Raw genomic sequence first — 71,416 nt, 5'->3', positions numbered from 1 at the left:
AGTGGGGTGATGCTGGAGTCGAGCGTTGCGAGAAGATTGATGATGGGTGAGGGGAGAGAAGAGGGGTCTGATCGCGAGCGTCGTCGCCATCGACGTGGTTTCCGGTTGCTTCCTCGGTGCAGTTGCCGGACATTCGGGACTTCGTTGACTCCACCGTTTTCCTGAACCCAACCTAAGAGAAAGGCTTCACGGGAATCAAGATCGGGGGACCCGAATTAAGGATGGTTCCACATTACCCAATTATAAAGTTGACTCACGACACTGGCACCTGCCAGTCCATACAAAAGTCCATATTCTTTTATAATATCTTTTAAGTCTATAGTAATCAAATTCAACGGAATCGATGGGAAATAAGTTTATAAAATACATTTCTATGTTCTTCCAATTTGTTTAAAAGTTTTGACAAATTAATAAATAAACAGAACGCATAAATGAATAAACGTCGCATTTATGTCTCAATTTTTAATTTCCCTAATTAAGATAAAGTTTTCTACTTCTTCCTACCAAGTCAAATAATGATTATGGTGAGGACAATTGGATAATTGGATGTAATCTGTTTGATGTTTAAATATAGATTTTTTCTTATCTTTTCCTTTCGGAATTTAGAACTCTTAAAAGATTAAGATTTTAAAAATTGTGCAATACTATATTAGTAAAATAAATTAATTTGTTAATCAATACGAAATAATTGAACTATGACCTACTAGACAATCTACAACAGAGGCCCTAATTGTACAATTAGAAACATGATTTGCAAATTTTTTCCTTATAATTTTTTAGGGAGCAATACTGTATTGTGTAAATCTCCCATAATTACCACATGTTTCATATATAAAAGCCACTAAAAAGTTAATTTTTCTTGTTGAAAAGAAGTTATTCATGCTATTACCTATGCCGTGTTTGTCTTTCACTTTGAATGACCCAACATATATATGGCTGGACTATATATTCGGATCATGTCGTGTTACTTATTAAATGGACCAAAACGAAATTGAGCATTCAACCATGAATTGGTCAAATGAGTCAAGTTCATGTGGACCGATTCGCGTCCTCCTCCATAAGAAATTATACGGTCAAAGAATGAATATCGGTATGAAGGGCCATTCGATTTAATGAAGTCGATTTGGAGCGATTTTTACATTTTTGTTTCTTTTTTAAATATAAATTTTGTGGCTTTCGCAATTAGACAAATGAAGCAAATGAAACTTTTCAAACTATACAAAAATATACATAAAATCATGTATGGTAATTTAATTTTCTTAATATAATCTTCTTAAAGTTTGAATTTTAAAAGAAAAGTTAAATGTTCAACGATCGTCGACAAATATTTCGATTAATAAGATCAAAAGATTATCAATAAAGGCATAAAAAAATAGTTGAATGCAGAAAGGGCATCAAGATGCAATTTCAAGCTTGGAGTCATTAGAGAACAAAGCAATGGAGATCGTGGAGTGAGTAGCATACAATTTTAAAGGAACAATTGTTTAGGAATAGGATCATGGCATCGTAAAGATATGGGCACAAAACTTTCACAAACGAGGGTACATCTTAGGAGAACTATGGTTACGGCATAACCATTATAAATATCATTACTCGTCTACTGGAATCTCGCAAAAAAAATAAAAAAACCTACCATCCTTCAGTTATCATTATTTTCCTACATTATGCTTTATGTTCAATGATCATCGACAAATATATCAATTAATAAGATCAATAGCTTATCAATCAAGGCATCAAAAATAGTTGAATGCATAAAGGGCATCAAGATGCAGTTTCAAGCTTGGAGTCATTGGAGAACAAAGCAATGGAGATCGTGGAGCGAGTAGCACACAATTTTAAAGGCACAATCATTTAGGAATAGGATCATGGCATCGTAAAGATATGGGCACAAAACTTTCACAAATGAGGGTACATTGCAGGAGAACTATGGTTACGGTACAACCATTATAAATATCTTTACTCGTCTACTGGAATCCTGCAAAAAAATAAAAAAACCTACCATCCTTTATTTATCATTATTTTCCCACATTATGCTTTTAGTTTATGGACTCACTCATTGCTGAAATTCCAACGTGTTTCTCCATAATGAGCGTTGCACCGTTGATTAAATCCTGGCGTAGCATCATAGCAGTTTTGGGTTTCGTTGTTAATTAAATTTCAATATAATTTGTTCACGTTTGGTTCTGTAAAAGTTGCTGTATTTTCAAGCTTTTGTCATTAATTAAATTCTGATATGACTTGTGTACCTACAGTTCTATTTGAAATGAAGTTATCATTGTTTCTTTGTTTGCTTGTGATATTTCTAGTCTAAAATCGTCACACAACCTGTCTCTTTTAATAAAAACCCAAAAACTATTTTCGATCAAGGATATTTCGTTGCCAGATAAATTCCAATGAAATATCTCTGGAGGAATTAGTGCGATTGATTTGAGGAGAGAACAAGGAATCACTAGTGAGAACGAGGAATTAGTTGGATTTTGGCAATGCTGGCAATAACAACCTGACACCGCAACTCGGTAATGATAGGGCAAGATGCTCAGCCAGTGGCAAAGCTAGAGTAGGGTGGAGACGCCAACATCTCAAGACAACTCATTGATAACCAAAGAAGGCAGTTGGAGTCAAGTCTTGCGGTGTTAGCTACCGTGAGAAAGATTTTTGGTGAACAACAGAATAAAACGACTAACCACGTAATGAACTATTTTGGTTCAAACTTGAGTTGTTTCAGTTTTTTTGTCAAACGTAATTTTTCTTATTCAATCTAATCTAATTTTAATTTAGTTTAATATTATATTAGTTTTCTGGTGCAAAAGCAAGAGGCCTATGTGTTAACACATGACCTCTCTTCAATTGACTTAGGTCCCACTTTGATCTTTAGATTTTTCTTTTCCTTTTTATTCTTTATAGGAAAATGACACAAATGGTCTCTCCACTTTGGCATCATATGTAATGCAGTCCGTGAACTTTTGATTTATTTAATGTGATTCTCAAACTTTAACTCAATATGCAATGTAATTTTTAAACTTTTGAATTGTTTAATATGGTCCATAGACTATTGGTACATATTCAATTTAGTCATTGAACTATATAAAATTTTCAGTATAGTCTTTGAACTTGCAATAATAAAGGACAATATCGAATATTTTCATACAATTCGGAAACTAAATTGAATATGTACTAAAAGTCTTGAGATTATATTAAACAAATTAAAAATTCATGGACCGCATCATACAATAAGGTAAAGTTCAGGAACTATATTGAACAAATCAAAAGTTCATGGACCATATTATATGCTAGATTAAAGTTTAATGATAATTTATATCATTGTTACTTTCTTTACAGCAGCATCATCTTTATTCTTTTCTTTTTGGCCACGTAATATTTTATCCTTCGAAAGGGGAAAGAACCTTCGTAGCAAATAGGACGTGGAAGATTCTTTTTCATTTTCCTCACACGTAAACTTTAATTTAATAAAAAAAAAATTACATAAATAAGTCATCCAATCTAAGTGAATATAAGTCGACAAAGTTTCATAAACTTTGTTTATTCCCATTCCTCTTTAGAAATGCATGTTTACTTAAAATAAGAAAGCACCTAAATTGGCGACCAATCCAGCTCTTTTGGACACTTGCAGTTTTTGTCGTTCTCCCGAGGGTGCTGAGACTGAAGAGTGCTCTCCGGGTGGCGATTTGCAGAGAAGAGACTCGAGTGGGTGACCGTCGGTGTCGTTCCTCCTGCGACGGCGGAATGGATGAGCCGCCCAGCATCTCTGCGCCCAACAGGCGCTGGCGCGACTTGGAGGCCGGAGGTGGACGATCTGGCGATCACGATGAGGATGAGTCCTCCGACGATGGTCCTTTCGACATCGACAGCACTAAGCACGCCTCCCTCGATCGTCTCAGGCGTTGGAGGGTAATCTTTGCATATTTTTCGGCTGCAGTTGATTGGTTGCCACTTGTCCTGTTTGCGATATCATCTCTCCGGTTTATTTTAAACGCATTTGATGTCATTGTCATTGTCCTTGTCCCTACCTGTCTGTTTCCTTTACGAAGTAATACCTGCGCCCATTCATTAATTATATATATGTATAAATTCCAGATGGAAAACATACTAACAATATAATAAAATAATAAATTTATTATATTGATACAATTTCAGTTCTAAATACATCAATTGAATTAATTATAGATAAAAAAAAATTAGGCCAATTTAGTCGTAATTTTTTTTTTTTTCATATTTTACCAATTGAATCGATTCGGCTAATTTTGATGGAAATCATTGTCATTGACAAATTCTAAAATACAATTTGAATTTGAATTATTTTTTATTATCTGTTTCTTTTCTTCTTTCTTTTTGTGTTTCGTGCATTTTGGCTGGCTCCCCATGGCCTTTGCAGCCTCCTGGTTGTTGGCGAGGGCACAAAGGCCCTCACCAAATTTGGGTGAGGGCTGCAATTCTCTCCAACGGCCAAAATAATAATAATAATAATAATAAAAAGAAAATAAAAGAAAATTATTAAACTATGATTAAGAAATGTCTATGTCAGCGTTGCCCATGTCATGTAGGACAGCTAACGTTTATGTCGGGGATTTCCGGCCAAAATTGGCCAAATGAGTTCAATTGGCAAATGTGAAAATATTTAAGATTAAATTGGTTAAATTGAAAAGTTTATGACTGAATTGGTACCGACCGAAGATGTTTAGGATTTCGTTTGTACTTTCCCCATTTACAGACTTATGCTCAACTAGCGCACACAAAAAAGGAGAAAGTGATTTGGGATTTTGTAGTTTAGTGGACGGTGAGTAAATGAAAAAGGCAGTTTAACATTTGAAATGTCCTAGAACTTCCCAGTAGCTCGAAGGCCGAGATCGGACTAAGTATTGAATTTGATTCTACGCATTGTCCCACTCCTCATCGATGCAAAGTTGTGTAGAGGTGTCGAAGAAGTAACGAGAGAAAGACGTGCTCGACTATAGATGACTCGGCCTGTGTGAGATGTCTGGTGGGGAGGAGGTCCTGCAGGGAGGCCAAGAATGAACCAAATGAGTGCGTCTTGGAAGATGGATGCAATTTTAAGGAAATCGATTCTGTGCTATTGGACAAGTTGAAGGAACAGATTGGAAACTCTGATGGGGGAGTTTCCTCAAAGAACGGAAACATTGTTACTGTTTTCAACTTTCTTATTTCTCTACTTGGAGCTAGATTTTAGGATTAGGTTCTTGACCAGAAAGAGTCTGTGAAATCTGTTTGGATTCTCCTTATTAAGATGCTCAAGAAAGTGAGTAGTTTCTAGAAATTGTGTGCATGTGAGTTGTGCGATGCCGGGCCTCTTTGCTTGCACTTATCAACAACTTCTCATGTCTATTTATGAAATTTTGTCCAGAATTTGAGAATAGAAAAAATAAAAATTCAAGTTTCAAACTATGGAAGTATTATATGAAATTCCACATGATCACATTTGCATATTTTGAAAGGTTTCAAGTATTACATTCTAAATGAAAGGTAAAGATGGAGTCTTGTAGATTTACAAAAGTAACAGTTAATCTAGACATCTCAAAGGTGAAACTTAGAAGCTCAACGGTCAAACTTAGAAGCTCTTTATGTTACAAGGGATTTCTTCTTCATGAGTTGCTGTTTTTTTTTTTTTTTTGGTAAAATTCATGAGTTGCTGTTAGTGATAACTTTTTTCATTTTTCTTTTTTGTTTCTCTTTTTGGTTTGTCAATTGTAGTATCCAAATTGAGTTTTCAATTGATATATAAATGTCTTCTTCCACATCATATACTCGAAAAGAGGTTACCATTAAGTGATTGGTAAATTATGTGGATTGTTGTGACTAAATTATGTATGCTTGTAGGAAGCTGCATTCGTGTTGAACCGCTCTCGTCGATTTAGATACACCCTTGACTTGAAGAAGGAAGAACAGATGACGATAGTATTGCAGGAAATTAAAGCTCACGTTCAAGCCATACGCGTAAGTATGTTATATCAGAGTTTTAATCTCTTGGAGCGACTTCTTATATGTACCTATCACATCTAACTGAGCTTTTCATTGCATCAGGCTGCACAGCTTTTCCGAGATTGCGATCAACAAGCTAATGGTGCTTATTTCCCCTTCTTGTGCTTACTAGGGGCAAGCTTTGATACATTCCGGGTGGCTTTTCTCTTTGCTCACCTAAATATGTTTTTGAACTAGTACCGTGCATGCCAAAATGTCGAGTAAAATAATCCATAGTTACTAATGTGTGGGAGGAGTTTCATATTGTAGCTCTCCTACAATTTAGCCATATATAGGACATTGATATTTCTATCCCCTGCATCAGTTTCTAGCTCCTCCACTGTTTCCTTTCAATATTGCTGGTATCCTAGTTTGCTGACGTTTCTTCCTATTGTACAAATTTCCCTTTTCATATCCTATTGATGCCTCATGTCTTAATGTGTTCTTTCATTGTCGAAGAATTTATAGGTTCTATGTCCTGCGTTTTACCATGTCTTTGTGAAAATTTGGCATGATAATGTTCATGTTCATGTAGTTTGCTCTGTGGGTTGACATGATCACACAATGCAGTAGGCAAATCCTAATTAAAATCTTCTTTTCCTTCATTTTTTTTTTTTTTGGCCAGGAATACTGTCCATCCCAAGTGGTAATTTTGGGATCAGTCAAGAGCAACTTGCTGTGATGACCAGAGACCATAATGTTTCTACTCTGGGGGAGTATGGAGGGGTAATTTTGCCAAAAGAGCACACTTCTTGTTTTCTGTCGAGAAAAATGTGGCATCTTGCCTTGGATTTTAAGTTGTATGAGCTGCATCCTGACAATTGCTATACGTTGTTTTTATCCCCTTTCTATTGAGAAAAATGTAGCTTTTTCCAAGGACTAGTGTACTTTGCAGCACTGCAGCCAAGGCTGGTGCTAGCAAATCAATAAATAACTTGTCTCCACTATTCTAGTCAGAATTGTTAAAATTGTTCGAACATCTAAAAAGAGTAGGAAAAAAAGTGATTTGGGAGATCTTTTTATTTTCTATGATTTCATCTTGCAATTGAATGATTAGGTTAAAGGACTAGCGGAGTTGTTGAAGACAGATTTGGATAAGGGTATTCATGGAGACGATGCTGATTTATTGGCTCGAAAGAACACATATGGATCAAATACATATCCTCGGAAAAAAGGAAAAAGCTTTTGGGTAATCTCTTTGACATTTACCCTCATTCATTTTGTCTTGAATTTCTTTTTTTTCTTTTTTTTTTTGGGTTTGAACACAGGTTTTGTTTGTTGATTACCATTGCAGACTAGCTACTTTTTTCATTTAGTTGTTAGGATTCTCATCAGTACTTCATCTTTTGTCTCTTGTACCATGTAGATGTTCCTTTTGGAAGCCTGGCAAAATCTCACTTTGATCATACTGATAATAGCTGCAGTGGCTTCTTTGGTACTTGGAATAAAGACAGAGGTGAGACTGGCCCGGCCCGTTCACATATGAGCGACGGTGGCTCGATATTGTGATTTGTCTTAGTTTCTTTCTAGTTGATTTATCTTGATTGCTATTTTCATATGTTCTCATTCCTTGCCCAAACTGACAGCAAAAGATAACTAACATCAAAAGAAGGGTACGAAAGCTTTGCTGAAAGACTTTGAAATGTTGCTTAGTGCATATACTGGTCTTTACGCAGATAACTTTCCTGTGTACCCCAGCACAAAGATGCATCGGCGTAGGGACAAAATAAGTTCCTATCAAGATGTTCCACTTGTCACTTTTAGATCTAATGGTTTATTTTATTTTTTTGGTCAAAACAAGTGAAACACATGTATCTCCCATCAGAAAAGTGGTGCTTATGCCTTTTCTGTCATGTGATTTCCTTCTTTATTTTAAGCACGTGGTTTTTTTTTTTTTTGCAAGATATCAGGAGTCTTCAATCACTTTTTATTTAAAGATTGATTTTGCAATCTTTTCTGTGTGCTTATTTAGGGCATTAAGGAAGGATGGTACGATGGTGGAAGCATTGCTTTTGCTGTAATTCTTGTCATTGTTGTCACAGGTAGGATTCGGTTTGATTGCAAGACTTTTTGCATTGGAATTTTGCTAATACATGCTTTGGTACTTATTTAATTTGCCAATTTAGCCTATTCTATCGTGATGACACAGGAAATGTTTTTGTTGATTGATCAGATGATATTTGTATACTCAGGAGCATGTTATCATGCTGTCTACTTCCTTCTGATTGATCAGATGATGACTTATATGCTCAGAAGACATGTTGTAATGCCGCACATTTTAGTTTCTTCTGATAAGATTGCAGAATAATTTGATAAAAGAAAGCAATCGATGGATTGATTTAAAATCCACAACTCTATATTTCCATTATGAATGCTGTTGACTGCTGTGAGATGCAATGACTTTGGAATTGTTCGTCATAAGTAGTCTCTTAATTGGGTTTGGATTCTCATCTGCAGCAATGAGTGATTACAGACAATCCCTGCAGTTTCAAAACTTAAGTGAGGAGAAAAGAAATATACACTTGGAGGTGGGTACTTTTTGGGAGATGTATGTCTTACGTTCTTTACTTTTCTGTATAAATATGGATTAAGGTGTTGCATGTTTATAGGTTGTCAGAGGTGGCAGAAGAGTGGAAGTTTCAATATACGATGTCGTTGTTGGTGATGTTGTGCCCCTTAATATTGGTGATCAGGTAAGTAATGTAAACCTGTTCTGGATTTGGTACCCTGCCCTTGTAGACACTGGTATGTTCTTATACGTGTGATATTTACTTTTCTCTCCAGGTTCCTGCAGACGGAGTCTTGATTTCTGGTCACTCCCTGGCGATTGATGAGTCTAGCATGACTGGAGAGAGCAAAATTGTAATGTGTTGTGGAGATTATATTCTCACTAGGCAATCAATCTATTAACAAGCAGGTCTTACTTATTTCATTTTAATGCTTTGATCAGGTTCACAAGGATGCAAGGAATCCCTTTCTAATGTCTGGCTGCAAAGCTGCAGATGGCCACGGCACTATGCTTGTAAGATTTTTTCCATTCTTCAACTTCGCTTTCCTGAGCATGCTCCTCAATGCTCTTAGCATCACAGAGAAGATCCATACTTCATGAGATAGCTAATTTTTTTGCAACAAATTGCTACTCTACTTTATTCTTTGCTAAATGTGGGTTGGAAAATTGATAGGCATGATTTCTTGAGCTAATTTGGTAATGGGCATGACTCTTTTAATTTCAACTCTGTTCTGAAACAGAGGGTGGACCCTTAGATTATGGGATACTAGTTCTTAGATAAGCAAATCCCTATTGGTTTGTTATATTTCAGTTATTTGAAGGAACGAGTGGTGAAAATTTTGATGTGAAAGAAGGCTAACTTTAGTGATGAAAGAAAAGATTTTAAGAAAGTACTGGAATATTTAGAAAGACATAGTATGTTCTCTTCTTGAAGCCACATTAGGAGGAGAGGGGTCAAATTTGAATCGAATCAATGGCTACTTCCCTTAGACATGCATTTATACCCTTCTGTCTCCCTGCCCTGATTTCAGAATGTTAGTTTGTCAATATCGCTGCTTCCTGAGATGAGGGTTACTCTGTTCCAAGCCCTCTTTATCACAAATCAAGGCATGATTCCAGCTGTCTTCTGCCTCACATTTCTAATTTTTGCCTCTCAGGTGACGAGTGTGGGAATTCATACTGAGTGGGGTTTGCTCATGGCTAGTATTTCGGAAGATACTGGGGAAGAGACACCCCTGCAGGTTAGTTTCTTTAAACTCGTTTTATCATTGGCATTTTATTTTTTTGACAGATACGCATTTTGCTAGTCATACTGATTTATTCTTTCTTAATTAGGTCCGCTTGAATGGGGTTGCTACTTTCATTGGTTTTGTCGGACTGTCTGTAGCTGTTGCTGTTTTGGTTGTTCTTTTGGCAAGGTAATTGCTGTTGTTAAAAAAAAAAAAAAAACTGCAATCGCAGTTGATTAATTCCACAAATTGAAAGCTGAATGGATTTTACAAACTCAAGCTTCGTGCAGATTTTTTACTGGCCATACGAAAAATCCAGATGGCACTGTTCAATTCAAGGCTGGGAAAACTAGTGTTAGTGATGCTGTAGATGGAGCGATTAAAATGATCACTGTAGCAGTAAGTGTATTTCTAATGGAATAGTTTTTGGAAATTAATATCAGTTAGATCTTCATTAACTTTTAAACGTTCCAGGTTACCATTGTGGTAGTTGCAGTACCTGAAGGGCTTCCTTTAGCTGTTACACTGACGTAAGTTTGTCCCTTATAATGAACAGACTTCTCGATACAACATTGACATTGGTGCTGTCCTTTCCATCTTACGGTTGCTTCTCATCACATTGAATTTTGTAGAACTTGATTTAGTTGGATAGTATATCATTTCCATAATTATCTGTGTGGTCTTTGAATGGATTTATGTGAAAAATTACCATCTTCGTTTGTCTCTCATTTTTTTACCTTTGATGCAATGAACAGACTTGCTTACTCAATGAGAAAAATGATGGCAGACAAAGCTTTGGTATGGAGATAATTTTCTCCTCGACCTTCATTTGAATGTTTTATGCCAGTAAAAGGGAATTCCTAATCACCAATATTAAAAAATTTCAGGTGCGAAGGCTTTCTGCATGCGAGACTATGGGATCTGCCACAACTATCTGTAGTGATAAAACTGGAACCTTGACTTTAAATCAGGTACATTTTGTTACAGGTTTCTTTTGCTGATCTAAGCATGGTGTCAAGGACTCCTAAATTGCCATTTATCTGAGTACAAGTAGATTTGAATATCTAAGAGCTGTACAGCTGTTGTAGCAGTGAAACACCTTGCGCACAGATACTATACGGTGGTGTTATGAATTTACAGGACTAATGCTTTTGGAAAGAAACTTCGAGTCCCTCAATAATGTGAAGAAAATGTCCATTTTGTGACAGATGACCGTGGTTGAGGCTTTTGCTTGCGAAAGAAAAGTTGATCCTCCAGACAGCAACTCACAGCCATCGACTTCTCTGATTTCCCTATTGATTGAAGGCATTGCACAGAATTCAAATGGCAGTGTTTATGTGCCTGAGGTGAGGTTGCAGCGCCAGTAATGGCTGTTTAATAGTGGTGACCAATAATAACTTCCTGTGTTTGAACTTCTTTAGACTGGGGGAGATGTAGAGGTATTCGGTTCACCAGAGGTATCCGGTTCACCAACTGAAAAGGCCATTTTACAGTGGGGGATCAAGGTTCATGCTTAAGTTTTCTACAGCTTTCCTATCTTTAGTTCATATATTTGGTTCAGGTGCAATATCATGTTAACTAATCATGATGCCTCATTTGCAGCTGGGGATGGATTTTGAAGCTATTAGGTCAAGATCCTCTATAATTCGTGTTTTCCCCTTCAATTCTGAGAAAAAACGAGGCGGAGCTGCCATAAAGCTGGTATTCTTTTCAGTTTTTGGCTTTAGTGATAATGAGCGCCCTGCTGAAGAGGACATTTGTTTCAATAAACATAAATATGTACATGCACACACTAGCTTATTGTTATTACATTTGTTTGTGAATCTTGTCATGTAGATTGGCCAGAATTAAAAAGATCTTGTCATTATTGGTGTCACTGGAACAACTTTTGAGTTTGTACTATGACACTGACTGAAGTTTTGGGAAAATTGCTTGTGTATGCAAAAATAACTCAAAGACAATGAGGAGACCATTGTGTTTGCCCTTAACAGCTTTACTTTTAAGGCATTATTAGTGTGGTGCTCTTCTTCATGCTTACCATCTTGAGTAGGTCTTACGGAGAATGAAGTTAAGACTTTCGAGGCACTGTAACTCTTTGAATCACGATTTCAATTAGGGATGGCCCAGTTGGGGGTGTCTGAAGGACTGTACTGTAGTTGAATCTGGATTAGTAAGTTCTAGAAACTTTTAAAGTACTTATCATTTAAAGTAAATAATTATTGGTCTCATGAGCTTAAATTTCCAAAGATTACATCTCCGGTCTATGTTTTATCTATACTAGACTAAATAGAACAAATTTAAATGATAGAGTTGACAAGATCGGATACTACAATCATCTGATTTTTTCACGGAGGATGCAAATCCCCTTAAGATTCCACATGATAAGATCTGGATATTGGTCCTTAAGTTTTAGATTGAACAGTAGATGGATCCTGGTGTCAGATTTGAGATTTCATTAGCCATTACTATGGGGCAAAGCCATGCATCCTTTCTATATGATAGTTGTGTAAAAGCCATCAACTGTTGGGTTCATGAACCATTTATTTCTTTTGCTTAACTAACGCTTCGGTGGTCTGAAGAAAAGAAGAATTTGCTGTTTTAAGGGAATTAACTTTTGGTCTTGGATAGTACGTGGTTATGATGCATACCCAAATTGCGCACACTTATTGGGAAGAGTTGTGACAGTGTTAAATGTCATGCAGATTTATGCTACGATTGTATAGTGATGCAATGTAAACCATAATTGATGATTGTTTTTTTATCTTTCATGCGCAGCCAGACTCAGAAGTTCACATACACTGGAAAGGAGCTGCTGAAATAGTTTTGGCTTCTTGTACAAAGTACATGGATGCAAATGATCAAGTGGCAGCAATGGACGAAAATATGGTTCGGGAAATAATTAGCTATTGTCATCCATAGCAATTCAATGGCTGCCATTGTTTTTCTTGCCGGGATCTTTCACAGTACTATTGTAGTTTGCAATACTTTTTGACGAAATTTCATTTCATTGCTGCAATGTTCTTTCTGTGATGGCACAGCACACTCTGGTATTGCACTTATGTTCTTTGTGATATTATTCCTGAACATGTTCCCCACTTATTTTGACCATTTAGTTTTGCAAGTTTTGTGCATTACTCATTACATTCCATGGGAGGCAGATCTTGAGTCCTCCGAACTACTCTTTCCAGCACAACCATTCTTGAATACCTCGGTTTGCATGAATATTTCATGCTGGTACTTCTATATTCATGTTATGCTTTTATTTATTTTTGAATTTCTTAAATCTTCCAAGAAAGAGACTAGGCTTTTTCATTGTCTTAGATGTATGGTGGTATATTGTTTTCTTCATGTTTTCTTGCCTGCCACTAGCCATTGATAGTATAGATGGAAGATCTTTAAATGAGTTTTTTCTTGTTTTGCAGAAGATGTACTTCAGAAAGGCTATTCAAGATATGGCTGCCAGTAGTCTACGCTGTGTTGCTATTGCATATAGACCCTATGACGTAAAAGACATTCCTCTAGATGAAGAACAGTTAACCAAATGGGCATTACCTGAGGATGAGCTTATTTTACTGGCTATTGTAGGCATTAAGGTATAAGTCTTGTCAAGCAGTGCACATGATATTAAGTAAAAAGGACATTGATTTTTATGTGTTCTTTGATTTTTATTTGTTCTTATTTCTGGCCATGAAAGGTTCCCTGCCAGATGATGTGACTTTAGGAATGTTTTAAATTGTTGGAGGATTTCTGACATTTGGAGAAATCTTCTGCTTTGCACACTCCAGTGCTTTCCCATGACTTTGAAGAGTTCTTATTGTGGACCTAAGGAGAAGTTTAATGTTTGTGTTATTTTATTGACACCGGCTTCTTGATCCAATTTTTTTTAAATAATAGTCTTCTGGATCCCGTAGAACTCTGTCTTGGTACAAGCGGCTGGCAGGTGAAGACTGAAAATATTTTCTTAAATTTGGCTGGATGCGTTGATAATCAGTTGCTGTTCTCACTCTTGATATGTGTGCAGTTTAATCGAAGGAATGGCAAAGTCTCTTACACTTTCATACCATGCAGGATCCTTGTCGTCCTGGAGTGAAAGATGCAGTGAAACTATGCCAAAACGCTGGAGTTAAGGTATGTTTGTATATTTTCTAATTTTTTAAGATCGGTTATTTGAGGATATGATCCTTCCTCCCTTCTGCTGCTTCTTCTTCTTCTTTTTTTTCTTTTTTCTATCACTTCTGTAACTCACCTTGAATTTCTCATCATTTGCATCCTTCTAGGTGGTAACATTGGATGTTTATGATGGTTTGGTGCTCTCATTGGAAAATGGATTGAGCATCATTTATCCTTGTATAATGGGGTTATCACGAAGGCTAAAACGTTGAGATTCAGTTTATCAATCACAATTGTGAAGTACATTGTCATTTAGTCATTTCAGTGTAGAGAACTTCGAAAATTTCTTTCTTAGGATGCTAATTATTGATGCTGGATTTCGAATATTAATCTTCTGCAGCACGAAAGATTGAGCATAGGTACTTATCTAGATCTGACCTCAGTGGGTAATGCATCTTATTGGGTTATAGGTACGAATGGTTACTGGTGACAATATCCAAACTGCCAAAGCAGTTGCTTTGGAATGCGGGATACTAGATCCAGAAGCAGAGGCTACAGCACCAAACCTTATTGAAGGAAAAGCTTTTCGTTCCTTAACTGATGCGGAAAGAGAAGAAGTTGCTGAGAAGATATCAGTATGGCATTGCTTCTCTTTTGTGTAATCAATCATGTCTTCTATTTGAAGGTATCCTAATAATTTGTTCTGTTTTTGCACCAGGTTATGGGAAGATCATCTCCTAATGACAAGCTTCTGTTTGTTCAAGCATTGAGAAAGCGAGGACATGTTGTAGCTGTAACTGGGGATGGCACTAATGATGCTCCTGCTCTACACGAGGTTGACACCATTTTTCTGGGGATTCCTTTGATGTCCTACTGATGTTATCACCTTTTTCATTGATTCATGACATTTGTCATTCTAGCATCTCAAAGATTCGGCAGATACACCAGTCCAGGATGCCTTGAAATCTTATTACATAACCGGTTTATAGTCTTCAATTCCCTAGACATATCATAGTACCTTGCCGTGCAGTCTGTTGGCAAATTTGGCTTTAGTCTTGAAGTTACTCCGAGTGTGGAAATTAGCTTGTTCTTGTATCAATTATAAGGTTGCAAGTTATTGAAAAATGCAGGATCTTAGCTTGCCATGCTTTTAGAAATACTTTTGTTGTCACGAATGGCCTCTGAGCATCCATTTCTCTGGTCCGCATATACCAGTGCGCTTATGTTGTGCCTTGACTTTGAACTCTTTTCATCCAACAATTTTGTTTCTTGGATGTCTATTTGATCTTGGATTTCAGGCAGATATTGGCCTTGCAATGGGTATTCAAGGGACAGAAGTTGCGAAAGAGAGTTCGGACATTATAATCTTGGACGATGATTTTTCCTCCGTTGTTAAGGTTGGTAAATGGGCGATGGTTTTCCGTGGTATTCTGCCTGAATTCAATTAAAAGAGGAATTCTGCATGTCAACGACAGAGTTTATTATATAATTGATCTTTTCTGAAGAGAGGTGTCAACTGCTGGCAGTTAGTTATAGTGGAGCTTGTGTACATTAGTTACCTGGAGAGTTTTCTCTCTGGAAAGCTCTGTATAATTTGACTGGATTTAGATTGGTATAGTGCAACTTTACTTGACTTGGGTACCTAGTTTAGATTCCTCAAACAAGTCGATACTAAAATTTCGCCTGCACATTTGGAGATTTTTCTGATATGTAAAACTGCAATGGAATTAGGTCCTGGCAAATTTTTTCTTACTTAATGCTTCGTTGAATATTTGATTCCCCATTGTCAACTTAACAATTTTGATTATTGAGTTTTTGAATTTGAATCCAGGGTTGATTAATCCTTAAAAAGTGCAGTGATGGTTGACAGACCTCAAATTACCTGTGGAATGTAGGTTGTCAGGTGGGGAAGATCTGTGTATGCAAATATTCAAAAATTTATCCAGTTTCAGCTCACAGTTAATGTCGCAGCTCTTATCATAAACGTTGTTGCTGCTGTTTCCTCAGGTGATGTTCCACTGAATGCAGTGCAGGTACTCTCTCTCTCCCTTTCACTCCCTCCCTCCCTGCGGTGCAGACCTCCACATGATATTTGCTTTTTCTGGTTCTTAATTTTTCTCTTTGCTTGCAGCTTCTTTGGGTTAATCTTATCATGGACACCCTTGGGGCATTAGCACTGGCAACTGAGCCTCCAACTGACCACCTTGTGCATAGGCCTCCAGTCGGTAGGAGGTAAGAGTAAGTGGTTGTTATTGGGTGCAATAGAGTTTGAGAATTTCAGTCCCAAGCTTGGATATCGCGTTTTTTTATCCCTGTTTCTTTAGTTCTGCATTGCGATTTCTTCACTTGCTCAAACTGTTGTTTATCCTTACTCTTTAACTGTGCACTTACCAACTGGATGATTTTTCTCAATTGCAGAGAACCTCTTATTACAAATATCATGTGGAGGAATTTATTGATACAGGTATGGCCACTAACACATTTTTTCAAAAGAGTTTTTGCTGGCTTTTTGCTCCTAAGAATGTAGAGTTTGGATCTTTAGGCTGCCTATCAAGTGAGTGTCCTGCTTGTCCTCAATTTCCGAGGTAGAAGCTTACTGAATTTGAAGCATGATACCAGGGATCATGCTAACAAAGTGAAGAATACACTGATCTTCAACGTTTTCGTCTATTGCCAAGTAAGTTTGGTGCCTTACAGTCGAAGAAGACACAACAATTGATGGTTCTGGGCTGCTATTGTTGAGATTACTTATGCGTTTGCTTTTATCGGAATGGAATGGGTTGGATCTCTAGTTAGGACATTTGACAATTGAATTATTTCATCAGCTGAGAAGATCGAATGATCCACGAGCTGTACTTCAACATTGAATCTATTTTCCTGAGTTAGGAAAGAAACTGATTTTTAGTTGCTTGCAAGTGGATTTCTCTGTGGCATTCTTGTTCTTCGAGGAAAACTACTCCTTAGAGCTCCAAATTCTGGACAGTGAACACTTGGAAAGCCTGTATATCTCTCGGAGCCTGGATTCGCTCTTGTTTCTTGTTTCGTTGACAATTATACCTCGACTGCAACTTCAGTGCCCTTAGTATAACTAGTTAATGCAAATGTTGCGCTGATTCTGATGCTATTACAAAGTAGATTCAGAATTCTCTCATTTTCTTCTTTTAACCCATTATTTTGACAAGAATGTGAATGTTGAATCTTCAGATATTCAATGAATTTAATGCCCGGAAACCAGATGAGTTAAATGTGTTCAAGGGAGTCACGAAGAATCGTCTCTTCATGGGGATAGTAGGTCTAACTCTTGTAATTCAGGTGAGAACCTTCCAGCTTTTTTCTTGATTGAGGTAAGCTATCCTGTGATGATCCTTTATCTTGCCTTCTCTTCAGGTCATTATCATAGAGTTTCTTGGGAAGTTTACTTCAACAGTGAGACTTAATTGGAAGCAATGGATCATATCCATTATTATTGCTTTTATCAGGTCTGTAGCTTGTATATTTCTCGCGATATTGATGATGACTGTGCAGGGTTTCTTACAACGTTCTAATTCTTATGAACGATTCATTTTATTTGAGATTTTGTCGGTGCGTTCAATAATAAAACATTACGGAAAAGAGCAGCAAAACCTGTAACCACTTGCTTACTAATGATCTTTCCCTTATGGTTCTCCTGCCTTTGAAAACAGTTGGCCTCTGGCTGCTGTTGGAAAGCTAATACCCGTTCCCAGGACTCCGATTCATGTGTACATCGCAAAACTAATCTGTCGACGACGAAGTCGTGGAAGTAAGAGTTGATTGCTGATTTTCCCTGCGCACCAAGTTCCCAAGATATTCAGTTGCCTGGCAGCTCATTTTTCTTTTCCTCCTGCAGGTCAATTGAGTGAATCTTGAATAAGCTTGGACGGTGCGTGTCTAGTTTACAGGATGACATGATAGGTTGACAGTACACTTCTGACGTAGATGGTTCTGACACGTGGTTCTGACACAATGGCTCCTTACCCTTCTTGAGATTTTTCAGATGCATTTGTGCCGCTTTCGGTGAAAATGTCTATTCACTTGTTGGGCGAATTGTTCATTAGTTAGGCGGGAATTTCTTTTTCATACAGAATTGGTTTCTCTTTGTTTCACTGATATCACTTTCTGTAAATGCAAGATTTGGATTAAAAGTTGAACGGGGTCAAAATGAAGGTTGCTACGTGCTTGCAGTTTGACAGAGGCCTGTCGACTAAAAAACTCGAGTCATCATGCTTTCCATGGGAGAAGACGGGTTGTACAAGAAGGTTGCAATCGAAGGATTAAGTGCCTTTCTCGAACATCATTAGTTAAGCTCATTTCAGCCAAGCCGTAGTTGCATTTGGCTATCTCATGAACCATGCACGCCAACTCTAAGGCTCCTTTCCTTCTGAAAGCATTACTCCGTTTTCATCTCTCGCTATCGAAATCATCTTTTTATCCCTAAGCAAAGCTAAACCGATTTAAAGACCCCTTGGAGTTACTCATGTTGCAACATAGAGGAAAATCGAGAGGCCATGGGTTGAGAGTTGCTTCTGCTAAAGCCTGGGGGTTTTGTTAGCCAAACACGATATATTCAATAAGCCCGGAGGCAGTTTGTATCCCATAGTCTGAAATTAAAAGTTAAAAAAGCAGGGACTAGGTTTTTCATCCTCACCGAACAAGATACCTGTAGTTCACCCTTTGAGATTGCGATAGAGCAGACCATGGAAATGGTACATAGCAATTTCGACTGTCGGCGCATATCTTCCACTGCAATAGGCTGGAGATTCAAGGCCTTTTTGAATGCCTTCACACAAAACAATATCTTCCATCTGCAATAAACCAAATATGTGAGGATCGCAGTACCCAAGTGTTGGCTCCACGGCTTACATATATGTTTTCCTTTCTAATACCTGTACTCTTTCACTATCCTGCAGACTTCTCTCCACAAAATTCTTGTCATCCTGTAATCAAAGGAAGAGGACTAGATGAATTACTGAAAATGATGATATTTTCGAAGGAGTAAAAAGCTTGAACCTGAATATCTATAGACATCTAACTCAACCATGTTGAGGAAACTTGCATAATTAGTTCCCTATGAATTAAAAGACCATCACAGAGTCAGCATCATGGTGTGGAACAATGACTTGAAGCATATCCCACAGGATGAGTGAATTAATGGATGTGAGCACTGTCCAAAGTGACAAGGGATGAACTAGAATATGAAAACAGAAACATTGGAGGACTGTGAAAATTGGTTGTTATACAGGATATGAGAGTAGAATAGATGAGAACATGTACAGATCTGTGTCTTTAGCTACTTAGCTCTACCTTATAAAGGCATGCTGCACTATGACGTACTCTATTGCCACTAACCTTCGGTGGTAATAACTATCAGCCAAAGTACTGAAGGCATGTATATTCAATGCTGCATCTTGTGATATGAGTTCATGTATGAGATTAATATTCTAGTTTGATGAGGTTGCTACTTTTCGTAGATATTCTGGGTTTGCTATGTGCACAGTAACCCTTCTTTTTTTTCTGCAGCAATTCTGGAAAATTTTGAAAGAACATTCATGAGTTGCTACTAGGTGATTGGTGGTTGCAATCAGTTTTTGATACTACATAGACTAACTGGAATTCAGATCACCTTGAGAGAATCTTTCAGAAAATAGTCAAATATTACGCGGCATTTCCTTGGTCCTAGGGGCAGTACAAGATTTGTGTCCATCCATGGTCCATACCTATAAAGCAGCAAACTCTCAGTAAGAGGAAAGTCAGATAAACTGCTTCATCAATACCAAAATCTGATGAGTAAGTTATCACCTGTTTATCATGAAATTGGGATAAATAAAAGCATAAAGAGCTTTCGCTCCAAGTCGGTCAAAATCATCTGCATTGTTGGTTGATCCACCTTCACATATTTGTAGACTCACCTTTTCATGTATCTAGTAAGGAGCAATTACTAAGATGAAAACCATAAACAGTTGCAGCTATTAAGTAACCATCATATATAACACGATTTACTCTGTAAAACATGATGAGGATGATTCCAGGAAAATGAAGGAACAATGCTCAAATATATGGAATAGGCATTATGAAAACGTACAATTTATGCCGAGTCATACCGTGGTGGAGTAAGAGTCAAGCTTTAGACCAGACGCTAGGCCCTTGTGCGCATATGGTACATGATAGCCGCCATCTAAATAATTGTCACAGAAAACCTACAAGAATGAATGATTTCAATCAGCTGCCTGGGAATCGTCATAGAGACATGGATTGGGAATTTCTTTGTCAATATTTGAAATCTGAATCTAGGGTAAATGACTTCAAAAGCTGATAATATGATCTCTGTTGAAGCATTAGACAGTCATAGCAACAAAAAGCAGTAAAAAATTACACTATACAGACCAGAACCAAGGATACTGATAAAAAAACATTAAGAGGCAGCATATTAAAATCAAAACGCAGAGCTACAGACCTTCCAGTTACACTCAAGGATGTATTCACGTCTACAAAGATAAGTTAGTGATGGATCAATGCAGTTATTGCCCAGAATATCTACACAGCTGCCAGTCCATTCCTTTGCTGCTATGTCACTTTCAACTTCCTGATCGGGAGAAACATCTTTCTCAAAATTAAGAAGAACAAATGGGCCCCAAGTGGCTACTTTTAGTGGTATGAGCCCAAACTCCTGCATCACACGGCAGAAAGAAACCTCCTTATTATATCATTTGAAAATACTGCACAACAAGAAGAATGAGATATAAGTAAGAATTGCCTGCCTTTACATCAAAGTTCCGGATTCCGTGGACTCTAGTTGCTCTGAGAAGGGCTCCATTCAGTGCGTAAGTCCACCCCTGCAGAAAAAAGCAAGATAAGTTGGTGTGCATATCACCCAGTATAAATAGATTTACCATCACAAAGCTTGTATTTAATTGTTAGTCTCCTCAATGACGCAAGGTATTCAGACTTCAAAGAGAAGTTCAACAAGAAATAGCAAGTGCCAACATAGACTTAGAAGCATTCTCATAGTGCATCTGCATAAAACATCTACAAAAGCTTTGAATACTTTTTTCGTGGGTAGATTTTCGGTCTATTGGCTTGTAAATACATTCCAATTGTTTTAATAGTATGATAATGGAAAGAACCTGCTTATCAATCCATTATCTTAACCCAGCACGTTTTCTCTCAAACTCAACTGCCTGGTGATGTGTTCATCCATAATCAAGTCAGGATGAAAAATCACTGGACATTGTTTTTAAATCTCAACATAGAGATCATAATAGGAAAATTCAGTATTCCAATATGCTATTAGTATGTAAAACATTTGAAGAAGTCTTCAACTATGCCACTCTTTAAGCATTAATCGCAGAAGTTGCAGCACAATGAGATGCATTCCAAAGAAGATAGAGTAAATATTTGCTTGACATGAGCCTTTTTCCTTTATCCATTCAAAAACGCAGTAAATTGGATTACCAAACTATCGGCTTCTCAATTTCCTTTTACCTAGCGTCATCAAGGAACAAAAATTACAAGAAAATGGAAAAACAGCCATAAAATTATTGACTTCTTAGCTTTAACATGAAAGTGGAAATGAACTAACATGATATGGGCACACAAAGCTCGACTTCTTGCCACTTCCCGATGCAAGAAGAGAAGCATGATGGCGACAGACATTGTGAAAGGCACGGATTTTTCCATTATCATCTCGACACACCACAAATTCTACATTTCCCAATCTGCAGCATTCAACCATAACTGGGTTCCAGGAAGTCATGCATAAAGAGAGAAAACGAAACGGTAGTTTTGACTAGGAAAGGTGCTGCTTCTAATTATCTCACTACTATAAATAAAAAATTGTCCCGGGAAGGAAAGCCATGGAAAAAGGAAGAAAATTTTAAAGACCATGATTAAGGCAAGTCGTAACTCCGAGCCACAAGAGGATACTAAGTGCTCACTGACGCTCCTCAGTACCTGCCAGTGAAGAAATCCTGAGGCGATTTAACCTGATCCGTGCATCCTGACAATCAAGAACCAGTGAAAATAGGATATAACTCAGTAAACACTTATATCCGGCCGGTCATGAAATTCATCGTCGCGAACTGGGTCGGAGAGAAACCGGAGGAACAAGGCCAATTCACGTCCTTTAGAACAAATCGAGTCGAAATCATCGAGCTTTGAGGAGAGGAAATGAAATGGAAGAGGACGAACCGACAGCCTGCCAGCCTCGGTAGAAGACGCGATCGAGCTCGAGGTCGAGGAAAGAAGGGTCGGTGTACCAGGAGCTGGGCGGAGTCAACGCCTCCTCGATTGGCAGCTCCGAATCGAAGTCGTCCACCAGCGACTCGGCAGAAGAAGGAGGTGCCGCCGCCGCTGAGGCGAGAGAAGTTGCGAGATGAGTCGCGACTCGGTTGAGACTGACTGGCATGCGAGTGGTGTGATGATGGAGTCGAGCGTTGCGAGAAGATCGATGATGGATGAGGGGAGAGAAGAGGGGTTTGATGGCGATCATCATCGTCGCCATCGACATGGTTTTTGGTTGCTTCCGGTACCGGTGCGGTCGCCGGATACTCGGACTCCGTTGACTCCCCTGGAGTTCCTAACGATTTTGAGCTATCTTTGCAAGGCACACTGGCACTTTAAAATAGATGACTTCTCGTCATTATCTTATGTTCTTCGAATGTTTCAAAAGTAGAAAAAAAAAAAAACAACTCTAAAGAGTTTATTTTATATGTTACGAATCTTAACTTGAGCTTAGCAAATTAGTAAATGAGGCAAACTGCATAAATAGATACCACGGTTATATCTCGATTTTTAATTTCTTTAATTATGATAAAGTTTTCTATTTCTCCCAACAAGTCAAATAGTGATTATTTTGAGAAAAGAATGAATAATTGGATGTGTTATGTTTGATTTTTAATATAGAATTTATCTTTTAACAATGAAGGATAAGATTAATGAAGGACAAACAAAAAAGAAAAGGAAAATGAAAATGAGTGAGTGTGGCAAGTTCAACAAGTAAAAGATAAAAAATTTCAATGGTAAGACATGGCACCACTGAGTTGGCAGCTCCAAAATCAACAATAAGAAAGAGAAAAACATTTGATGGCCAATTGCTTTAACATATATCAAATAGAGCAATTGCAGACTCTGCCAGCTGAGTCTGCAATTGATTCTTTGCTGTAGATTGTCAAAGGAATGTGATTCTCTTATGAACTATTCTTCAGGATGCTGTGGTCCAATCACGGCAAACTTGCAAAACGAGAAATTGAGACTACAAGGAGAGCAGTATGATGCAAAGAGGATGCTGAACTTATCACTAACGTGGAACACTAAAGCAGCTTTAGATGGAAGCAGTTCAAAGGGCATCTATGATTACACCCGCCAATTTACAGCTGCGGCTTTCATACATACAGTAAGTACACTAATTTGAGGTGGGAAACCTTATAAGACTCTAAACATGTTGGCATTGAGAGAGGAAGAGAGCCATAGAGAGAAGGTGATTTGACTAACAGCTAAATCTTAACTTCCAAGAAACTCAACAAAAACACGAATAAGCATAGTGCTTCTTCTCGGAGATGTAAGGAGATATATGACTCAAGGAGGAGGTTGACGTGAGCACGAGTATTCGAGTCCTCCCCGAAGTTATTCTTGACCCGGCGACCGTTGCATAAAACAAATCAGCCGACGCAGGTACGAAGATATCGCTTTTAGATGCTAGATAGAAGTCCATAACCTTCTCGAGTTCGCAACTTGCACTGCTCAGGAACATTTCCTTCTTGTCCAGTGGCGTAAAAAACTCCTATCACAATTCCAAAAGAGGTAGCTTGTTGCTAAAGCCACTTCTACATGCAAGAAGCCCAATCGAGTGAGTTCTCAAAAAGGATTTGAGCCCATATGATAAGTTATATGAGAAACAGAGTTCCACTATCTATATAAAGTTATGTAGCCGCAAAAAAGGAAAACAAGAATAAGAGAAAAAGAGAAAGCATGGTTTGGGGCAATATCTCGATTTACATCAAACCAAGGCGTCGGAGGTCAATTCGTGGTCCGATTGAGCTGAAATTTTGTCAGCATATTCGTAGCGCAATTTTATCAAATCTGAATGGTTTGATTTTCGTTTGAAGCTCCATACATCAGGTTTTTCGTGGATTGATCAAAACTTGCGTTTTTGGTCAAATTTATCCTTGATCTCTTGTGAAGTTCATGTGTATTGCCAAGAATTATGTTCTTGAGGTGTTTGCTGCTATGTACCTCTAGTATTTGCTAGAGAAGAACAATTTTATTGATAGTGAAAATTTTTAGGTGGACTCCGGTCCCATGGTTTTTGATCTCCTCACATCAAGGAGGTTTTCCACATAAAATCATCTTGTGTTCGTGTGCTTGGTATTTATTTTACTCTACTATATCGATTCCTATTAGGTTTACACAAGAGGGGAGATTATTTTATTTCGCTGCGTTGATTTGATATTGTTCGAATTATTACCGTTCTCCCATCAGAGTGGTATTAGAGCAACAGGTTATTGCTTGATTTTTCTGCATTGTGTTAAACAATGGAAACAAATATGAGTAGAATGGTTACACTGAATGGTTCGAATTATCATATTTGGAAAAGGGAAGATGGAAGATCTTTTATATGTGAAAGATTTTTATTTGTCTGTATTTGCTGAGGAGAAACCAGAGAATAAAATTGACGCTGAATAGTCTATATTTCATCGTCAAGTGTGTGGTTATATCGGGCAAAGGGGTAGATGATAATGTTTTGAACCATATTATTGAGGAAACACATGCACGCAGTTTATGGGATAAGCTCGAACAGTTATATGCTCGAAAGATTGAAAATAATAAGTTATTTTTTATAAAATAGATGATGGCTCTGAGATATCATGATGGTACTTGTTTGACTCGATCATTTAAATTCTTTTCAATGAATTATAAATCAGTTAGCTACGATGGGAATCAAATTTGATGATGAGATACAAGCATTATGGTTGCTTGGTACTTTGTCGGACTCATGGGAGACGTTCCGAACATCTTTATCTAATTCTTTTTCTAATTCTGCCCCAGATGGTACAATTACCATGGATTTGGCCAAGAGTAGTATTTTGAATGAAGAGATGAGAAGGAAAACACAAGGATCGTCATCTTCACATTATGATGCCTTGGTTTTCGAGAAAATGGGGAGAAGTGAGTCTCAAGGTCTGAGAAATAGAGATAAAAGTCGAGACAAAAGCAGAGGTAAGTATAATAAATTTGCTAATGTTGAGTGCCATTATTGTCATCAGAAGGGACATATTCAGAGGTTTTGTTGCTAGTTAAAAAGGGAGAAACAAAAGGAGAAAGGTAAAGAGAAGATATGTGATAATGACAATGATGACCATCGTGTCGTTGCACTTAAAGAAGACTTTCTCACTATTTTTTATGGTGATGTGGTGAATTTTGTATCTCATGAGACCAGTTGGGTAATTGATAGTGGTGCATCCGTTCATGCTACGTCTCGTAGGGATTTCTTTACATCATACAAGTCAGGTGACTTCGGATCTGTGAAGATGGGAAATACTGGACTAGCTCAAGCTGTAGGCATCGGTGATGTGTGCCTAGAAACCAACAATGGCACAAGGTTAGTATTGAATAATGTTAAACATATACCTGACATCCGCTTGAATTTGATTTCTACAGGCAAGTTGGATGATGATGGGTATTGCAGCACCTTCAATAATAGTCAATGGAAGCTCACCAAAGGTTTTCTTGTTGTGGCTAGAGGTGAAAAATATTCTTCGTTGTACATTATGTGGCAAAGTTGTCCACGTACAAAATTAATGCAAAGAGACAACGAAGATGCAACTGAATTGTGGCATAAGGGCTCACCACATCAATCGAAGGGTTTGTCAATATTGGCCAAGAAGAAGCTCCTTTCAGGATTGAAAAGTTCATCGCTAAAGAAGTGTGCTCACTGTTTAGCAGGAAAACATAACATAATTGCATTTAAAAGCTCCCCTCCTTCAAGAAAGTCAAGTATATTGAATTTAATGCATTATGATGTTTGCGGTCCTATGAAAACAAAATCACTTGATGGCTCTCTTTATTTTGTTACATTCATAGATGATTTTTCAAGGAAATTTTGGATTTATACCTTGAAAACTAAAAATCAAGTGTTAAATGTTTTTAAGCAATTTCAGGCTTCAGTTGAGAGACAAACTGGAAAGAAATTGAAATGCATCAAAACTGATAACGGGGGAAAGTTTATTGGACCTTTTGATGAATATTGCAGACAACAAGGTATTCGACATCAAAAGACACCTCCCAAGACGCCTCAGTTAAATGGCTTAGCTGAGAGAATGAACAGAACACTGGTTGAAAGGGTAAGATGCTTACTTTCACAGTCAAAGCTACCTAGATCCTTTTGGGGTGATGCTTTAAGTACAGTTGTGCATATATTAAATCTTACTCCATGCGTTCCTTTAGAGTTTGATGTTCCTAATAAAGTTTGGACAAGCAAAGAAGTTTCTTATGATTATTTGCGTGTCTTTGGGTGCAAAGCATTTGTGCATATTCCCAAAGATGAGAGGTCTAAACTTGATGTGAAAACACGACAGTGCATATTTATTGGTTATGGATAGGATATGCTTGGTTACAAATTTTATGATCCGCTTGAAAAGAAAATTGTAAGAAGCAGAGACGTTGTGTTTATGGAAGATCAAACAATAGAAGATATTGAGAAAGCAGAGATGATTTCAACGCCACAGGTTAGTGATAATTTGGTTGATTTGGATCCAGTTTCTCTTACAAATATTCCTACACAGGTTGATGAAAAGCAGCAGGAAGTCAATGATTCAAATAACGCACATGTTCCTGAACATGTTGAAATGGATAATACTATTCCTGAACCAGATGTTCAATTAGATGTTCCACTGGATGTTCCAGTTCGGAGATCCGTTGGAGACCGACGACCTTCCACCAGGTATTCTGAAGATGAGTATGTATTATTGACTGATGCAGGTGAAGAACAAGTGGGTATATAGGTTGAAACAATATGAACATACTTTACAACCACAGTATAAAGCTAGATTGGTTGTTAAGGGATTCGGTCAGAGAAATGGTATTGATTTTGATGATATATTTTCTCTGGTAGTGAAAATGTCTTCTATCCGTGTGGTATTAGGCTTGGCAGCTAGCCTAGATTTGGAAATTGAGCAAATGGATGTTAAAATGGCCTTCCTACATGGTGACTTGGAAGAAGAGATATACATGGAATAACCTGAGGGTTTTAAAGTGAAAGGGAAAGAGGATTATGTGTGCAAATTGAAGAAAAGTCTCTATGGCCTAAAACAAGCACCAAGGCAGTGGTATAAGAAATTTGCGTTAGTTATGACAGAACAGGGCTATAAGAAGACTTCCTCGGATAACTGTGTGTTTGTCCAAAAATTTTCTGATGATGTGTCACGCCCTGATCCTCGGGCACGCACACATCCTTCTACTTGGTCGATTTTAAAATGCGATATCCTGTGACTATGTATCGCCGACCCTTTCTTTTTATTAAGCACATGCGGAAGCAGCTTATAAATCCCTAGACAATAAAACAATGGGATAGAAAAGTAGGCCATATCTTTCATATTGAAATCCACAACCAAACCTTTATACATGACAAAAACCAAAGTACTCCACACTCTTCACAACTCTTTACTTTACTCTATTCACATCAAAATGAAATCACAAAAGAAGATGACATTTCAAATTACCGGATCGTACTCAAGATCCCCCTGGATTATCTTCTTCCAAAATACTTCTTCTTCACGTACTCTTCCTCCTCGGCTCCTCAACGGGGTCCCGAAATGTTTTCCCAAACTGGAATGAGACTATGTCTCAGCCGAGTTCTACCCCACTAAGACTCAATTAGGAACCAATACACTGCTCGATTGCCTAAGCACAACACGAGTCGAGGACTTACCTTGGCCTCGCCTTAACCTGCAATTCAAGGTTATATATAGACACTTCATAAATCACAACGAAAAATCAATCAAATCACAACAAGCAAATCAATTATTGATCCATCGAACCAGTCGATTACATGTCATTCAGACCATTCCTAGATCATTGATTTCACACCATATAACCTTCCATCGAGTACTCGGTCACAGAGCCATATCAATGCTCTCGAGCGGCGCTTCCGCCAAGGTGACGTAAATAATAGACGGTCTACGTGCGTTCTTTAAGGCGCCGTTTTCGCACAGTGATATTCCCCATCACCGAACCACGCCCGTCATAGATCATAGACAGCTACGTGCGTTCTTTAAGGCGCCCGTTTTCGCACAAATGATATCCTTAATCACCGAACCACGCATGTCTATACTTCGTACTTGATCGATCTCACAGCAATAGAATGCCTCGCTTAGTTCTCACCACTTCCTCCACTTACGGCTCAACAAGGCATTCAAAATGCTAAATAGCCATACTCGGCCAACTACCAATCGATAATTAAATTTCAATCAATTTAGGGTAAATCCCTAAAATATCACAATTTACTTAATTCCAAGCAACGTAGAGTTCAATTAAATAAACGGGTTGCGCCACGACAATCAGCACGAGATTTCAGTCATCAATCATCTCAATCTTAATTTCCGAAAAATAAATAAATAATTAATAAATATTAAAAATTCAATTTAATTCAAATTAAAGCCCGATTAAATAAACGGACTTCACCACAATTATCAGCATAAATATTCTGGTCACTAGCCATCTCAATTGAATTTTCGGAAAATAATTAATTAATTAATTAATTTCGAAAATTAAATAATTAATATAAAAATTCGTTTTAGCTCAAACTAAAGCCCGATTAAATAAACGGACTTCACCACGGTCGCCAGCGTAATATTCCGATCTCAAACCATCCTAGTTGAATTTTCGGGAAATAAATAATTATTTAATTTAATTCCGAAAATTAATATTTAAATACCAAAAATTACACTTAGGGTTGAAAAGCCCAATTGAAGCCCGATTAGGGTCGGGAAAAACCCGGCTACCCTCAATAAATAGCAGACCATGTCTACTTGCTAAATACACATTCAATTTATCTAATTTGTATCACGATTGACTAATAAATACTAATTTATACTAATCTAACACATAAACCAAATTAATTACAACTAAACAACCAATAAGCGTAATTAGTCCACTAAGCAAGGATTAGTGAGATTACTCACCAAATCGCGCGCAAATCGGATCAATCCGACGGCGGCGACGCGAGGAACGGAACTTCCCAAAGCATGGCTCGGGTTCGGGGCCCGGAAACGGCCCGAAATGGCCCACGAACCGGCTGAAACCCACTCGCGGGTTTGCTGGATCGGCTGCAAAACAGAGGGAAAAAGAGAGGGTTGGGGGCGGTAAGAGGTCGGGAGAGCGGGCGGAGCTCCGGTGAGGCCGGACGGCGGCTCCGGCAGCCTGCTCAGCCGCTCACGGTGGCTGAACAGAGGCCGAACGGGAGCTGGGTCGCGCGGAAGGATCGGCAAGCGCAGGTGGCGCGCAGGCAGCGAACGACGGACGTGCGGGCGGCGAACGGGCGTGCGGTGCGGCGGCGGGACAGGCGGCGTCGGTGGCTGGCTTGGGCTTCCGATCTCCTGCAACTTCTGGTTCGGTTTTTGCACAGAGAAGAACGAAGAAGGAGGAGAAGGTAACGTGAGGGAGGAGGCAAGAAGAGAGAGAAAGATTTGACCGGTCAAAAAGAGAAATAAAATAAAGTAAAGCAAAGTGGAAGACAGCAAAAGGGGTGGTCGGCTGGGGGAGTCGCACGAGTGGGAGGGAAGGAGAGAGAAGAGAGAGAGAAGAAGAAAGAGAAAAGGGAGAGAGAGAAAAGAAATCTAAAAATTATATTTTTTCTTATTTTTCTTTTCTCTTTCCCTTTCTAATTTCTTCCTAGTCTTCGATTTTTCCTCCGATAATTTCTTTCTTGAAATTTCGGACTCGCCGATAATTTGACGGACGATGAGACAAGGTCCAAAATTTGAATTGTGACACGCTCGAATTTTTCGATTCCCGAAACCAAATCAAATTCCATGATTAAAATCGACCTGACGTGATTTAGTCCAATCCAACAAATTAGGTAGCTTTTAGGGATTTTACCGCGGATATATCCCTTAACGGCTTCACCCAATAAGTTAGTTAACTCATGAGCGATCGCCGAGAGAAAAAGGACCGTAGGCATGCCGACGATATGCACATTTCATTTTATCGAAACGGGGTCGAATTTCAGGATGTCACATGATGACTTTATTATTCTCTTGCTTTATGTTGATGATATGCTGATTGTTGGCAGGAATGCTTCAAGAATTGAGTTATTGAAGAAACAGTTGAGCAAGTCTTTTGCTATGAAAGACTTGGGCTCGGCGAAGCAGATTCTTGGCATTAGCATTACCCAAGACAGAGATGCTAAGAAGTTATTTTTGTCGCAAGAGAAATATATCGAGAAGATCCTTCAGAAATTTTACATGGACAAAGCTAAAGTGGTTAGTACTCTTCTTGCCGCTCACTTTAAGTTAAATATGAAGCAAAGTCCTACGACTAATAAAGAAAAGAAAGATATGGAAAGTGTTCCATATGCTTCAGCTGTAGGAAGCTTAATGTATGCGATGGTATGTACACGCCCGAGACTTGGCGCACGCAGCTTGGCGTTGTTAGTCGCTATTTGTCAAATCCGACGAGAGCACCTGGAATGCAGTGAAGTTGATTATGAGGTATCTTCTGGGAACTTCAAATTTGAAACTCAATTTCGGGACCGAAAATTGAGTTAGTTGGATACACAGATTCCGATTTGGCGGGAGATATTGATACTCGTAAATCTACTTGGTTATTTGATTTCTTTTGCTGGTGGAGCTGTCATGGAAATCAAGATTGCGTAAGTGTGTTGCACTTTCTACAACCGAAGCCGGATTTATTGCAAGAATCGAAGCTAGTAAAGAGATGCTATGGATGAAGAAGTTCTTAGAAGAACTTGGGTTCAAGCAAAAGAGGTATGTGCTATTTTGTGATAATCAAAGCGCAATTCATCTTGGTAAGAATTCATCTTTTCATTCTAGATCGAAACATATTGATGTTAGATATCATTGGATAAGGGATGTTCTAGATGAAAAGTTGTTGGAACTTGAGAAAATTCATACAGATCATAATGGCTCTAATATGATGACGAAGACTCTACCAAGAGAGAAGCTTGAACATTGCCGTTTGATAGCAGGGATGGTGAATCCCTCCACATTGTCGTGAGGGGAGATTTGTTAGCCGGCGCTCACCCTATGTGGAGGAAGCGTGAGTTGCAAGCCCAAAAGGGTTTGAGCCATATGATAAGTTATATGAGAAATAGGGTTTCTCACTATCTATATAAAGAGGTAGCCACAAAAAAGGAAACAGTAACAAGAGAAAAAGTGAAAGCAGAAAAACTGGGATTTACGGCAATATTTGATTTACATCAAGCTGGCGTCGGGGGTCGATTCATGGTCTGATTGAGCTGAAATTTTGTCAGCATGTTCGTGGCGCAATTTTATCAAATCTGAACGGTTTGATTTTCGTTTGAAGCTCCACACATTAGGTTTTTTGTGGATTGATCAAAACTTGCGTTTTTGGTCAGATTTATCCTTGATCTCTTGTGAAGTTTATGTGTATTGCCAAGAATTATGTTCTTGAGGTGTTTGCTGCTATGTACCTCTAGTATTTGCTAGAGAAGAACAATTTTATTGATAGTGAAGATTTTCAGGTGGACGCCGGTCCCGTGGTTTTTGATCTCCTCACATCGAGGAGGTTTTTCACGTAAAATCGTCTTGTGTTCGTGTGTTTGGTATTTATTTTACTATACTATATCGATTCCTATTAGGTTTACACAAGATGAGAGATTATTTTATTCCGCTGCGTTGATTCAATATTGTTCGAATTATTAATTTTTCTCCTATTAGTTTGATTAGGGCATTTTCGTCTTATTTTTTTCTGTTTTATTTTTTTTCTTTTTCTTCTTCTCTTTTCCCTCTATCGGCCATGGCGGAGGGAAGCCAACGTCCGGCGAGGGCTGCCCTTGTCAGTGTTGGGCGAGAGAGGCCCTAGCCAACCCAGGCGAGGGCGACCCTCGCTCGACACCGATGAGGGCAGCCCTCATCGGACGCTGGCTTCCCTCCACCGGCTTCACCATGACTCGGAGGGAAGAGAGAAGAAGAAAAATAATTATAAAAGACAAGAGAAATATACAACTCAATAACACAATAACTAGTTACCTATTTGCTAAATAATTTTTTTAAGAGAAGGATGTTAATTTCGTCCCAGATGGAGAAGGAAAAACAGAAGAAAAGAACAAGAAATAATAAAAAAATCAAGAGATGGTTCCACAATGGTAGCTTTGTCTTCTAATAAAATTGAAACCAAAAAAGATGAAAAAAAGGTAAGAAATAATTTAAAATTAGGAGCAGAGGTGGTAGGGGTGTGAGTCGATAGAGGGATGGAAAAAAACGCGAGCCCAATTCATATTAAAAATTTCGGTATGACTAGAGCTTTCCAAAAGAAGAAGTGATTCCTTCCCACGTGATAAAAGCAAGCCGTAGAGTCACAAAGGTGAAGGGAGTGCTTTGGAAAAAATACAGTTAGCTTCATGTGGGGGACTGACTGGACGGTTGGAGTCGCGACTGAGGTTCTAAGGTTGGACTCGCGACTGAGGTTCTAATGTCTAAACCAATATAAAAAGAGCATCTCACCTTCTTTCCGTTTCGCAGCTGAGCTGAGCTGAGCTAAGCTGAGAGATCTGGAAGTTCGTGGACAAGCTTGGGTTTCTTTTGGAGGGGTGCGTACGGGGACTGTACTTGGTAAGCTCCTGATTCGACTTTCCATGCTTCGAGTGATTTGTGTCAAGGAAAATTATTAAAAATTATAAATTTATTATAATTATACCAATGAGTTCTAAATTTATTTTTTTGATCAATTAAGTTTTAAACATTTTATAATTATTTCCAATCAATCCATTCGGTTAAAATTAGTCGGCTGGCGCTAACATGTTTGTTTTGTGAAAAATAATTTTCTCATTTTTTGGCATTTGGATTGATTAGGAAAATGAGTCAACGGAAAATTTGTGCTTGATTCAAGAAAATAATTTCTTTTAAAAAATTGGATATCTACTTTTAACTTATATTTCTTTGCAATTGATAATTTATGATGAGCTGCTGCAATTAATGAAGCGGGTGTCTGTTTGTCTTTCAAAGATCTTCTAGTTATAAAATTATGGGATTCATCTTGAATTAAGGATCTGAAAGATATTCTTCAGCAAAATTAATCTTTGAAAGAAGGGACTTTGAGGAAGAAGTACGGTATCAAGGCGGTAACCTAACATACAAAAACGGAAAGCAGAAGCTGATCTGTTGCGCATACAAAAGAGATAGATTCGCTTTCTGGTAACTTTGCAAAACGAACTCAAAGCATATATGCCCCCCATATCAGATTGAGCCCATCTCTGGTCAACCTTCCGTGTGAGTCTCTCTGCCGACTTCATCCTTCAACACGGTTTCGCGTTGCCAATGTGCAGCCTAACGCAATATCGACTTTTCTCTTTCTTCAAGGAAAAACAATTTGATCCTCGACTTATATTTCTTGGTGATCAATATGTTATTATGAGCTGCTGCAATCAGTGAATCGGGTGTCTATTTGTCTTTGCTGTTATTTCTAGCTGTCGGCAGCAGAGTGATTACATCCGATCGTGTCAAAAGATCACACTCACACCGCGACGTGGGCACGCCTAAGGTCCTCCAAATCTTCCTGAAGCCAAAATTCTCCAAAGGGTAAGCATTACACATTGGCACTGTTTCTATTCATATTTGCTGAACTTGGAATGAGTAGCCCACGATTCCCCGCACGGAACCCCTTTTTTTTTTTTTTTTAAAAGTAAAATGTAAGACTCGGATTGTGTTTCCAAGTCCCATAAGCCTTTTAGGTGCGTTTGTTTGTATTTCTGTTCAAAAAGTGTTTCAGAAAACGAAAATAGAAAAAATTATTTATGTTCCAGGGGAACAATTTTTGACCGAAAGACGCGTATGATAAAACTCGTTCTAATAAAAAATGAATAGAAACATATTTGGTAAATTTGTATTTTTTTTCTTTTTTTTTCTTCTTCTTTTTTTTAGGTCGTGGCCTCGGCCATGGCCGGCGACCGGCCGACGAGGGCCGGCGGCCTCCCCCGGCCACGGCGAGGCTCGCCGGCCCGGGCGAGGCTCGGCCCGCCGTGGTTGGGCGAGGCTTGGCCTTGCCTTGGCCGGGCGAGCCTCGAGCTCGCCCGCATCCAAATGAGGCCGAGCTCGCCGAGCCTCGCCCCCGCTAGCGAGGCTTGGCCTCGCCTTGGTTGGGCGAGCGGATTCGGGTGAGGCCGAGCCTCGCTAGGGGCCGATGCTCGGCCTCGCCAGGCCGAGGCGAGCGACCGGTCAAAGAAAAAAAGAAGAAGAAGAAAAAAAACAACTTTTTATTCTTTCAATTCTTCAAAAGGTGTTTCTAGAACAAAAAATATTTTTTGTTTCTTATTTCTATTATAATTTTGTTCCTTTGAACAAAAAAACAGATTTTGAACAAAAACGCAAACAAACGCGTTTCTGTTCTTTTTTTTTTATTTCCAGGAATAAAAATAAAAAATCTGTTCATGAACAACAAAAAGAAACACAAACATGCAGGGCTTTCTCTGCTACTCTGTAACTTCTGGAAATCTCTTGGTCTTGCCGAGTGTGCTGTCCAGTCTTACTTGTATGTGGCGGGATAGCAAATCAAGCGTAGATCCGCGCCGTCCTGGACAAAATGATGTCACGCCATCTGTCGCATGCTTTCTTTGATTGGCTTTCAATCACTGCGTACTTTTTTTGCTTGTTCCACTTGTCACGTGGTTCTTCGTCCTACAGCGGCAAGAGGCATTGTCCCGGAGCACGTGGCTTTTGCGCATGCGAAGTTCCTGATACCATTTGGGCTCCACCCGTTCAAGGTAAGTATTAGGGGTAATCGGATCTAGGGTGGGTAAGGTCTAGACTTGGATCTTGTACCCGACCCTATTATAATCGGTTCCCATTTTCTGGATCTTATACCCGACTCTGTTTATATTGAACCATGTACATGACCCACCCTGTTTTTCTGATCCAATTCCAGGGTCAACCCTGTTTCTACTGAAACTTGTTTTGCAATCTTCCGATATTCTATACGACTTCGAATTTTATATTAATAAGTTAGAAAATAACGTAATCCTCCTAATTTATATTAAAACATTAAGCACTGGTAATAAATTAATACATGAACTTTTTGACTAAATGAAAAATTAAGGATCCATAGGGCTAATTCTAATAAATAAAATCATAAAGCAAAGAATTAGTAACAAACATGCGTCTAATATTAATCTTATTCCGACAACTACTATATGAAGCTACTCATTTATGCAGGCATAACTCCTCCTATAAAAGAGAAATTAGGCAAGCCAATCCATGTGATATCGACGATGAACACCGTCCGTCCATCAGATGGTGCAAGAGGGAGTCGGTAAGGGAGGGAAGCAAGAGAGGAAGAGGAATGACAAAGGAGGAGTGCCGTGCGTGTTTGAGAGAGCCAAGAGGAAAAATATCGTGTGATTGTGGGAGTAAAAATAGAAATCGGGAGAAAAAAAGGGTTTTGGACCTCTACTTACAAAACCGGTCTGGGAACCAGGCCCAAAACCAGTCCAGAACCGATTTTCGGGTGGGTAATCACTTGGAACATATTCTCAAACTAGTTTAAACTGGTTCTGAATTTTGGGAATCGGTTCTCGAACCGGTTTCAATGGAAACCGGTTCCCAACCCTATTTTCCGGGTGGGTCGGTCCGGGAACCGGGTATACCCGGTCTGGTTGCACACCCCTAATAAGCATTTGCAAAACATCTCGCGTTCTTTCGAGAATAATCATGTATAGAACTGCATCTTATCTCATTGTCAATGTCGAGAATAATCAATTGAGCACCTATTTTTAGTGTGCCCTTGGACAAACAAGATATGGTCTCATCCTTATCTTAATGTTGACATACCACCACAAGGAATATCAAGAATTGATGCGTGGATTGCTGATTTTGGAAAAAATATGGCGAACTCACCCAAACTTGAGGTTTTGGCCTTGATCCTTTGGGAGATGTGGAAAGCGCGGAATCATTTCATTTTCCGAAAATCTCTCCCTGATCCAGCAAGCATAGTGGAGATGGCATTGGCTAATTCAAGAATATCTTGCCTTTGGGGTCTGCGACCTTAAAAAACGCAGCAAAACCTTACCAGATCTGACTTGGCATCCACCGGAGCTTGGGTCGCTGAAGGTTAACATCGATGGCGCCTTTCCTACAGGAATAGAGGAGGGCATGGTGGCTAGTGTTTGCCGAGATAGCCAAGGAAGACTCTTTGAGGGATTCTCCAAATCTGTTCGCACTACCTCACCCCTGCAAGTGGAGGTATAAGCTTTAATAGAAACCCTAAAGCACCTTCTGCAGAGGAGGAGAGAGAGAATCTAACAATTGAGTCAGACTGCTTAACACTAGTAGATGCAGTTCTAAATCCAACTTTGACTTCATGCATACGTGTGTGGTTGGCTGAGTGTGCTGAACCTGCTTCCTTTATTCCCGAAGCTCCACATCCAACACTGTAGAAAAGAGGCTAATTTAATTGTGGATTGGGTTGCCAAAACCCATGGACGCAACTCTTTATCTTCAAATTGGGTTGTTTCACTCCGCAGTATCTTTTAGACCTTTTATGTACTAAAGCCCATTTTATGAAATCACTTAACATTCCTACTTGAATGAATATTCTATATTTCAGACCAAAAAAATAAAAAACTTCCCATCAAATTGGGTTTCTAACCCCCCTCATCCTCTATGTTTAATTTTATGTTTGGACTTTGAAACTAATAGTGCCCCTTCAGTGGGCTAGTAATGAAAATCACTATTTTACGACTAAAAAAAAAAAAACTTACGTATGGGCAATTTCCTCTTATGGGAATCTTTAGATATGAGAAATGGGCAATTCTAAGAAAGATCAGTTCGCTTAACCAACCGATCACCAAGATATCGAATGCTGGGCGATTCTTCAAAAGGAGTTTGAGGGGTGAGTGGAAAGATAGGGTCCAAATAAAACCCACTATGTTCATGGACCATTCTAAGTTATAGCAGGAGTATGGTACTCTAGCTAGTTGATTTGCATAACGAGAGAATTCTAAAAATGTAAAAGAAGTCCATGACCCGATAACTCTATCCGATAAATCTATCTCGTTTTATATTGCAAATCGAACAAAAATAAGAAAGCACCTAAAGTACAAAACTATCATCAGTTTGTGCCAGAAATTTCTTATGAGTGACCTATTTTCAAGCAAGCTAATAGCATGGACGGGAGATCGTGGAGCTAGATATGCAATTTCCTAGATGGGGATCGAAATTACTCAGGTGCTTTCAAAGTTGTACATACAGCTTCGGAGAAGTAGGAATAAAACATGCACAAGGCGCATACATGCAATTGCAAAATCTCCTTGAGGATCATGGGACTAGGACAAGGATACAGATCGATCATATACTAGGAAGCAAATGCCTGTGGCCGTGTCTTACAAAGAAGGAAAGAGAGCAGCATGAAGATACATGAGGACATGAAATGACCCACGTGCCCTTGTTATTGACAAAAGTGATACGGCATGGAAGCTCACTTATAGAGTCAAAAGCACCACTTTCAAAAGGCCTAAAACGTATCCCTTTCTCGTAAGTTTGAGAGTGTCGGTAGCTATTGATAGTAAAGATGGCGGTGTCTGTTATCGCAAAGGAGGAGGACGAAGATGTGCTCAGGTACAAATGACCCATAGGTGGATATGGTCGATATAGGATTTACTTTTTGATTTAAAGGGTACGTAAACCTTTCTAAAGATCTCCCATCCATAACGTTAATAACAACTTGTTAGTTGCTAAAAATAAAACCATCGTGCAGAGCAAAGCTTACACGACTTATGTATACTAAAAATTTCTCATTAACAAAAAGCTAGCATGCTGGAGTACACATTCCTATTGCATCGGGACCGTTGTCTCTGCAGATAACATTGTCATGTACATAAGGTTTCCCTGAGCTTTGTTTTTGGGAAAGAAATAGGAAGGTTAAAAAGGCTCGAAAATGGCGATGCTCGAAAGCATAAACTCATGAGCGATTCCTGATCACGATACGGCTCGAAATTGTGACATCCATGGAGACAAATTAAGCACAAGACCAGAGCTGTGCACATTGGGTGGTGTGTATTGGGCCGAGAACTCAGGGTCACGTACTTGAAGATCCATTTTTTGATGTGGAAGGAAGGAGCGGGACTTGAGACTTTTGGGATCTAGGATCATCACAAGGAGAAGCCCACACAAGTTGGTCGGTCTTGGTTGGCAAAAAGAGTTGGAAATGCCCCGATTTTGGGCTGACTATCTCGTTCATTATGACCTCAAAAGCCCAAGGAAACGACTCTATCGCTCAAACCCCAATGGAAGAAAAATCTATAAATTTTAGAGGTAAGTATATTAAAAATCATAAAATTCGTCATGAAAATACAATTGAGTCCTAAAACTCTCAAAAATATAATTAAGTTCTAAGAACTTATTAAGAAAGTACAATTGAGTTCTAAGACTTTCAAAAGTGCAATCAATCTTAAAAATTGTTAAATTGGTCAAACCAAATCTTTTTGTTGATTACAACTTTTAAAAATTTTAGGACTTAATTGTGCTTTTTTGATAAGTTTTAGAACTTAACACCTTTTGAAATTTTTAGTACTTGATCGTACTTTCGTGATAAATTTTGGGATTTAATTGTATTTTTTGAAAGTTTTAAAACTCGATTTCATTTTTTCATAATAAGTTTTAAGAACTTTAGTGCCTTCATCACTAAATTTTAAGGAACATCAAAGAAGAATCATCAAAATTCCGTTCTAATTTTTATGTGTGGATTCATTTCAATGTTGAGACACTTTATGAAATCAAAGAACTCGATTTCACTTTCGTGACAAGTTTTAGACTTTTAATGTATTTATCCCTAAAATTTAAAGAACATCAAAGAAGAATCGTCAAAATTTCGTTCTAATCTTTACTGATGTGGATTCATTTCAATGTTGAGCCACTTTATTAAGGAGAATGAAGACTAAATTTATTCCCGCCCTATTGGTAGCCGAAAGGAGGAGGAATAGTTTAAAGAAGATAACTCGTAAAGAAAGAGAGTGACTTTCACGGTGGAAGGGACCTTTCCCGATCGCATCAAATGAGGGAAAGCCTGTGACCAAGAAGCGATTGTTAGAAGATAACAAGTCATTGTTCGAGTAGTGGCCAACCAACATCAACTTGATGTAATTATCCGGCCAATCGTGATTTATGAGATCTCTACTTGTCTTCAACTTCAAGATATCCAACCTTAAAGGAAATCTTAGTGTAGGCAATTTTCAAGTAAGTTTCGTTACCAGCGTTTCTTACTTTTAAGTTATTACAAGTACTAGTGTTTTGAAGTGACTTTTCTAATAGTAGAAGTTAAAAACCACAGTAAAACTCTTACATATACATTGTATTGTTATACGAAGGCCCCTATTTGTTTCATGAAAAACATTTTCGTAATTTTTTGGTATTTAGATTGATTAGGAAAATGAGTCAATGGAAAACTTATGCTTGGCTCAAGAAAATAATTTTTTTTTATAAAAATCAAAAATCATTTTACAAAATATAACTAGATATTAATGTTTAGATTGGAAATTCTATGCTTGGGCATAAAACTTTAACGCTTGTTACCAAGTCCTGGCACGCGAGCTTGCAACCTTGGTGTTCATGCCCACTGCCCTGGCACCCACGTCCAAGTCCCTTGAGGTCAGGCCTAGGCCCCTATTGCCCATTGCTCAGGTTCCAGTGTCCACGCCTAGATTCGTTGAGGACAAGCTGAAGGCCCTAGTACCCGTGCCCCATACATCAACACCTAGGCTAAAGTTCACAAAAGGCCAAGCGTGTGGGGCTCCGGGTCCACAAAAGGCTATGCCCGGATCCCCCGGCACTCAGGTTTGTCTCTCATGCCCATTGAGCCCATCTCCGGTCATCCTTCCGTGCAAATCTCTACCGACTTCATCCTTCAACACGATAGCGCGTTGCCAATATGCAACCTAACGAGATATCTACTTTTCTCTCTCTTCACACGGAAAAAACTATTTGATCTTTACTTCTTGGTGATCAATATTTTTTTATGAACCGAGCGCGTCCGGGCGAGGGCTGCCTCGCTAGTGTCGGGCAAGAGCGGCCCTAGCCAGCCCAGGCGAGGGCCCCCGACACTGACGGGGGCAGCCCTCATCGGACGCTGGCTTCCTCCACCGGCTTCGCCATGACTCGGCGGAGGGAAGAGAGAAGAAGAAGAAAAAAAAAAAAAAATAAAATAAAAGATGAGAAATATACAACTCAATAACACAATAACTAGTTACCTATTTGCTAAATAATTTTTTTTTAAGAGGAGGATGTTAATTTCGTCCTAGATGGAGAAGGAAAAAAGAAGAAGCCGAAAAGAAGAAAGAAAGAAAAAAGTAAGAAATAATAAAAAAAATCAAGAGTGAGTTCCACATTTGACAGAAAGAAAAAAGTAAGTAATAATAAAAAATCAAGAGCGGGTTCCACATTTGACATTTATAAATGTCATTTGAGAGTATCAATGGTAGCTTTGTCTTCTAATAAAATTGAAACCCAGAAAAGATGAAAAAAGGTAAGAAAAAATTTAAAATTACTTTTAAATGGTATCTCTAGAAGAAATACAGGGTTTTGCTTCTGGCAGCAACATGCTATGGGGTGGTGGTCCCGCTTATGGGTTCAAATCAATACGTTCTAAGAAGAAATATTGATATCAATCTCATAAGTATCATACCAAATCTCATCCATCGAATCACTTTTTCAAAAAAGACAAGACATCTAAGTCATACAAGTAAAGAGATCTATTCATTGATAAGAAAAAGAAAAAATGTGAACGGTGATTGGATTGATGATAAAATAGAATCCTAGGTCGTGAATAGTGATTGGATTGACGATAAAGAAAGAGAATTCTTTGTTCAGTTTTCCACCTTAATGAAAGATAAATGAATCAATAAAATTCTATTGAATTTGACTCATAGTGATTATTTATTAAAGAATGATTGGTTATGAAATAATTGAAGAACCGGGAGCAATTTACTTATGATACTTAGTCGACATTCATAAAAAATATCTAATGAATTATGAGTTTAATACATTCTGTTTAGCAGAAAGATCGATTTTTTTTTTTTTTGTGACCCAGGGAACCCCCGTGCGCCGCTTCGCGGCGGAGTAAACCCTGGGGAGACACGTGGGAAACCACCACCCACGTGCAGAAAGATCGATATTCCTTGCTCATTATCAGACAATTACTTATTCACAAATCTCGTGTGGGACTAATAATTTTCATTTCACATCTCATGGAAGACCCTTTTTTGCTCCGCTTAGCCCTATCTTATTCTAGGGGTATTTTAGTGATAGGTTCTATAGGAATTTAACGATCCTATTTGGTCAAATGTCTAGCAACAAACTCCTATGTTTGTTTTATTTTAGTATTTCTGAACAAGTTCTTTGAGGGAGAGCGTGGCTTGCCGTATGAGAAGGAGCAACGTGTCCCGCCACTCTTGGGGACAAAAACATTCTTTAATCGATTATAGTGACTAGCCCACGACGCCATTGCCCCATATGGAACCCCTCCTTTTTAAATAAAATTTAAGACCCAGACCGTGTTGCCACGTCCCATAAGGCCCTTTTCTCTTCTTTGAAACTTCTGGAGATCTAATGGTCAGTCCAGCGTGCCGTCCATTCTCATTGGTACGTGGCGGGCCTGCAAACCAAGCACGGACCTGAGCTGTCTTGGACAAAATCATGTGACGCCATCTGGCGCATGCTTCAATCAAAGTACATTTATTACTTTCATCCCGTGGTTCTTCGTCCTGCAGCGGCAACAGGCATTGTCCCGGAGCACGTGGCTTCTGCGCCTGCGAAGTTCCTAATACCACCTGGGCTCCATCCGGTCAAGGTAAGCAATTTGCAAAACATCTCGCGTTCTTTCGAGAATAATCATGTATAGAACTGCATCTTAGCTCGCTGTCAGTATCGAAAGAGACGATTGAGGGTCTCTTGATTCGTCCGCACTTAATGAGAAGCGAGAAAAAAGGGCGAGCGGCTTGAAATCCAATCCGACTCCTTTCTTGCTTTCACGGGCGTTCTAAATGAGGATCTCTAGGTCTATGGACCGTGCATGACCGTATGACTACCCCCACCAATCTCCAACTTCTCTTGCCACGAACTTTGGGATTGAATGCTAGGCTTGTGGGAATGTGCTTCAGTTTGGATGATGACGAAAATGTCAAGTTTTGCGATTGAGAAATCACAGATTTGTAGTCAATAGTCAAAAGAAGCATATGCCTTTTTAACCTTTTATTGCGTTTTTTTTTTCGAAAGTTTGCACTATTTATTAACACAGTAGGAACCGGCGTGCCTTACAAAAATTGAAAATGTTGTCGACCATCGCATCGTCGTATCTGACAATCTGACAATAAGGAATGGGGTAAATCGGTCCAATCATGGCGTCCCACGGAATCCAAGAGTGTTTTTCGGTTGGCCTTTTGCAGGGAAGGGATTCCAGCGGGTGACCGTCGGTAAAATGTTCCTCCTGCGACAGTACAGAATGGATGAGCTGCACAGGCGCCCGCTCGATTTGGAGGCCGGAGACGGACACTGCCCCTCCAATGATGCTTTCCGCCCCTGGCGGTGGATGGTAATCATCTGGCGCTGGATGGTAATCTATTCTGTTCCTAGCCTGCCTTCTCCTTCTCTCCTTTTGTTTTCAAATGAGAAAGTACTAGGTGCAGTCCGCGTGGATGCCAAGTCCATTCTACTCAAGTCCATTTAAATGGACGACACGTGTCGTTTTGGGCCAACTCGTCAAGATCCCGGCAGAGATCTTTCTTCGATTATACCGCACGCTCTCTCCTCTCTTCTGCGCCTTCTGACAAAAAGAACAAAGCCCACCCTTTTCTTTTCAAAATACCCTCACTCCCAACACCCAGCCGGCCGCATCCCGAGCTCAAACTCGCCGTGCCGCCTCCATCTCTGCCTCCATCATGACCCGCCTCCTCTCCGACCTCCAGCGCCGCCGCCTCCAGTCCGACTCCTCTCGCGCCCTTTGCGTCCGCGCCCGCGTCGGCCAGTAGGTCGAGGTCCTCCCCCGCGTCGACGAACCACATCCCCGCCTCCGCCGCATCGTCCGTTGCCTACGCTAGACCCTGGTCGACCTCGAATAATTCGAGGTATTATTCGAGGTCGAGCTGAGCTCTAGATCACAAATATAGGGCTCGCTCGAGCTTAAATCCAAAATCTAAAGTTCGAGTTCGCCGGCCGAGTTCGAGCTTGACGACGGAGGACTGAGACGGCGGTGAGGCAGTGGACTGAGGTGGCGCTGAGGTGGTGGTGGAAGGCAAGTCACGGGACTAAAGTCTTTTCGAGTCTGAGGACTCTTGTCCCCGGCGCCGGCGGATGGAAAGGAAGGAGCAGAAAAGAGGAAAAAGAAAAAGAAGAACAAAAGTAAAAACATAGATTCTCGAGAAAATATTGGCCCTACTACTGATGATGATAGGTTGCCACTTGTCCTGTTTGCGGTCTCATCTCTCCAGTTAATTTTAAATTGTCTTGTCCCCACCTGTCTGTTTCCTTTTCGAAGTAATACCCGCGCCCGTTCGTTAATTATATAATGTATAAATTTCAGACTTCTGCTTGATCTGGGATTTTGTGGTCTGCGGGCCGTGAGTAGATGAAAAAGGCAGTTTTAAATTTAATATGTCCAAAAACGTCTGTCCATGTAACTCATATTGCTGAAGTTCGTGTCTTGGGTTCTGCTTCTTTGTGTTCCTTTGCACAACCTTTTTCATCCTTATTTACCTAATTATTCATGCTTGTAGCAAGCTGCACTTGTGTCGAAGGCCTCTCGTCGATTTGGATACACCCGTGACTTGAATGAGGAAGAACAAGTGAAGATAACATTGCAGAAATTTAGAGCTCAAGCTCAGGCCACACGCGTAAGTAGACTATATCAGAGTTTTAATCTTTTCGAGCGACTTCTTATATGTACCCGTGACATCTAACTGAGCTTTTTCATTGCATCAGGCTGCACAGCTTTTTCAAGGAGAAGGCCAGCAAACTAATGGTACTTATTTCTCCTTCTTGTGTTTAATTGGCACTAGGCGCAAGCTTTGATACATCCTGGGTGTATTTCTCTTTGCTGACATAAATATGCTATTGAACCGGCACCATGCTCGTGCTATGCATGCCAAAATGGGGAGTTAAATAATCCATATATACTAATGCGCAAGAGTATTTTTATATCGCAGCTCTCCTACAATTTAGCCATAAATGGGACATTAAAATTTCTGCTCCTTGCAGTGGTTTCTAGCTTCTTCTTCACTGTTTCCTTTCAGTATCCCTGGTGTGCTAGTTTGTTGACGTTTCTTTTTGTTTTATAAATTTCTCCTCATCTTCTATTGCTGCCTTATGTCTTAATGTGTGCTTTCATTGTCGAAAAGTTTATAGGTTCTATGTTCCTAAGTTGTACTATGTCTTTGTGTGAAATAAATTTTGACGTGAAAATGTTTGTGTACGTGTAGTTTGCTTGTTTGGCATGATCACACAATGCAGCTGGAAAATCTTAAATAAGCTCTTCTTTTCCTCCCTTTTTTTCTCCCAGGAATCTCAAAAACGCCCGTCCCAAGTGGTGATTTTGGGATCGGTCAAGAGCAACTTGCTTTGATGACCAGAGACTCTGATGTTTCTACTCTGGGGGAGTATGGAGGGGTAATTATACCAAAAGAGAATACTTCTTGCTTTTTGTTACAAAAAATGTGGCGGCTTGCCTTGGAATTTTAAGTTATATGTGTTGCATCCCGACAACTGCTATCTGTCGTTCTATCCCTTTCTATTGAGAAAAATGTGGCTTTTCCCAGAACTATTGTATTTTGCAGCACTGCAGCCAAGGGCGGTGCTAGAAAAACAACAAATAACTTGTCTCCTTTTTTTTTCTAGTGAGGATAGTTAAAATTGTTTGAACATCTAAAAAATGGAGACAAAAGAAGTGATTTGGGAGTTCTTTTTCTTTTCTGTGATTTAATCTGGCAATTGAATGATTAGGTTAAAGGACTAGCAGAGTTGTTGAAGACAAATTTGGAGAAGGGTATTCACGGAGATGATGCTGATTCTTTGGCTCGAAAGAACACATATGGATCAAATACATATCCTCGGAAAAAAGGAAGGACTTTTTGGGTAATCTCTTTGGCATTGCCCTCATGCATTTTGTATTCTCTTTCTTTTTTCGGTTTGGACACATAGGTTTTGTTTGTTGATTAAGAGTTTAGACTAGCTACTTTTTTCATCTATTTATTAGTATTATCATCAGTACTTCATCTTTTGTCTTTTGTATCATGTAGATGTTCCTTTGGGAGGCCTGGCAAGATCTTACTTTGATCATACTGATTATAACTGCGGTGGCTTCTTTGGTGCTTGGAATAAAGTCGGAGGTGGGACTGGCCTGCTCACATATGAGTGACAGTGATGCGATTATGATTTGTCTTAGTTTCTTTCTAGTTGCTTTATCTTGATTGGTATTTTTATATGTTCTCATTCCTTGCCCAAGCTGACATAACTAACATAAAAAAGAAAAAGAAAAAGAGAGAGAAACATTGCTTGGTGCATATAATGGTCTTTACCCGGATTACTTTCCTGTGCATGCCATCATAAAGATGCATTGGCATAGGGACAAAATAAGTTCCTATCTAGCTTATCGCTTTTAAGATTAATCATTTAATTATTTTTTATCAATACAAGTGAACGCATGTATCTCCTATCTCACAACCGGTGCGTATGTCTCATCTGTCATGTGAATTCCTTTTTTTAAGCTTATGTTTTTGTTTTTTTGGTTGCATGATATCATGAGTCTTTTGATAACTTTTTATTTAAAGATTGATCATGCATTCTATTCTGGTGTGCTTCTTTTAGGGCATTAAGGAAGGATGGTATGATGGTGGGAGTATTGCTTTTGCTGTTATTCTCGTCATTGTTGTCACAGGTAGGATTCAGCTTGATTACAAGACCCGTTTGCATTGGAATTTTGTTGACACATGCTTTAAGATTTTAAATATTTTATTCGGTGCATATTCAATTTGACAATTTTAGCTACTCCGTCATGGTGACCGGGAAATGTTTTTGCTGATTGATCAGATGATAACTTACATACTCAGGAGCATGTTAACATGCTGAATATTTCCTTCTGATTGATCAGATTGTGATTTTTGTGCCCAGGAGACATGTTGTATTGCTGCATGTCTTAGTTTCTTCTGATAAGGTTGCAGAATAATTCAATAAGGGAAAGCAATCAGTGTGTTGATTTGCAGTAAATAATAGTTTTTCCACTTTGGATGCTGTTGACTGCTGTGAGATGCAATAGTCTCCTAATTGGGATTGGATTCTCGTCTGCAGCAATAAGTGATTACAGACAGTCTCTGCAGTTTCAAAACTTAAATGAGGAAAAAAGAAATATACACTTGGAGGTGGGTAATTTTTATGAGATGAATGTTTTACACTTCTCTTTCCTGTATGCATATGGATGAAGTTGTTGCATGTTTGTAGGTTGTCAGAGGTGGCAGAAGAGTGAGAGTTTCAATATATGATCTCGTAGTTGGCGATGTTGTCCCCCTTAAGATTGGTGATCAGGCAAGTAACTTAAACCAGTTCTGGATTTGGTACGCTGCCCTTGTGTTCACTGGATATGTTCTTATATGTGATGTTTACTTTTCTCTCCAGGTTCGTGCGGATGGAGTCTTGATTTCTGGTCACTCCCTGGCAATTGACGAATCGAGCATGACTGGAGAGAGCAAAATTGTAATGTTTCGTGGAGATTATGCTCTCACTGTGCAATGAATCTGTTCACAAGCTGGTCTTTCTTATTTTGTTTTAATGTTTTGATCAGGTTCACAAGGATGAAAAGGATCCCTTTCTAATTTCTGGCTGCAAAGTTGTTGATGGCTACGGCACTATGCTTGTAAGATTTTTCCCATTCTTCTATTTTGCTTTCCTCAGCATACTTCTCAATGCTCTTATTTCGCATCACAGAAAAGATCCATACTTCATGAGATGGCTAATTTTCTTGCAACATATTGCTACTCTACCTCATTCTTTGCTAGATGTGGGTTGTAAAATTGATAGTCATGAGTTGTTGAGTTAATTTGGTAAAGAAGCATAACTCTTTTAGGGTGCGTTTGGTAATATTTCTGTTCAGAAATAGTTTTTCTATTTCTATTCCCTAGATGAGTTTCTAAGTAGCAGAACGTGTTGGATAACTACATAAAATTTATATTCTTGGAATAGAAAAATAACAATTCTATTCCCTATTTTTTTATCTAATTATAAAGAGACTAACTTTTCATGTTTGGATAAAACTGGACTTTTGTAATGATTTAATTGATCAAAGATATTCTAAAATGACCTATAAAAATCCAACATAATAGTTAGTTAAAGATGGATGGTTGGAAATGGCAATAGAGTTCCATTGGTTTATAAGTCACAATATGAAGAGGTTGACAGTAAATCTTTGGGCATTACAATAAATAAGTGTATAGATTTTTTGAGAAGGGGCAAATGTTGCTTGGAGTCACCAAGCTTTCGTGACCTAGCATTGTCTCTAATAGAAAATGGCATTCGAAAATCCATATAATAAAGTCCTAAAAGATTATAATCTTGAATCCAATTTTCATCAAAATATTTTCAGCGGACCTCCCTAGAAGGTAATTTTAATGTGGCCGATTTCCCTCTTTTGCAATTAGTTTCGCCATTTTTTTGTGCTAAACTAATTCTAAACTATAAGTAACATAATAAAACTACTCAAAATATAATTTCTAGTTTTTCCTAAATTTTTAATTTTTATTAATTTTATTTCTTTATTCCGAAAAATGGGGACTCGAATCGGGTCAAGAGACAGAACCTTGTGTCAATTGGGAACAAAGAAGCAAGTTTTTTTACCTTTTATTTTTGTTCCAATGTATTTCTTAACTACTAAGGGCGATAATGATAGCCATTTTGTTTCAGAAATCAATTAATGGTTAGAATTTAATTCTTTTATTTCTATTTCCCGAACAAGTTTTTGAACAAAAATTATGCGTTTCATAACCTTATAAGATATTCTTGAAATAGAAATTCATTTGAACAACACAAAATTTCTCTCTCTCAAGTGGTGGTGGAAGGTGTCCAAGTGGTTGACGGCCAACTGGCAATGGGCGGGCTGGCATCCGATGTCTGGCAATTGGCGATTGGCTGTGGTGTTTGCCGACCGGCGGCCGGGAGTGGGGGGCTGGCAGCCGGTGATTGGCGGTGGGTTGTTCTAGAAATAGAAAAGCTAAAAATTTTAATTTATGATTTCTGGTCTAAATCTATTTTTGAAGTAAAATTTGTTTCGGAGAACAGAAAAACAGAAAAATAAATAAACAGAATGATTATCATTCAAACCCTAACTTATCTAGAGAATATAAAAATTAGCTGACGTTATCAAACGGATTTATATTTTTTTTCTGTTTCGGGCAACAAAAGAATGGAGAAATAAAGAAGCAGAAACGTTACCAAACAAGGCCTTAAATTTCAACTCTTTGTTTTGAAATAGAGGGTGGACCCTTAAAATGGAGTCACTTGTTCTTAGATAAGCAAATTTCTGTCTGTTTGTAATCTTTTTGTTACTTGAAGGAAAAGAGAGGTGAAAATTTTGATGTGGAAAGTAGGCTCAATTTACTGATGAAAGAGAAGATTTAAAGAAAGTACTGAAATATTTAGAAAGACATGGTTTGTTCTCTTCTTGAAGCTGCATTAGGAGAAGGTGGGTCAAATTTGAATTGAATGAACGGCTCCATCCCTTGGAACATGCATTTATACCCTTCTCTCTGCCCTTCATGACCATCTGCATGTCTCTCAATGGATTTCAAGCTGCAGGGTTCTGTATATGCTTTTGTCCGTGATGTCGGAATGTTAGTTTGTCAATATTGCTGCTTCCTGAGATGGGGGTTACTCTGTTTCAAGTCCGTCTTTATCACAAATCAAGGTTTATCCAGCTGTCTTCTTCCTCACATTTCTGATTTTTGCCTCTTAGGTGACGAGTGTGGGGATTAATACCGACTGGGGTATGCTCATGGCTAGTATATCAGAAGATACTGGGGAAGAGATACCCCTGCAGGTTAGTTTCTTTAAACTTGTTTTTATCATTTCCATATTATTTTTTTTGATAGATATGGATTTTGCTAGTCATACTGATTTCTTCACTCTTATATTAGGTTCGCTTATGTGGGGTTGCTGCTGCCATTGGTATTGTTGGACTGTCTGTAGCTGTTGCTGTTTTGGTTGTTCTTTTGGCAAGGTAATTGCTGTTGTTAAAAAAATAAAATAAAAATGCAACTGCAGTTGCATTAATTCCTTAAATTGAAATTGTAATAGATCTTACAAACTCAAGCTTTACGCAGATTTTTTACGGGCCATACGAAAAATCCAGATGGCACTGTTCAGTTTAAGGCTGGGAAAACTAGTGTTAGCGATGCTGTCGATGGAGTGATCAAAATAATCACTGTAGCAGTAAGTGCATTTGTGATGGAATAGTTTTTGCAAATTAATATCAGTTAGATCTTCAATAACTTTCAAACCTTCCAGGTTACCATTGTGGTAGTTGCAGTACCTCAAGGGCTTCCTTTAGCTGTTACATTGACGTAAGTTTGTCCCCTATAATGAACAGACTTCTCAATACAGCATTGACATTGGTGCTGTCCTTTCCATCTTACTGTTGCTTTTCATCACATTGAATTTTGTAGAACTTGATTTAGCTGGATAGTATACCATTTCTGTCACAAAGCTGATTAGAGAACCCGCAGCGAATAATAATAGAGAAAGAAGAAGAGAGAAGGAATAGAGAAGAGGAGAAGGAGAACGTAAAAGAAAGAAACAGAGAGGGGTTGTAGATTTTTGTAGTAACAGAAACCCTACACCCATTGTATTTATATTGAATATAAACTGTATATGACAATAATACCCTTATGTAAGTGAAAATGAAATAAAACTCTGATAATAAAGGAAACTCAATTAAAGTAACTTAACAATTTCCATAATCATCTGTGTGGTCTTTGAATGGAGTTATGTGAAAAATTACAATCTTCGTTTGTCTCTCATTTTTACCTTTGATGCAATGTACAGACTTGCTTACTCAATGAGAAAAATGATGGCGGACAAAGCTTTGGTACGGAGATGGTTTTCTCCTCCTTATGGGACTTTCATTTGAATGTTTTATGGCAAAAAAAGGAAATTCCTAATCACCAATCTGAAAAAATTTCAGGTGCGAAGGCTTTCTGCATGGGAGACTATGGGCTCTGCCACAACTATCTGTAGTGATAAAACCGGAACCTTGACTTTAAATCAGGTATGTGCTGTTACGGGCTGCTTTTGCTGATCTAAGCCTGGTGTCGAGATCTCCTAAATTGCTGTTTATCTGAGTGCAAGTAGATTTGAATCATTTAAGAGCCACATGGCTGTTGTAGCAAAGAAACACGATTGCGTGCAGATATTATATGATGGTGTTATAGATACCATTATTTTTAGGTTAATAGTTTGTTTATGAATGACCCCAAAGGAGTTATGGTTTTGGAAAGAAACTTTGAGACCCTTAATAATGTTAAGAAAATGTCCATATTGTGACAGATGACTGTGGTTGAGGCTTATGCTTGTGGAAGAAAAGTTGATCCTCCAGACAGCAACTTGCAGTTATCGACTTCTCTGATTTCTCTATTGATTGAAGGCATTGCTCAGAATTCAAATGGCAGTGTTTATGTGCCTGAGGTGAGGTTGCAGCATCAGTAATGGCTGTTTGATACTAGTGACCAATAATAACTTCCTGTGTTTGAACTTCTTTAGACTGGGGGAGATGTAGCGGTATCCGGTTCACCAACTGAAAAGGCCGTTTTACAGTGGGGGATCAAGGTTCATGCTTAAGATTTCTATCGCTTTCCTATCTTTAGTTCATCTATTTGATTCAGGTGCAATAATATGTTAAACTAATCATGATGCCTCATTTGCAGCTGGGGATGGATTTTGAAGCTGTTAGGTCAAAATCCTCTATAATTCACGTTTTCCCTTTCAATTCTGAGAAAAAACGAGGTGGAGTTGCTGTAAAGCTGGTATACTTCTCAGTCTTTGGTTTCCGTGATCATGAATGTGCTGCTGGAGAGGATGTTTGCTTCAATATACATATATACGTACACGCACACACTGGCTTATTGTTATCATATTGTTTTGTGAATTTTGACATGCAGATTGCCAGAATAAAAAGATCTAGTCATGCAGATAGTGTATTGCCAGAATAAAAAGATCTAGTCATGCAGATAGTGTACATAATAATAACTGGTAGACAGTGAAGAGACTGTCGTGTATGCCCTTGAACGGCTTTATTTAGTTTTAAGGCAGTATCAGTGCGGTGCTTTTCTTTGTGCTTACTATTTTAAATGGGTTTCAAGGACAATGAAGTTCAGACTTCTGAGGCATAATAAAACTTTGAATAACGATTTCACTTAGGGATGGTCCAGTTCAGGGTGTCTGAAGGACTATATTGTAGTTGAATCTGAATTAGTAAGTTCTGGAAACTTTTAAAGTACTTATAATTTTAAAGTAAATAATTATAGGTTTCCTGAGCTTAAATTTCCAAAGATTATATCGCAAGCCTATATTTATAGCTATACTAGACTAAATAGAACAAATTTAAATGATATTGAGTTGACAAGATCGGATACTACGACCATCTGATTTTGTCAAGTAGGATGCAAATCCCCTTACTATGCCAACATGATACGATCTGGATATTGGTCCTTAAGTTTTAGATCGAGCAGTAGATGGATCTCAGAATCAGATCTGAGATTTTACTAGCCAGATGGATCTCAGAATCAGATCTGAGATTTTACTAGCCATTACTATGGGGCAAAGCCATGCATCATTTCTATATGATAGTGGTGTAAAGGCCGTTAACTGTTGGGTTCATGAACCATTTATTTGTTTTTCTTTAACTAAATCTTTGGTGGTCTGAAGAACAGAAGTATTTGCTGTTTTAAGGGAATTAACTTTTGTTCTTGGCTATTACTTGGTTATGATGCACATCAAAATGCACACAGTTACTGTGTTGAGTTGTGACAGTGTTAAATGTCCTGCAGATTTATGCTACGATTGTATAGTGATGCAATGTAAACATAATTAATGATTGTTTTTTATCTTCCATGCACAGCCAGACTCAGAAGCTCACATACACTGGAAAGGAGCTGCTGAAATAGTTTTAGCTTCTTGTACAAAGTACATGGATGCCAATGATCAAGTTGTAGCAATGGATGAAGATAAGGTTTGGGAAATAATTGACTATTGTTATCTATAGCAATTCAATAGCTGCTATGGTTTTTCTTGCTGGCATCTTTCACAGTACTATTGTAGCTTGCAATACTTTTTTATGAAATTTCATTTAATGTTCATGGCATAGCACACTCTCTGGTATTGCACTCTTGCTGCAATAATTGACTATTGTTATCTATAGCAATTCAATAGCTGCTATTGTTTTTCTTGCCGGCATCTTTCACAGTACCGTTGTAGTTTGCAATACTAATAGATGAAATTTCATTTTATTGCTGTAATGTTCTTTATGTGATGGCATAGCGCACACTCTGGTATTGCACTTACGTTCTTTGTGATATTGCCTTGATATATTCTCGCTCTTTTTTTGACCATCTAGTTTTGGAAGTTTTATGCATTACTCATTACATTCCATGGAGGCAGATCTTAGAGTCCTCCGGACTACTCTTTCCAACACAACCATTCTTGAATACCTTGGTTTGCATGTACATTTCATGTTGGTACTTTTATATAAATGTTATGCTTTTATTTATTGTTGAAGTTCTTAAATCTTCTGAGAAAGAGAATAGGCTTTTTCATAGTCTTAGATGTATGGTGGTAAATTGTTTTATTCATGTTTTCTTGCTTGTCACTAGTCATCGACAGTATTGATGGATGATCTTTAAATGAGTTTTTCCTGTTTTGCAGGAGATGTACTTTAGAAAGACTATTGAAGATATGGCTGCTGGTAGTCTACGCTGCATTGCCATTGCATATAGACCGTATGACATAAAAGACATTCCTCTAGATGAAGAACGGTTAGCCAAATGGGCATTACCCGAGGATGAGCTTATTTTACTCGCTATTGTAGGCATAAAGGTATGATTCTTGTCAAGCAGTGCACATAATTTTAACTGAAAAGGACATTGATTTTTATTTGTTCCTATCTCTTTATGTAACTTTAGGAATGTTTTAAATTGTTTGGACACTCCAGTGCTTTTCCATGACTTCGAAGAGTTCTTATTGTGGACCTAAGGAGAAGTTTAATGTTTGTGTCATTTTATCGACACTGGCTTGTTGATCCAAATAGTAATCTTCCGGAATCCCATAGAACTCTTAGTACAAGTGGCTGGCAAGTGACGACTGAAAATATTTTCTTAAATTTCCCCAGATGCATTGTCAATCATTTGCTATACTCACTTTCAATACCTATGACAAACTCTCTTACACTTTCATAATGTGCAGGATCCTTGTCGTCCTGGAGTGAAAGATGCAGTGAAACTATGCCAAAATGCTGGAGTTAAGGTAAGTTTGTTTTTTTGAATATTTTTTGGATTGGTAATTTGGGGAAATGATCCTTCCTCTGTTCTGCTTCCCTTTTTTTTTTCTCCCTCTTATTATTATTTCTGCAACTCAAAATTTGAATTTCTCGTCATTTGCATCCCTTTAGGTGGTCGTATCGGATGTTCATGTTGTTTCGATGCTTTTCATTGGAAAATGGTCGAGCATAATTTATCCTTGTATAATGAGGTTATTCCGAAGGCTAAGACATTGAGATTCTGTTTATCAAAGTACATTGTCATTTATTCATTTCACTGTAGGGTGCTTCGAACATTTCTTGCTTAGGATGGTAATCATTGGTGCTTCTGGAGCATAATCTTCTGCAGCACTACAGATTGATGATAGGTACTTATCCAGATGTGACCTCAGCGTGTAATGCATCTTATTGGATGATAGGTACGAATGGTTACTGGTGACAATCTCCAAACTGCCAAAGCAATTGCTTTGGATTGTGGGATACTAGATCCAGAAGCAGATGCTACTCCGCCAAACCTTATTGAAGGAAGAGCTTTTCGTTCCTTAACTGATGTGGAAAGAGAAGAAGCTGCCGAGATGATATCAGTATGACGTTGCTTCTTTTTTGTGTAATCAATCATGTCTTCTGTTCGAAGGTGTGCTAATAATCTTGCTGTTATTTGCAAAAGGTTATGGGAAGAGCATCTCCTAACGACAAGCTTCTGCTTGTTCGATTGTTAAAAAAGAGAGGACACGTCGTAGCTGTAACTGGGGATGACGCTAATGATGCTTCTGCTCTACGCGAGGTTGACACCATGGGGTTTCCCTTAATGTCCTGATGTTATGCCCTTTTCCGTTGATTTTTTACGTTTGCCATTCTAGCATCCCATAGATTCAGCAGATACACCAGACCAGTCTGTCTTGAAATTTTTTTACATAACTGGTTTGGTCTTCAAGCCCCTAGATGTCTTGGACTATCTTGCTGTGCTAATATGCATTGCAGTCTGTAGGTAGATTTGGTTGTAGTCTTGAAGTCCCTTCGTGTCTGGAAGTTAGCTTGTTCTTGTATCTATTATAAGGTGGATAGATTGCAAGTTGTTAAAAATTGTAGGATCTTAGCTTGCCATTTTTTCAGAAAAAATTCTTTGTCATAAATGGCACTCGAGTGTTTATTTCTTTGGTCCAATTGTACCAGTGCACTTATGTTGTGCCTTAACTTTAAACTCTTTTCATCTAATGATTTTGTTGCTGGAATGTCTATTGATCTTGGAGTTCAGGCAGATGTTGGCCTTGCAATGGGTATTCAAGCGACAGAAGTTGCGAAAGAGAGTTCGGACATTATAATTTTGGATGACCATTTTGCTTCTGTTGTTAAGGTTGGTAAATTGACGATGGTCTACCATAGTATTCTGCCTGAATTTAATTAAAAGAGGAATTCAGCATGTTCACGACAGAGTTAATTGTTTGATTTGAACTTCTGTAAAGAGAGGTGTCAACTGATGGCAGTTGGTTATAGTGGAGCTTGGGTACATTAGTTACGTGGAGAGTTTTTTCTCTGGAAAGATACGTACTAATTTGACTGGATTTAGGTTGGTATTGTGCATCTGTACTTGACTTGGGTAGCTAGTCTAGATTCTTCAAACATACTCCACAATACTGAAATTTCGCCCACGCATATGGAAATTTTTCGGATTTGTAAAACTGCAATGGAATTGGGTCTTGGAAAATCTTTTTCTTACTTAATGCTTAGTTGGATATTTGATCCGCATTGTTAACTTAATGATTTCGATTATTGGGAGTAATGATCTTGAATCTGGGGTTGATTAATCAATAAAAAGTGCAATCATGGTCGACATTACCTGTGGAATGTAGGCTCTCGAGCGGGGAAGATCTGTGCACGCCAATATTCTGAACTGTGTCCAGTTTCAGCTTACAGCTAGTTTTTCAGCTCTTGCTATAAACAGTATCGCTGCTGTTTTCTTAGGTCGTGTTCCACTGAATGCAGTGCAGGTACTCTCTCTCTCTCTCTCCCCCTTCTCCCTCTCCCCACATGATATTTGCTTTCTCTAGTTCTGAACTTTTCTCTTCGCTTGCAGCTTCTCTCTCTCTCTCTCTCTCTCCACATGATATTCGCTTTCTCTAGTTCTGAATTTTTCTCTTTGCTTGCAGCTTCTCTGGGTTAATCTTATCATGAACATCCTTGGAGCATCAGCACTGGCCACCCAGCCTCCAGCTGACCACCTTATGCATATGCATCCAGTCAATGGGAGGTAAGAGTTACTTGTTACTGGGAGAAATATGATTTTAATCACAAGTTTGGAGATCATGTTTTTTATGGTGAACTCAGATTCCATGTTTCTTTGGATTTGTATCGTGATTTCTTCACTTGCTGGAACCTGGTTGTTTATCCTCACTCTTTGACTATGCACTGACTGGCTGATTTTCTCAATTGCAGAGAACCTCTTGTTACAAATACCATGTGGAGGAAGATATGGAAACAGGTATGGCCACTAACACTTAATACAAAATGCTTTTTGCTGGCTTTTTACTTCTAACAGTGTAGAGTTTGGATCTTTAGGCTGCCTATCAGGTGACTGTCCTGCTTGTCCTCCTTTCCGAAGGTAGACGCTTACTGAATTTGGAATATGGTACCAGCGATCATGCCGACAAAGTGATAAATACCCTGATCTTCACCACTTTTGTCTTTTGCCAAGTAAGTTTGGTGCCTTTACAATCGAAGAAGAAAGAGTAATTGATGGTTCTGGGCCGCTATTGCTGAGATTACTTATGCATTCACTTTATTGGAGTTGAATGGGTTGGATCTCTAGTTAGGACATTTGGCAATAGAATTATTTCATCAGCTGAGAAGACTGAATGACACAAGAACCGTACTTTATGATTGAATTTTTTTCTAGTGCGAGGAAAGAAATTGATTTTTAATTGCTTCTCCAAAGAGAGAGAGAGAGAGAGAGAGAGAGAGAGAGAGAGATCCCTGCAGTGTGCCAACTAGCACATTTTCTACCTATATGGGAGCCAACCACTCCAGAGCTACACATTCTGGAGGGAGAGCACTTGGGAAGCCTGTATATCACACGGAACCTGGATGCCCTCTCGTTTCTTGTTTCGTTGACAATTAAGTAGTCGATAACTTGCCTGCATTTGCACTTTCCTTATTATAACTGGTTAATCCAAATGTTGCGCTCATCCTGATTCATTTAGTCTGGGCATCAGCTTGAGAAGCACATTGATGATGGATTTTATTTCTATCTCGGCATGCCTATATTTATGATGCTATTACCAAGTAGATTCAGAATTCTCTCATTTTATTCTTTTAACCCATAATTTTGACAAGCATGTGAACGTTCACCCTTCAGATAGTCAATGCATTTAATGCCCGGAATCCAGATACGTTTAATGTGTTCAGTGGAATCACGAAGAATCATCTCTTCATGGGGATAGTAGGTCTGACTCTTATACTTCAGGTGAGAACCTTCCAGCGTTTTTCTTGATTGAGTTAAAAGATGTCTTGTAAAAATGTCTTAACTATCCTTTATCTTGCCTTCTCTTCAGTTCATTGTCATAGAGTTTCTCGGGAAGTTTACTTCAACAGTGAGACTTGATCAGAAGCAGTGGATCATATCCATTATTATTGCTTTAACCAGGTCAGTAGCTTGTATGTCTCGTGATATATTGATGGTGACTCTGGAGAGTTCCTTACAACGTTCTTATTCTTATTTCCGTTTTATGTTATTTGAAATTTTGTTGGTGCACGAAACATTATGGAAAGAGCAGTAACACCAGTAACCAACTTGCTTTTCATTAAATTATGTCTTTATTTATGGTCTTTCCTTCATGGTGTTCTCGTCTTTGAAAACAGTTGGCCTGTGGATGCGATCCCAATCTAATACGCGGCCCTGAAACACCGATTCATTGGTGAGTTACAAGAATATTCTTTCGACGAAGTCATGGAATTAAGAGTTCTTTGCTACTTTTCTGTGCGCACTAACTTCCCAGAATTTTCAGTTGTCTTGCAGCTAATTTCCTTCTCCTCCCGCAGGTCAACTGAGTGAATCTTGAATAAGCTTGGGACGAGGCCTCTCGTTTACAGGACGACGTCAGAGGCTCACAGTGCACTTCTGACGTAGATGATTTTTTTTTTTCTAATCGGGTCAAAGACGGAGACGGTTTGACACGTAGTTCTGACACGATGGCTCATTACCCTTCTGAGATTTTTCGGATGCATGTGGGTGTCTTCCAGTAAAAATGTCCATCAACGCTTTGTGCGAATTGTGCATGAGTTAGGGTGGACTTATTATTCATACGGAATTTGTTTCTCGTTTGTTTCGCTGGTATCACTCTGTAAATACAAGAGTGAAATGAAGGTTGCTACGTGCTTGCAGTTTAACAAAGGCCTGTTGATTAAGGATGCGAATGGTAATATTTTTATTTCGATAAATAATTTCTTTCTATTTCTATTTCCTGAAATAATTTTTGAGTAAAACAACGTGTTTGATAACTATATAAAATTTATACTCTCGAAATAGAGAGAATGGGTTCGAGAGAATGGGAATGCATTTGGTACGATTTATAAAAAAGAAAAAAAATAGAAACGCATTTGATTGCCGTTGAGGAGGTAGAGGCAATGGTTGATAGGTAGTAGTTCGCTAGCAACGGTGATTGGCGGCAATCAGTCGGCCTGCTGCCGATAGCAGCGGTTGGCTGATGGACAGCGACCTGTGGAGAGTGGCAAGGAAGAAGAAGAACAAGAAAAGAAAAGAAAAAAAATGACATTTTTAGAAATTGTTCTTGAAAATAAAAATTACTTTCTTTTACTTCTTATTTTTATTCTAAATCTATTTCCTGGCTATTTTTTTATTTCGGGGAATAGAAAAATTAATTAACGTTATTAAATGAATTTTTGTTTTTTTTTTTTTTTTTTGTTTTGTTTTTTTTTTTTGGGGAGCAAAAGAACAAAAGAACAAAGGAACATAAATGTTCCCATGCAGCCCCTAAGAAGTCTCAAGTTATCATGCTTTTTTCATAAGAGAAGACGGGTTGTTCAAGAAGGTTGCATTCGGAGGACTGAGTGTCTTTCCGAATAATACCTAATAAGGCTCATTGCAGCCAAGCTTAGTTGCATTTGGCTATCTCATGAACTATGCACGCCAACTTTAAGGTCCTTTTCCCTCAGAAAGCATTTCACTGTTTTCTCTCTAGGGCCCCCACCTATGGGTTTCTTCCATTTTGGGACCAGATAGAGAGATCGCTATCTAAAGCATCTTTTATACCCTGAGCAAAGCTAAACCGATTTATAGACGACCCATTAGAATTACGTTTGTTGCAACATAAGAGGAAAATCAATAGGCCATGGGTTATGAGTTACTTCTGCTAAATCCTACGGGTTTATATCTCATAACCTGGAAATAGAAAGTAAGAAAAGCAAGGACTACGTTTTTCACCCTCACCGGACAAGATACCCCAGTTCACCCTTTGAGATCGATAGAGCAGACCATGGAAATGGTACATGGCGTTTTCAACTGTTGGCGCATATCCTCCACTGCAATAGGCTGGAGACTTGAGGCCTTTCTGAACGCCTTCACACAAAACAATATCTTCCATCTGCAATATCTTCCTCACCTACGTGAGGATCGTGGTGCTCAAGTTTTGGGCCTATGGCTTACTTATGTGTTTTACTTTCTAATACCTGTACTCTTTCACTATCCTGCAGACTTCTCACCACAAAAATCTTGTCATCCTGTAGTCAAAGGAAGAGAACTAGATGAATCACCGAAACGATGAGAAATTTGAAGGAGTAAAAAGCTTGAACCTGAATATCTATAGACATCTCACTCGACCATGTTGAGAAAACTTGCATGATTAGTTCCCTATGAACTAGAACACCATCATAGGAGTCAGCATCACGATAAAGCGTTAAATGTGTGGAACAATGCCTTGAAGCATATCCCACAGGACTAGTGAATAAATGGATGTGAGTAGCATCAAAAGTGACCAGGGATGAACTATAACATAAAAACGAAAATTCTGGAGGACAGTGAAAATTGGCTGTTTTACAGGACATGAGAGTAGAATAGATGCGAAGATTTACAGATCCATGTCTTTAGCTACTTAGATCCACTTTCTAAAGGCATGCTGCACTATGACATACTCTATTGCTGTGACGACCCAGACCCGGGGCAGTACGGAGGGACGGACTAAGATCGCCTCGGCAGTACGCGGGCGAGGCTAAGGCATTTCTCCTGTCCCACATCGCTTAGGGGAGAGTCCTGGGCCTTGTTTATAAGGCTTGGGTTCCTTTAATTGTGTGATGCGTTTTAAAGCCGTGAGGACTCAGTGTCCAAAGCGGACAATATCACACAGTGGGCCCGGGTCGTTACAATTGCCGCTCACCTTCTGTGGTAATAACTATGAGCCAAAGGGCTGAAGGCATGTATATTCAATGCCGCATTGTGTGATGAGAGTTCATGTACGAGTTTAATGTTCTAGTTTGATGAGGTTACTACTTTTCGTAGATATTCTGGGTTTGCTATGTGCACACTATTCCTTTTCCTTTTTCTGCATCGATTCTGGAAAATTTTGAAAGAACGTTTACAAATTGCTAATTGGTGATTGGTGGTTGCAATCAGTTTTGATACTACAGGGACTAACTAGAATTCAGATCACCTTGAGAGAATCCATCAGAAAATAGTCAAATATTTCATGGCATACTTGGTCCCAGGGGCAGTACAAGATTTGTGTCCATCCATGATCCGTACCTATAAAAACAGCAAACCCTCAGCTAGAGAAGAGAAGTCAGATAAACTGCTTCATCGATACCAAAATCTGATGAGTAAGTTATCACCTGTTTATCATGAATTTGGGATAAATGAAAGCATAATAAGCTTTTGCTCCAAATTGGTCAAAATCATTGGCATTGTCGGTTGATCCACCTTCACATATTTGGAGGCTTACTTTATCTTATATCCAGTAATTGCTCCTTACTAAAATGAAAACCATAAACAGTTGCAGATGTTAACTAACCATCATATAATAAGATTTACTCTGTAAAACATGATGAGGATGATTCCAAGAAAATGCAGGAACAATGCTTAAATATATGGAATAGGCATTACGAAAATGTACAATTTGTGCCCAGTCATACCGTGGTGGGGTAAGAGTCAAACTTTAGACCAGACACTAGGCCCTTGTGTGCATATGGCACATGGTAGCCACCATCTAAATAATTGTCACAGAAAACCTAGGAGAATGGACGATTTCAATCAGCTGCCTGAGAATTGTCATTGAGACATGGATTAGGAATTTCTTTGTCAAGATTTGAAATCTGAATCTAGGATCAAATGACTTCGAAAGCCAATAATATGATCTCCATCGAAGCATTGGACAGTTGGAGCAGCAAAAAGCAGTAAAAAGTTACACTATACAGACCAGAACCAAGGATACTAATTAAAACAGGATAAGAGGCAGCATATTAAAATTAAAACGAGGAGCTACAGACCTTCCAGTTACACTCAAGGATGTATTCACTTCTACAAAGATAAGTTAGTGATGGATCAATGCAGTTATTGCCTAGAATATCTACACAGCAGCCAGTCCATTCCTTTGCTGCTATGTCACTTTCAACTTCCTGATCGGGAGAATCATCTTTCTCAAAATTAAGAAGACCAAATGGGCCCCAAGTAGCTACTTTTAGCGGTATGAGCCCAAACTCCTGCATCACACGGCAGAAAGAAACCTCCTTATTATATCATTTGAAAATGCTGCACAACAAGAAGAATGAGATATGAGTAAGAATTGCCTGCCTTTACATCAAAGTTCCGTATTCCTTTGACTCTAGTTGCTCTGAGAAGGGCTCCATTCATTGCGTAAGTCCACCCCTGCAGAAAAAAGCAAGATAAGTTGGTGTGCATATCACCCGGTATAAATAGATTTACCATCACAAAGCTTGTATTTATTGTTAGTCTCCTCAGTGACGCAAGTTATTCAGACTTCAAAGAGAAGTTCAACAAGAAATAGCAAGTGCCAACATAGACTTAGAAGCATTCTCGTAGTGCATCTGCATAAAACATCTACAAAAGCTTTGAATACTTTTTTTGTGGATAGTTTTTCGGTCAATTGGCTTGTAAATACATTCCAATTGTTTTAATAGTGTGATAATGGAAAGAATCTGCTTATCAATCCATTATCTTAACCCAGCACATTTTCTCTCAAACTCAACTGCCTGGTGATGTGTTCATCAATAATCAAGTCAGGATGAAACATGACTGGACATTGCTTTTAAATCTCAAGATAGAGATCATAATAGGAAAATTTGGTATTCCAATATGCTATTAGTATGTAAAATATTCGAAGAAGTCTTTAACTATGCTACTCTATAAGCATTAATCGCAGAAGTTGCAGCACAATGAGATGCATTCCAAACAAGATAGAATAAATGTTTGCTTGACATGAGCCTTTTCCTTTATCCATTTAAAAAAGCAGTGAATTGGATTACCAAACTATTGGCTTCTCAATTTCCTTTTTACCAAGCGTCATCAAGGAACAAAAATCACAAGAAAATGGAAGAACAGCCATATAATTATTGACTGCTTAGCTTTAACATGAAAGTGGAAATGAACTAACATGATATGGGCACAAAAAGCACGACGTCTTGCCACTTCCCAATGCAAGAAGAGAAGCATGATGGCTACAGACATTGTGAAAGGCACGGATTTTTCCATTATCATCTCGACAGACCACAATTTCTACATTTCCCAATCTACAGCATTCGACCATAACTGGGTTCCAGGAAGTCATGCATAAAGAGAGAAAACGAAACGGTAGTTTTGACTAGGAAAGGTGCTGCTTCTAAGTATCTCACCACTATAAATTAAAAAATTGTCCAGGAAGGAAAGCCATGGAAAAAGGAAGAAAATTTTAAAGACTATGATTAAGGCAAGTCGTAACTTCGAGCCTCAAGAGGATAGTAATTGCTCACTGACGCTCCTCAGTACCTGCCAGTGAAGAAGTCCTGAGGCGATTTAACCTGATGGGTGCATCCTGACAATCAAGAAGAAGGAGTGAAAATAGGATATAACTCAGGAAACACCTATATCCGGCCGGTCATGAAAATCATCGTCGCGAACTGGGTCGGAGAGTAACCGGAGGAACAAAGCCAATTCACATCCTTTAGAACAAATCGAGTCGAAAGCATCGAGCTTTGAGGAGAGGAAATGAAATGGAAGAGGACGAACCCACAGCCTGCCAGCCTCGGTAGAAGACGCGATCGAGCTCGAGGTCGAGGAAAGAAGGGTCGGTGTACCAGGAGCTGGGCAGAGTCAAGGCCTCCTCGATTGGCAGCTCTGGATCGAAGTCGTCCACCAGCGACTCGGCAGAAGAAGGAGGTGCCGCCGCCGCTGAGGCGAGAGAAGTTGCGAGACGAGTCGCGACTCGGTTGAGACTGAGTGGCATCCGAGTGGTGTGATGATGGAGTCGAGCGTTGCGAGAAGATCGATGATGGGTGAGAGGAGAGAAGAGGGGTTTGATGGCGATCATCATCGTCGCCATCGACATGGTTTTTGGTTGCTTCCGGTACCAGTGCGGTCGCCGGATATTCGGACACCGTTGACTCCCCTGGAGTTCCTAACGATATTGAGCTATCTTTGCAAGGCACACTGGCACTTTAAAAGAGATGACTTCTCGTCATTATCTTATGTTCTTCGAATGTTTCAAAGTAGGAAAAACAACTCTAAAGAGTTTATTTTATGTGTTACAAATCTTAACTTGAGCTTAGCAAATTAGTAAATGAGGCAAATTGCATAAATAGATACCACGGTTATATCTCAATTTTTAATTTCTTTAATTCTGATCAAGTTTTCTATTTCTTCCAACAAGTCAAATGGTGATTATTTTGAGAAAAAAATGAATAATTTGATGTGTTATGTTTGATGTTTAAATATAGAATTTATCTTTTAACAATGAAGGATAAGATTAAATGACGGACAAACAAAAAAGAAAAGGTAGATGAAAATGAGTGAGTGTGGCAAGTTCAACAAGTAAAAGATAAAAAATTTCAATGGTAAGACATGGCACCACTGAGTTGGCAGCTCCAAAATCAACAATAAGAAAGAAAAACATTTGATGGCCAATTGCTTTAACATATATCATATAGAGCAATTGCAGACTCCGCCAGCTGAGTCTGCAATTGATTCTTTGCTGTAGATTGTCAACGGAATGCGATTCTCTGATGAAGTATTCTTCAGGATGCTGTGGTCCAATCACGGCAAACTTGCAAAACGAGAAATTGGGACTACAAGGAGAGCAGTATGATGCAAAGAGGATGCTGAGCTTATCACTAACGTTGAACACTAAAGCAGCTTTAGATGGAACCAGTTCAAAGGGCATCTATGACTACACCCGCCAATTTACAGCTGCGGCTTTCATACATACAGTAAGTACACTAATTTGAGGTGGGAAACCTTATAAGACTCTTAAACATTTTGGCATTGAGAGAGGAAGAGAGCGACAAAGAAGGTGATTTGACTAACTGCTAAATCTTGATTTCCTAGGAAATCAACAAAAACACGAATAAGCATAATGCTTCTTCTCGGAGATGTAAGGGGATATATGACTCAAGGAGGAGGTTGACGGGGGCACGAGTATCCGAGTCCTCCCCGAAGCTATTCTTGACCCAGCGACCGTCGCATAAAACAAATCAGCCGACGCAGGTACGAAGATATCACTTTCAGATGCCAGATGGAAGTCCATAACCTTCTCGAGCTCGCAACTCGCACTGCTCACGAACATTTCCTTCTTGTCCGGTGGCATCAGAAACTCCTGTGACAATTCCAAAAGAGGTAGTTTGCTAAAGCCAAGCTAATACATGCAAGAACTAAAAGAAGCGAACAATTGTCAAAAACTAATTGTATACCTTTGTATAAGTTTTCGGGAAGATGTCTTTCAAAGGTTTGAGATTCTTGTGCCATCTGGACCGAGTCACATAGATAGGAGTCTCGGTACTAATACCAATTTTTGTCAGAATTTCACCAAAATCCTGTGCATGGTAGCAAAACTTCATTTCAACACTTCCACTTCGCTGACAACTATTGCTTTGTAAAGCTTCAATCCTCAGGTCAACTGCAATAAATTGGCCATTTGACTCCCCTCCCGATGTCTTTAGCTTGCCAATGATTTGATTAATGAGTTGCCAGACCTCAGTTTGCAATTGGAGGGTCCTGAACATCACCAAGCATGTAATTGGGTCCAAAATATTAGTGCCCTCTGCCCTTTTCATGTTAATGGAAGACAACAAAGTCTCAAGCCTTAAACTTCACTCTGCTTTGAAGAGTGGCTTGATATGTGTTCTAATGTAGTATTTCGATACCATGTAAGGCACCTTAACTATTGCAAGCTTTCTAGAGGATGCCAAAGCCCACTGATTCCTTGCCACTTTGATGACACCATTCAATCTATTTGCAAACTCCTCAGCATCATAAATTTTGTGAACTTCCTGTCACGAGGTCATTAATACATCAGCGGGTATTCCATTCCGACTGGCAATTTGAACAATATTATTGGTGTAAATTTGACAGATGTAAGTAATTCAACCTTTCCATATCAAAACAGAACACTACTTTTATCACTTACAGTATTTGAAATATAATTCCCAAAATTATAGCATTAGAGGTCTCACCAAAGCTAACCGGAACTGGAACTGAGGAGCGAATCAAATAATTATCTTATATAGATGAGTATCCGATGAAGTATCTATTTACTATGACATATTCCTTATTTTTGTGTACTCTCATTTCTCGTCAGTGCAAGAGACGATAGAGCATTACTGTACTGTACTCGTACATCAATGACGCCTGGCAGGAAAGAAAATAATGGGTATTGCAGAAATCACCAAAGAAGACTGAATCTAGTGTGAAGTTCAGACTTAACCTCTTATCTCCTGGTTTTCTGCCCTTGATATCAGGGAGCATAAGTGTTGCCCCCAACTCTCTAGCTACTAGCACCGCAACTGCAATCTGTAAAACCAGTAAAAGACTATATAATGAAATGGAAGGAAGATAACTTATGCATATTCATGTTTCACCAAGAACTTAATAATGTTCAGAAGATATAAGAGAAAAGGTTTAGAAGATATAAGAGAAAAGGTTTAGAAGATATAAGAGAAAAGGTTCAGAAGATATAAGAGAAAATGTTCTGAGAAAAGGAAAATGACCGGTATTTAGATCTCGTGACTATACATCACAAAAGGTGGAGATGTGAATAATTTCCGGGGAGAAGTTGCTGATTTTCGTTTGGCCTAAAAAATTACATCTGTCGAACCGTTGATACCATTGTTTCATAGTCTTCTTCAAATTGGCTAAATGTGCACGAATAATGCTTATCAAGTAAGATGAAGAGGTCGACCAACAAAAAAAAAAAGTAAGATGCAGAACAATAGCTACACATATCAAGTGAGCTGATGACAGGCTAAACATAGAAAAATATTTGATCCTTGATAGCATATATGATACCTGCGAAACGTGATATTCAGGGCCCTCTGTCAGTGAGAATGTTATGTAACCTTGCCATGGTTGTTGTCCTGTGACTAGAGAGTACATCATTTTTTATTTTTTTTGGTCGTAAGGGAGTACATCATTAAAGGTTGAGAAAATATACATCCTCAAATCTAATCTGATTAAGGACAGCTCAATAAGGGACCTTACTTGGTGCAGAGATGTTCCAACATGGTTTCAGCTTATGACCGTCATTCATCCAAAACTGTTCATTTGCGCTCGCCTTATTAGCCAGGCTCGGACCAGTAATCTTTATTGACTTAAACTGAATGGTGGATCTTGCTGGATACTTTACCCTCATTTAAAAACAATAACACAGTGATGAACTACCACAAGCATACTACGCCACAGCTTGTGACTGGAATGCTACTAATGTTTTAGTTGTTGGATGATGGAAGACGTGTCATATTTTAATTTCGTATGAAGGCCTTTTTCTTTGTTGCTTTTCTGTTTGGCTAAACAATTTCTGATGGCATGGGAAAAACTGTGAAAAGAAATTGAAGAGAGCATGCAAATAGCGAACAGATAATGAAATAATTGATTTAGTACACGAACTGTTTCCTGGAAGTCTAATGCTGTCAACTGTCATGAATGTACTAGTCACCAATCTATAGTCTCATGCATGAACAGCAATAATTTTATCATTTAAGCACTATATGAAACATTTGCGATTAGAATGAGAATCCCACTAAGATCTAACTGGTTTCTTAATGTGGTCGAGAAATGATGAGAAGTAGGATGATGTAGAAATTGCAGAAAGAAAATTCATGAACTGAACTATGATCATAATAAAAGAGCTAGGAGAGGCATACTTGGAGGGTGTCGAAGTGGTCACGCTAGATCATATTTCCCAGCATACCAAACATAGACAACGTGAGGAATGCGGCCATTACTTGCCTTAGATCTATCCCTCTCCCTCTCACCCTCCTCTCCCTTTCTCCACACAATCACAACGCAGTGACACACATACACACACTCACGCGAGTCCCTTAGAGACCACTGTGTTCTGATAAATAAAGCTGCAACATATATATATATATATATATATATATATATATATATAGAGAGAGAGAGAGAGAGAGAGAGAGAGAGAGAGGTCAATTAAGAAGAGGTGGATGTTGACAAGTGTTGACAACTAGCACCAACAAGTCAAGACGCCCAAAAAGGGAATCGGAGAGAGAGGTTACATGCATGAGAACACGACCTGGAAGGCTTGTCGGTTGTCACTCATCGCTGAAATAGCTCTCCTTTCTCTTTGCAAGATCATGCAAATGGTGTTTGCTTTGCATGCACCAACAAAACTGATTGCTTTGCATTCACCAACGAGACGATAGAACTTGCCTCCGAGGATACAGCTACTTCTTGCAGGTCAGCGTTCCTGGCACAAAACCAAAAATCGCATTTATTTCCCAGGTTGGGTAGATGGGCCAAGCTGTCGGGTCAGGTTACATGTTCCTGAAAATGGTATCTTCTGCTCTTCTTCAGAAACCATAAGCATTCCCCAAAAAGGTCGCAATTTTTCGAAACTACATATTACTCGCATGAGGCTTCTAAGTTTACGGTTGGCATTTTTCACTATATAATTTACTTTTAGCATTAAAATTCAAGTACGTCAACTTGTGTTATTTCCCGGAGAATAGTACAAGTGACCCAGATCAAGCCCCTTATCCAGGACAGATCCAGGTTCAAGCCCAACTTCAGCTCTTGTGCTAAGCCTAGATCCGATGCCATCGTGGAATTATGATGTGGATGTGATTTACTATCAAGTTTGGTCGACATATCGAGATTCCATTTGAAATGTTTCTTGACGATTCTTCGATTTGATCTTTCTAAAGCTAATTGAAAGATACTAAACAAGGAAAAATTTATGTTTAATCAAATCAAATGATCACTCGCCTTTTGAAAATAATAAGGGCTTATTTGGTAACCATCCAAACAGCGCATAATTCTGATTTTTTGTTCTTGGGAGCTGTTTGAGAACATAAATGTGTTTAGTAAACTTTTTGCTCACGGGAACAAATTTCTATTTTTTTTATTCTTGGAAGTAGATTTGAAACTGAATAAAAAATTTTAAAAAAAAATTGATTTTTGTTTTGAGAACAAATCTAATAATCAAGTTCGTATTCTTCTCTTCTTCTTCCATTTTCTTCTTCTTCATCTACCGCCACCACCGTGTCCGCCACCATCTACTATTCGTCGCCTACCATTGTCGATCACTGGCAATTGGTTTGGCGAGCTTGCCCGAGGCTCGCCTATCCACAGCAAGGCACAGCCACCCGGCGAGGCTAGGCAAGCCTCGTCGGTAGCCAAGCAACCCCGAGGACCAGCGACGCTCAGGTGAGGTTGCTGGCCCTCGTCTAGCCAATTGCCAAACCCGCGATCGGCCACTTGAAGAAAAAGAATAGGAGAGAAAAAGGAAAAAATAAAAAAAAATTATTTAAAAATTAAAAGAAAATGATTTAGAGTAAAAATTTTGAGCACAATACCAAACTTAATTTTATTCCAAAATAAAAAATTTTAGACAATTATCAAACGGCTTAAAATACTTAGAAATTATCCCTAAGAACATAATAAAAAAATCATTTCGATTAGAAATTATTCCCGAACGAATCGTTACCAAACGTGCCGTAAGTATTTCAAGACAGAGATGATTATATGACATTAGCTAGGCTCTTGTTTTAGTTTTTTCCACCTAATTGAATTGAATACATTCAAAACACTATTCGAAAAATTTAATCTTGGTAATTGGTATTTGATATTTTTTTCCATTTTTAAGAATTCACTTCATTCATTCACCAACAATTTGGATATTGAGAGGTTCTCATTATCAGCATAAATTAATAAGCTTGAGATACGATGACTATCCATTATTTTTTTCTCGAAGCAAATACCAAAGGTATTTGATAAAATGACTCAACTAGCACTAGAGATTGATAAGATGACTCGATCAAAACTTGCCATTGTTAAAAGAAGTGATTTTTTTTGTCTGTCTTGTCTCCAACTTTCTCTCTCTCAAACTTTTACTTTGCTTATTTATAGAGCGTAGAAGTCAAATCATATACCTATGATATTGAAGTTCCCACCCCCCTTCAACTACCATAGATTAAAATAAGTGATTGACAGCTCATATTGAATCGAGGTTTTGCACGTGTTATCATCTCTCTATCCATCTCTCAATTCTCAACTCTTCTCTCTCTATCTCTCATACTTTTGCTTTGTTTCTTTACAGATTGCAGGAGTCAAACCCCACATCTAAAATACTAGCAGCCCTACCCCACCATCTCCCAATTCCTTTAGGTTAAAAGAAGTGATGAGATCTACAAGATTCAAGCAAAATCCGAACTCGAAGTCCTCTAAACAAGAAAAAGCTCGGACAGAAGTGGCACAATTGACAAGAGCGAGAAATAAGAGAAATTGTGATTTGTTGAGAGGTTTCCGAGTGTATTTTTTTTGTAAGCTCGTGATACTCATTTGAGCGGCGTTATGTTATCCACAGTGACAAACCAATCTTTAAACGCACGACAAAGTTGCTGTACTTAGCAAGAAAATATTTTCAAGTGGGAGCCAAAGCGCATTAATGAGCCTTTGTAAACATCATAGAGTTATAATTTATAGATATGGGAATGAGTCTACATGCAGTGTGCGCAGCCACGTGAGAGCAGGGAAGGTTCCTATAGATTAGTGACCAGGTCTATAGCAGCGCTACTGTAAAATGAGTATTTCTTCATGATAGAAACATCTACACCGATAACGAGACAATATTTGTTCTCTAAGTACAACTAGTGGAACATAGCCCTAATTAGATTGCTAGAGCTGGAAAAGAGAATGTGGGTATGAAGTGCCAAACCATTGTAAATCAGATTTGAAATTTCTCTTTCCCTAAACTTTGATTTCCTTTACTAGTATTGTTAGTTCACATAACGGGTAGAAGCGAAATTTTTATTGGAGTTAGCTTTGCAAAATTAATTTGTATTCGCCCCATCTTAATTGCTCATTTGGGCCTACCACACCTGATTGAACGACACGATATAATCATAGTCAAAATCATTCAAATAGACCTCATCATCAGCATAAGAAATTTTGGAACATGTAATATGCCTCTTTTGTTTTGTTTTTTTTTTTTTTTTTTTTGGGGGTCATATATGTCTCTTTTGTTCAACCCCCCTCATCTTTACAAATTGACATTCATTGAATTTGAAGGGTTTTTCTGTCCGTCGGCTCGAGAACAATACAATAAGAATCGAGCATGAATCATCATTTTGCTAAACTTACTAAAATGTTCTAATCGAGATCGTATTCAAATGCAATTGTTCACGTGGATAAATACCAGTTTCCGATGGATTGGCTGACAAAGCGCCAATTCCTTTTGTTCTCCCCTATCGATCAAATTTTATTTTCTAATACTAAATTTTCAAGCATGAACAATCCAACTCTATACCAAGTTACCGAAGAATGGAATGATAATACAAGACTATAGGTGTACATCGTACGTAATGCATGGTGCCAGACGTCAACATTGCTGTACTCCTCAGCCGTCGCATGCTTGCGGTGGCTTTCGGACCATTTCACTCCTTCCCATGTTCTGCGGAATTCAAGCACGTTTCCAAGGAATTATCGACGCTTCATCGTGATCCGGTTGACCTTGTCCCCCACTATTGCTCCTCTTATTGTTATCTATTCATTCCTTAATTTGAATAAAAATGGGGTCACAAGTTGGCGCATCATGCTAGTGTTCAAATAATAGAGGCCAGCCAAATCAAACTCGTTGGCTCGTCTAGGTTATATGCACCTGCAATCGCCCAAGATCGACGGGCATGTCAAGTCCAATTTCTTTAGAATGAAGGCGACATTAGAAATTGACATAGGAGTTGTACTCATCCACCTAGCAAAGCTATATATTAGATTTAAGCAGATGGTGGACATCTTGTTTCTGGGTATCTCGCTTTCTATTAAAGTTGACTAAAGGAAGGGTGTACGATCACGGGTTGGACCATACGCAACGCAAGAGGACCTTACAACACCTGGAAATCTATGCACAAGAAACATATATATGTGTGTATTTATATCTACATATGTCAATTTTCCACCAGCTTTGAAATTTTCCATCTAATTAATAATTCGGATAAGGTTTTTTGTCCTTGTACGGAAATTTGTGAGCTAGATTTCCAAGAGATGCCGCTAGTGTCGTCATCGATTTGGTTGTTGTTCCTAAGCTCCCTTTCAATTTCGGTTGCGTAATGTGCTCGATTTTAATAGTACCCTCTTGTTCTTATCTATCAT

General features: G+C 38.7%; 3 protein-coding genes and 1 pseudogene across 3 annotated transcripts; 2 read left to right on the top strand and 2 right to left on the bottom strand.

The window, feature by feature from the left end:
- Nucleotides 1–3,592: 3,592 nt before the first annotated feature.
- On the top strand, nt 3,593–18,052 carry LOC104435911 (calcium-transporting ATPase 8, plasma membrane-type-like). The gene is made up of 34 exons (XM_010048613.3): nt 3,593–3,909; nt 5,854–5,970; nt 6,058–6,097; nt 6,620–6,720; nt 7,052–7,183; nt 7,361–7,450; nt 7,967–8,036; nt 8,452–8,522; nt 8,604–8,687; nt 8,779–8,856; nt 8,945–9,016; nt 9,661–9,744; nt 9,839–9,921; nt 10,023–10,131; nt 10,207–10,262; nt 10,488–10,530; nt 10,620–10,703; nt 10,941–11,078; nt 11,154–11,237; nt 11,335–11,433; nt 12,508–12,618; nt 13,155–13,325; nt 13,801–13,860; nt 14,313–14,477; nt 14,561–14,677; nt 15,141–15,239; nt 15,738–15,875; nt 15,974–16,074; nt 16,261–16,306; nt 16,385–16,519; nt 17,047–17,154; nt 17,230–17,321; nt 17,526–17,623; nt 17,711–18,052. Exons 1-34 carry the CDS (start codon nt 3,745–3,747, stop codon nt 17,728–17,730), a joined length of 3,261 nt encoding a protein of 1,086 aa, XP_010046915.2. The 5' UTR covers nt 3,593–3,744; the 3' UTR covers nt 17,731–18,052.
- A 187-nt stretch (nt 18,053–18,239) lies between these two features.
- On the bottom strand, nt 18,240–22,360 carry LOC104435907 (choline monooxygenase, chloroplastic). The gene is made up of 10 exons (XM_010048607.3): nt 22,048–22,360; nt 21,811–21,856; nt 21,440–21,575; nt 20,619–20,693; nt 20,315–20,527; nt 19,962–20,057; nt 19,660–19,781; nt 19,484–19,577; nt 18,747–18,797; nt 18,240–18,665 (listed from the first exon to the last, which is right to left on the bottom strand). The coding sequence occupies exons 1-10, from the start codon at nt 22,358–22,360 to the stop codon at nt 18,528–18,530; spliced, it is 1,284 nt and encodes a 427-aa protein (XP_010046909.2). The 3' UTR covers nt 18,240–18,527.
- Nucleotides 22,361–37,614: 15,254 nt separating this feature from the next.
- LOC120286645 (calcium-transporting ATPase 10, plasma membrane-type-like) lies at nt 37,615–57,481 on the top strand. Its single transcript, XM_039298989.1, has 35 exons — nt 37,615–37,661; nt 41,807–41,886; nt 42,482–42,627; nt 43,808–43,924; nt 44,013–44,052; nt 44,590–44,696; nt 45,030–45,161; nt 45,326–45,415; nt 45,894–45,963; nt 46,374–46,444; nt 46,524–46,607; nt 46,698–46,775; nt 46,864–46,935; nt 49,027–49,110; nt 49,208–49,290; nt 49,394–49,502; nt 49,578–49,633; nt 50,115–50,157; nt 50,254–50,337; nt 50,616–50,753; nt 50,829–50,894; nt 50,993–51,091; nt 52,186–52,296; nt 52,989–53,159; nt 53,526–53,585; nt 54,018–54,182; nt 54,266–54,382; nt 54,854–54,952; nt 55,449–55,586; nt 55,746–55,846; nt 56,032–56,077; nt 56,155–56,289; nt 56,951–57,058; nt 57,147–57,238; nt 57,454–57,481. Exons 1-35 carry the CDS (start codon nt 37,615–37,617, stop codon nt 57,479–57,481), a joined length of 3,267 nt encoding a protein of 1,088 aa, XP_039154923.1.
- A 1,498-nt stretch (nt 57,482–58,979) lies between these two features.
- LOC120286643 lies at nt 58,980–63,223 on the bottom strand (annotated as a pseudogene).
- Between the last annotated feature and the right edge of the window lie 8,193 nt (nt 63,224–71,416).

The sequence above is a fragment of the Eucalyptus grandis genome, chromosome 1 (assembly GCF_016545825.1).
Source record: "Eucalyptus grandis isolate ANBG69807.140 chromosome 1, ASM1654582v1, whole genome shotgun sequence".
Classification (NCBI taxonomy): Eukaryota; Viridiplantae; Streptophyta; class Magnoliopsida; order Myrtales; family Myrtaceae; genus Eucalyptus; species Eucalyptus grandis.
Note: the sequence above shows the minus strand (reverse complement) of the source record. Positions and strands in the feature narration are given on the sequence as shown.

Excerpts from the sequence above, each read along its gene's own strand:
- LOC120286645 (XM_039298989.1), top strand. The coding sequence starts at position 37,615 with ATGGCGGTGTCTGTTATCGCAAAGGAGGAGGACGAAGATGTGCTCAG. Across the intron at positions 45,964-46,373 it reads TCTCGTCATTGTTGTCACAG|CAATAAGTGATTACAGACAG; the intron begins GTAGGATTCAGC and ends TCTCGTCTGCAG. Across the intron at positions 49,291-49,393 it reads TTGGTTGTTCTTTTGGCAAG|ATTTTTTACGGGCCATACGA; the intron begins GTAATTGCTGTT and ends AGCTTTACGCAG.
- LOC104435907 (XM_010048607.3), bottom strand. The coding sequence starts at position 22,360 with ATGGCGACGATGATGATCGCCATCAAACCCCTCTTCTCTCCCCTCATC. Across the intron at positions 20,528-20,618 it reads TCCGGAACTTTGATGTAAAG|GAGTTTGGGCTCATACCACT; the intron begins GCAGGCAATTCT and ends CGTGTGATGCAG. Across the intron at positions 18,798-19,483 it reads TTCTGAAAGATTCTCTCAAG|GATGACAAGAATTTTGTGGA; the intron begins GTGATCTGAATT and ends CTTTGATTACAG.
- LOC104435911 (XM_010048613.3), top strand. The coding sequence starts at position 3,745 with ATGGATGAGCCGCCCAGCATCTCTGCGCCCAACAGGCGCTGGCGCGAC. Across the intron at positions 6,721-7,051 it reads CTCTGGGGGAGTATGGAGGG|GTTAAAGGACTAGCGGAGTT; the intron begins GTAATTTTGCCA and ends TTGAATGATTAG. Across the intron at positions 8,037-8,451 it reads TCTTGTCATTGTTGTCACAG|CAATGAGTGATTACAGACAA; the intron begins GTAGGATTCGGT and ends TCTCATCTGCAG.